The 69862-nt window shown below is 38.5% G+C and overlaps 1 protein-coding gene across 3 annotated transcripts; it reads right to left on the reverse strand.

Moving 5' to 3' along the window:
* Window positions 1–26706: 26706 nt before the first annotated feature.
* On the reverse strand, window positions 26707–60604 carry LOC149002395 (uncharacterized). 3 transcript variants are annotated; one of them, XM_089136617.1, is made up of 6 exons: window positions 56823–60599; window positions 45846–45941; window positions 45262–45315; window positions 45112–45177; window positions 27313–27394; window positions 26709–27225 (listed from the first exon to the last, which is right to left on the reverse strand). In XM_089136617.1, exons 1-6 carry the CDS (start codon window positions 56909–56911, stop codon window positions 27148–27150), a joined length of 465 nt encoding a protein of 154 aa, XP_088992743.1. In that variant the 5' UTR covers window positions 56912–60599; the 3' UTR covers window positions 26709–27147. The 3 variants fall into 3 exon arrangements, with proteins under 3 accessions (XP_088992745.1, XP_088992743.1, XP_088992744.1); XM_089136618.1 differs by having other exon boundaries at window positions 26710–27225; window positions 27313–27391; window positions 56823–60596; XM_089136619.1 differs by lacking the exon at window positions 45846–45941 and having other exon boundaries at window positions 26707–27225; window positions 56823–60604.
* Window positions 60605–69862: the final 9258 nt, after the last annotated feature.

A 69862-nucleotide genomic window follows, 5' to 3' on the forward strand; every position in this document is an offset into this window, starting at 1 on the left:
GTTCCCTTGTCACTTTGGGAACCGGTTGTAAATCCTTATTTTTAGTCGATCTACCTTCCGTTATTATTATAGGATGGGTTTCCCCCTCCTTTTCATACTTTGACTATTTATCCTATTTGTATCATTTCCACACTCTGATGTTCTTTGTGATCCTTCTGAGATCCTTCCTTGACTTTTATATTAAATTACTTGAAATTTTTTATTTTTTCTTGCTTTTGATTAAATTATTGTGTTAAGTGGATATGATCGTTCCCAAACTTGATCTTTTGGTCTGTGGATCACTCCACCGGGTAATCCGGATAGGGTACCCCCTGGGTGGATTTGACATTGAGCGCGCATGAGCCCAAATCTATCCATATGCAACCCTCCCAATAAATGGCCACCACAATGTGATTCCTGTCCTCTCACGGGTTGGTTACTTGTCTTGAGCGCCCATGAATCCCCATTGCTACCACGGGTCATTCGGTCTCAATACCCTTCCGACTAGGGTTTGATATAACGGGGACATCCTAGCCAAACACTGCTAGACAGTCCTAGGTATGACAAACAATGATTCAGGAAGGTGTCAATGGGCAACCCCGGAAACATCCCATACTATTTCTGTTGATGTCCAAGGACAGAAGTGTCAAAAGGACACCTCTCAATCCCAAACCATACCTAATCAATCACATTCTCGAATTAGTCATGACATACACAATCAACACCTCATCATACAAAAGAGAATGTAAAAGCATAATCCAATCATTTAAACAATATGCAGTAAGAAGCATTTCATACAAGCTTAAATAATGAAAAAGAAAACATAAGTGAAGTGCTACTGTACTTACAGTAGTACATCATAAGTATAAAATACAATAACAGTAGTTAAACTCAGAGTTTCTTAAATTAGAAACCAAAGTATACGCGATCTATGTTATTATGAAATAATTGTCCTTACCTTAATTATCGTCGAAGATAATCCAAAGATCAAAGAGAGAGGTTCCAAACTTAGCAATTAAACCCCTAACAATCATAGATACAACATTAGAAAAGAAGCCTAAAAGATTGGAGAGCAAACGAATCAAACTGAGTGAAAAACAGAGCTACTGACTTCATTGGTCGATTGATTGGTCTCTTGACCCAGTCAACCAACAGAGTCAGTACGAAGCAAAAACGGAAAAATTGATCCGAAACTCAATCTACAGGGTTCGGAACTTCACGAAACTTGGAGGAAAACTTTGGGATAATATTCTACCACTAAGGGAGCAAAGATTAGGCATTAATAATGATTAAAAACACTACCTTCCAATTTGAAATCATGGTTTCCCCAATTGGGTGAAAACCCTAGAATTCGATGAAAAATATACTATGAAAATCACAGAAAAGACTAGGGATGATTTAGATCTCATCCAAGAAAAAGGTAATCAGAATCAAATACAAGTATGTCATGAAAATTATATTCAGTCGGCTAACAATTTAGATCCATAAGAAGGATTAGGTTTTTAAGAAGAATTTTCAGGGTTAGGGTTGAGATCACTATGATGATCATAGACCCTAAGAAAAGAATGAGATCATGAAATAGATGGTTGCAAGAATGCAGCATCTTCTTTCCAATCTCAAACAAGAACAAGATCGAAGAAGGATAAATCATGACACCGAAGAGATTACTAACCTTGAATTGGCAGATCCGAGATGAGAGGCTGCAGATCAAGCGGAGAATTTTTCGAAATCACCGAAGAGAGTTTCAAACGAGTTTTCCCACGTTCTCTGAGTGTTTTGGAGGCAGAGGACACTAAGAAACACAAAGTGTGTTTAAATAGAGAGTGAAAAACCCTAAAATTGGATTTTCTCGGATGTAACACACTATTGGTCTACTGCTTGGTCGACTGGCCCAATCGACCAATCAATCGACCAATCAGGTTAGCAAAGTCCAAACAGGGAATTGGAGGATCAAATGAACACTAAATCTAAAGGGCCTTTACACACACATCAAGTGACATACCTAGGGTGAAGAAATGCCTTCGAACCAAGTCAGATAATACTCCAAGTCTTTCAACTAATCTCATCTTCAGTCAGGTGCAGCTTTCTTTCTAGATTTGCACAGACTTCCAAGTATGGAACTCCATCATCAATCTCCATGGGTTCTGGGTCAAAAACCATTGTCTTCTACTGAGATGGCCCATAGTTGGCTACTTCCTTTACTCTGGGTCTTTGGACCTATAAACAACCGGGTTTCCGGGTCAAGGTTAGGGCTGGGTTTCACACCTGCACTCACAAAGAAAACAAGAATGGGTCGGCCAAATTTTGGCCTGGGAACCGCCTCCGATGCCCAAGTTAGTCTAGGCAACAATAGAAGACCTTGAGAGAGTTCTCAAGGCGTAGTGAATAATGGTAAGATGAAACTCGTCCCTTTCTCCTTGTAGGATGAAGGTTTATATAGAGGATACCTGGAGGCAGCGTCCCCTTGTATTTCGCCTATTCTGTTGAAGAGTGGGTGAGAGATCTAAGGAAGCACACTCCCTTCTTTGTCGGGCCTAATAGAGCCATTATTCGCTTATCCATCTCTCCAAGTCTCGGAACGGATTTGTTGAGTAATTATCTGTAACTGGCCCTTTTGACTTGGTCGTCTTCAACGTCACTCTTAGTATTGAAGGTCTTCTTACCTTTCGTACTCTTCTCAAACATGGCTCTCGAGGGGATAATATTCACCTGCCCGAGTGGGTATGTGCTATCTTCTCAAAAGGGCTCTCTGAGTCTCCTGAGGGAAGGGAACACACTTACCCGAGTGGGTGTGTGTGTTCCTCCCAAAGGGGTTCTCTGAACCTCCCAAGGGAAGGGAACACACTTGCCCGAGAGGGGGGGGGGGTGTGTCCCTCCCGAGGAGCTCTCTGGACTTCTCGAGGGAGTGGAGCACACCTACCCGAGTGGGGGTGTGTGTCTCTCCCGAGGGGCCCCCGGGCTATATGTTCTCCACAACAGGCATCAACAATGATCATTACAGTAGAATTCTAAATAAATCAAAAACTAGGTTTTAGCGAAATCAATCCGTGAATTCTACTAGAAGAGAAACAAAACTATGCTTTCAACTTGGGATATTTGGTTGCACCTTTAAAGCCTCTCTTGTATATTATTTTATTGAATGCATAGCGCACTTAAATAGAGGTTTGCATCTATCATTCAAGGAATCCCCTACATCATACATTTTCTCACATTAGTTGCCTTGACCCTAACAAGTTTTGTAGCCACTGAAGTGCGAGAAAACGGCAGATGGAAGGATTTATCATAGCCTGGTGGATACCTGTTATTCATTATTGCAATTCTTAGCCAAAATTTTCAATAGTAAGCAAGGATTAATCTAATATTTTATACCCCCTGCTATTTGATGTTCTAGAGTTGAGGAAGCAGGCTACATCACTGTCCCGAATAATAGTATATTCAGAACTTTTATCGCTATACTCCTAACTAACAAGTTTGATAGGAGAACCATGCTGCTTTCTTTATGCATTTTGACGTCCTCTACTGAGGTAAACTTTACTTATCTCTTTATCAAATCTAATTTACTTAGTGTACTCTTTGATTGTAGTCTATTAATGTTCTCGATGTTTATACATTTTTTACATGCTTACATGTAGTGTATGAATGATAAAGAGTACCTAAGATATCCACTATCTACATATTGATATGTTAAAGGGTAGGAGAACACAATCCACAAGGTTATATGAAAATAACCTAAATTCAATTCAATATGAAAAAAATAGTAAAAATTAAGAAAATATAGAATGTAAATGTAAATGAATCTAGAATTGCTACAGGGAAAAGTCCCTTCCATAACAACACCTAATTGAATTAGAAAGTTAGAAATTATAGAACTAAAGCATCAAATTTTAAACACTATGAATACTAAAATTATAAAACAATATATTATAAAATAACATTCATCCAAATGCTAGATCACTCAAATTAGCAAGTAGTTCATCGACAGAATACCCCCAATAGAAATGAGAACAGAGATTACCAGTGGCCTAATTTGAACATGATAGCATAGACTAAAAGATACAAATAAGACACACATTCAAGTGTGGCTTGAGATCAATGCAAGCAGAACATAAATCTCAAACTTGCAAAACTGAGAGTGAGTAAAAAGTATGATTTGTAGTGATGGTTAGTCAAATAGATGTGGTAACAGGATATTAAACCAACTAAAACTCAGAGAAATAGTTTTTTTAGTCCTTGTTGGAAGCTTGATGAAAAATTAGGAAGACAAAGAAGAGAGAATAAAAGTAGAAGAAAGAGGGGGAGGAGTGATATGACTAGCCTTAACACCAAGGCTTGCGGAGGGCTTCACCACAATCTAGCATAGGAATCACCACCAAGGCTGCCACTTCATTTAAGAAGACAAATTTTCTTTTTTCTTTTTTCAATTGTCAAAACCATCAAATAATATCCCCTTCTTTTTTTATAAATAAGCATTTACGACTTACAAAAACAAGCAACCCAAACCATACATGTAACGTTGTTTGATGACTATGTAACTTAGTGATACAAATCCTACCTAATGTAGATGGATATGGGTGTTGGGCTTTCGTTCCATTAGTTTATGTGGTCATGGACATATTCTAGTCTAAAAGTTGAATGTGTAGGCTAAGTACAAAAATAGATTATTTAAATGTACATTCTGTCCAATACATTAGAAGGGCAAAAATAATTTTCTCTTAAAGCAAGAAAGGAGGGGGGGGGGAATAAGGAAGAAAAAGAAAGAAAAAAAAACCCACCCAGGCTATGCATAGTGAAATTCAGCAAAGAACTAATCAATATCTATGGTTCTAGGCTAGGTTTAAGGATTAGGGTTTAGAGCTAGAGCGTTAAGAAGAACACCTTTAAAAGATTGTAGTAGAAAACCAACACAACAAAGTGAACAATAGGAACTGAAAAGAAAATAGAAGGCAATAATGAGACCAAGAAGAATAAAAGAATACTCATTAGTGTGTTGAAATTAAATCCACCACATTTTCCCTATCTTTTAACTAGCAACTAGATACATTGTTTGAAAATTCATAAATTAATAACCAAATTACATAAGAGACCAAGACAGGACTTGCTAATGAACCAAAAAAGCATTAGAGTGGACATGACCTATAAAACTGATAGATATCAAGATTCACAGACAAGAACTGAACTTCTTAGCCGCAACACACTTGAAAACCCTACTAATACAACCCACAAAACCAATAAATACAAGAATCACACATAATTCTAAACTTCTCAGCCTTATGTCACCTAAGAATACTACTGAGAACCAGGTCATAACACCATATCCTTTCTTTCATGCTAGATCAGAAGTACAAAATTTGCTTGGTAGTACACTTTTTGTCACATCCCCCTAGTCGGTACCCTACCTGAATACCCGAAGGTGTGATCCATAGCCCCGAAGATCAAAACTTAGACAATTATTCAACCATTCCACACAATAGTCCAATCATGAGCAACAACAAATCAATGTATTAATATAATTAAAGAGTTAAATAAAAAATAAGGATCTTAGAAGGATCTCAAAACAAATATCAGAGTGCAGAAGTGATGTCAAATAATCAAAGTAATAGAGCGCGGAAAAATAATCAAATCCAAGGTATATACCTAAAGAATAACGAAAGACCAAAATTGTTCTAAGTATTACAAAAAGTATGTATCCTTAAGTAGATTGTAGTTTGTAAACTCAAAAATCTCTGTATCGAGTATAGGGTAGACCAGCTCATGAGTCGAGCTAATCCTAGTACGCGCAGTTGAGACACGAACATTCTTCACAATGAATGTCATAGTTGCCAACACCTTGTACACCGTACAGATCACTCGTTGTAGTCTCCTATTCCTGGATCTCGGTATCATCTATCCCTGTAAGAAAGTCTAAAACAATATTGTCCTCAAAGGGTGAGCTCAAAAGAACTCAATGAGTTGTTCACATACAAATAACAATTACAATCCTATTCAAGAACATAGCATGATGCAATATGATATGAGACAATATGCAGGAATGCAACCAACTTTAACTGATGCTAGTCTCTAATGGCAGACATGCATTAAGATGGAACACTAGCCTCCTCTGGGAAGGTATCATCACTCTGATCTCTCACGGGTTGGTTACCAGTCTTGAGACTCTAGGTAAGGGGTCAAGGCATCCCTCTTGGACAATCATCATGGATGGGGTTTAGGTCACCGCTTTCTCACCACACCATTGGTATGAGTGCTGGCGCGTGCCAGGGCTATACCTAGCCCAGTGCAAGTCATCTATTAAATCACATCAACCTAGTGTCAAATACTTCCCCTCATGCCTCTCACAATTGGTTTGGTATTATTTTCCACTAGAGTCATCGTATCCTATAACACCAACCAGCTTGAACTATTGACTCTTAACCCAATTGGTCATCCACATATAATAAACGCGAAGCTCTCATATCCTCTCATGGGTTGTCTACCAATCTTGAGCGCCCATGAGCCCAAGCTTATTATGATGCGACCCTACCAATGAATGGCCCCCTCAATGTGATTGTGTCCTCTCACTGGTTGGCTACCAGTCTTGAGTGCCCACAATCCCCATTTCTGCCAGGGGTCACATGGCATCAATACCCACACCGATAGGGTGTGATATGACGAAGTTTCTTACCAAACACTTCTAGACTTCTTAGTTATGACATCCAGTGATCATGAAAAGCACCAAGGGGCATCATAGGATTATGACCTATACCACCTCCATTGATGTCCCAAGACAGAAACGCTCGAATGGCATTTCCCAATTCACAATCACTACCTAACATTCGCATTACAATATGGTTCCAATCATATCATCATATTATAGTTCATTCCCATCCAAATAGTCACATATCCAACAAATATGCATAACATCATTAGCTAATTATATTTTGAATTTACAGAGTCATAGTTGTCACATCCACCCAGCCGGTACCCTATCTGGCATACCCGAGTGTGTGATCCACACTCCACAAGATCCAGTAGTTAGTAAAATCAACCTCCCACATTCACAACAATATAATCAAGAACAAGACTAAATCAAGGTTAACAATATTATTCAAATGAATCAAAGTAAAGTAACGAGATAATCATTAGAGTGCGGAAATGATACCAATAGATATATAAAATCAAATATAGAGTGAGGCGGAATCTCACTCCACGAGTACAGCAGAATGTAGTTCGAAAGTCAAAGGAGATTACAACTGATTCTAAAGACAAGAAAGAAAGATATAATCTAACTAAGCTAAGTCTATTCTAATTTGTAAAGAACGTCTTCGTAAACATAGACTTGATCAATCACGCTCAGACGCTCCCACTCCACAGTAGGGCTAATCTTGGTAACAAGAGAGACCACTCGAGGAATCCTCGAGGTAATCCTCATAATTGCCAACACCTTGCGTATGGTACGCTTCTTCATCTTGCGCTTCTTCGTATTGTGCTTCATAGTCATCAAGGCCTGCAGAATAATCTAACAAAAAGATGTTGTACAAAAAGGAGTGAGTTTCAAAAGAAACTCAGCAAGGCAAGTTATTCCATAATAGCATAAATAACATGATAAAATAAGCAAAACATAATATGATATGATATGAGACAGACAATGCATGTATAAGGCTAACTCTATGTATGCTGGTCTCTATAGGCAGACATGCTTTAAGTCATAGCACCATACTTCTTTGGGTAGGTCTCAAATCACTCATCCTCGGTTGGCAAAGGGTCCTTCATCCCTCTCGGACAATCCATGGCGGGGGGTTAAGTCACCTCTCTCTCACATCACCGTTTGGTCTAAGTACTGGCGCATGTCAGGGTAAAGCCTAGCCCAATGCAAGTCATCTACTTAGTTACATCAACTCAGATCCAGATACATCCATTCCTCCCCTCTCGGGATCCTTTCTGGTATCCTTCACACTAGAGTCAGCGTATCCGACTCTCTCAAATATGAACTCATCAACCCTATAGGTCATCCACATATAGTAAACGGGAAGCTCTCATTTCCTCTCACAGGTTGGTTACCGGTCTTGAACGCCCATGAGCCCAAGTCTATCCATATGCAACTCTACCCATAAATGGTCCCCACAATGTGATTCATGTCCCTCACGGATATAACTCACCGGTCTTGAGCACCCATGAATCCCCATTGCTACCACGGGTCGTTCGGTCTCAATACCCTTCCGAATTGGGTCTGATATAACAGGGGTATAACCTAGCCAAACACTGCTAGACAAGTCCTAGGTATGAAAACCAATAATCTGAGAAAGTGTCAAAGGGCAACATTGGAAATATCCCATACTACTCCCAATGAGGTCCAAGGACAGAAATGTCAAAAGGAAACTTCCCAATCCTAAATCATACCTAAACAATCACAATCATAATTCAATCATATCATCCACGAGAGATATCTCATCATATGAAAGAGTATAATAAGACAAGATCAAATAAATAAGAAACATACATGAATAAGTATTCATACATGATCAAGTACATAAAGTAAATAAGGAAATAAGATCCTAATGTACTTGCAGCATTCATATCATTATAGAAACTAACATAACAGTAGCAAATCTAAGTAGTTCCCAAATTAGAAACTAAATCTATGCAATCTATGTTAATATGGTAACAACTTTCCGTACCTTAAATAGATTCGAATATATTCCAGACGGACAAGAGGATGAATCCAAAGTTAGCAAACAAACCCTAGAATAGCATCACACAATCATTAGGAAGTAGTCCTAAAAGAATAAGCATCAATCGAATCGAAACGGACGAAGAAATCAGATTCTGTTCTTGCGGGTTGATTGGCTGGGTTGACTGAGTCAATCGACCCAGACTGAGCAAATCTAAATCCAAAAAGAGAATCTTGATCCAAAACCTATGCTACACAATCCGGAATGCGACGAAACTTGGAGAGAATGTCTAACACAATAGTCTAAGACTAAAAAGCATAATTTAGACATCAAACAACCATTAAAACCATTACTTAATAATTTGAAATCATAGTTTCTATTTTGGTAAAAATCATGGTTTTCATTGAAAACATGCTATGAACGAAAAAGATGAACTAGAGATGATAAGATCTCATGCTAGTACAAGAACACAGTAAATCAGAGGTATGGATAATCATAGAGAAGCATCTATAATGCTAGAATAAATCGAAATAAGAATATGATCATACTTTAAGAAGAAATCATAAAAAGCATGTTAAGAATGAATGAGATGATCATGGCACAAGAGAATGAAAAGAAATTGTAAAGATATGACACAAGGTTGCAGCATCTTCATCATAATCTCAGTTCAAAGATGAGAGTGATCATGGAAAGAAAGAATCAAGAACACAAAAGATTGAATACTAACCTTTGATTGAAGAACAAGAGAGGGAAATAGCAAGGTTGCAAGATTAGATCTTCTTCTACACTTTGGGAGGCTTGGAGATGGTTTCCCTTCGTTCTCTAAGTGCTTGGGAGGCTAGGGATACTAAAATCACAAAGTCATGGGGTATATATAGCAACATAACCTAAACAGAAGATTCTGCTCGAGTTCAGCATCTCTGGGTCGATTGACTGGGTAGCCTGGCCTAGTCGACCCAAGCAGTCGACCCAGGCAGACATCAAATCCAAGGACAGGGATTTGAGGGTCTTCCACTACTCGGAATCAAACGAAACTTTAAACACACATACTATAACTTACCTAGCATGGGAAAATGGCTTTAAATCATATCCCACCAAGCTCTAAGGTCATCAACCAATCTTCTCTTCATCAAGGCGTAGTCTCTTCTCTATATCCAACATTGTCTTCAAGTATGGGGCATCATCTTCAATCTCCATAGAATCGGGGTGGAACACTATGTCTTCTACCAATATGGCCCATAGTTGACTATCACTTCTACTTCGGGTCTTCGGACCTACAGCCAAAAGAGTATCCGGGTTAAGGTTAGGGCAAGGTTTCACAATAGTAATTATGCTTAAGTCCTAAAAACAACAATATAGCATATGCATTCAATTCCTATTTCAAACGAGAATGTGACTAGGGTTATGTGTAAGTGAACATCTTCACCTTGTTATCGATTAGAAACCTTTGAAGAGTGGATCAAAATATGAGTTCAAACTTGTCAAAGATTCCAAATAACATGACGATTCAAAGTTAGAAACAAACCCTAATGGTTTAGAGTTGAAAAGAGGACAAAACCAAGCCACTTATCTATCAGCACCAGGCTTGGTCGCCGGGGGCTGCCAAGGCAGCGACCAAGGCTGCTGTGTACAAACAGAAAATGCCTAGATTGATAGAAAACTCATCATTTAGGTTCCAAACAACTCGGAAATTAACTAGAAAATTATGAAATCATGGTAGGACATTATCCATCATGGTTTAAGGATCAATCATAGCATAAGGAATGAAACCTAATGAATCCTATATTAGGTTTCTTCCAAAAACAAACCGCAAGATTCACGGATAGACTAGAGTGAATGGAGATTCACTCTTGAGTAAAGGGAGTAGAAGATATAGGTTTGAAATTATAATGAATCATGGTCTTACATAGTTTGGAGATCAGACTAATCAAAGAGAATAAAAATCCAATAGATCTTATACTAGGTATTCACCAAAATCTTACAGTGAAGTTCATGGAAGAGCTAGAGTGAATGGAGATTCACTCTAGAGCTAAGAGAAAATAAGAATAGGTAATTGCAGCAAGTATAGACCTTTTCTAGGTCTTTACATTAGGTAGAAACAAGCGAAAGAGAAGAACTAGAATGAAGAGAATGAATGTTAACCTTTTAGAAAGCGAGACGATGAACGAAAACCTTGACGGATGCTCCCACACCTTTCTTCACCTTGGAGAGGGCTCTCTAGTGAGTCTTTGACATTCTCTGAAGGCTTTAGAACATAATGACACGTTTTAGAATGAAAAATAATTAAATAGGGCTTCAAAAACCTAATTTCCGAAATGCCCTTCTTGCCCCGAAACAGGCTTGGTCAAGTGGGTTGGTCACTTGAGGTGACCATGGAAAGCTGCCAACACAGGGTACTTTTGATAAAAAGGGGTTTTTGATGCTCTGAAAGCCTTAGCTTCTTCTTGGGTCCTTTTCTAAATTATAAAAGGGTCTTACCTGGTTTTTCGGGACCTTCTACTTGTGTCATTACTGTACTCTTGATCCATCTACCAAATCCGTCAATGTTTGAGTAAGTTCTTCTTCCATAATCTGACAGAGTTTCCAACTTAGCATCATCTCCATCTACTTCCATTGGCTCAAGGTCAAATCGAATGGTTTCACTTCGGATGGCCTACAATTGCCTTCTTCTACCCAGGGTTTTCGGACCTACAATATGGATTTCAAGGTTAGAGTTTTGTGGGATTTTCACACTTTTCAATGTTGATCCTAAAGCCTATAATAATGGTTGTCACACCCCACCCGCCAGTCTCGGTTACCTGCCCGACAACCCGTGGGAGTGATCCGTCATAGGATCCACGGTTTTAGTCTATCAACAATAATAAATACAAATAAAGACAATCAAGAGCAAGAATAGCTCAATTAATGAATTAAATGATTACAGGAGTCCAAATACTCCAATAAAATAATCAAAGAAAGAATAATAAATCTAAATGAATACGAGTTCAGCGGAAGCAATCAAAAAGAGTTAAATTATTTTCTTTCCAGTTTCTTTTTCTAAAATTATAAACTTAGACTCAAGTTTATCAAGATGAGGGGTCCTCCAATTCTCCTCTATACGGTGAGCAAACTGTCTGGTAACTTGTCTTCTCCACCCATCAATGGGTGCGATAAGCATATTCCATGCACTCGCAGGGGCTCCCGCACAGGCTATCTCCATTTCCCATTGTCGATGCCACATCTTCTTCATACGGGAAGGTTCCTTCATAGGAAACCAATCCATCTTCCGACACATTTCCTCCATCTGCGCAGACTAATAAAACATATACAAATAAAGGAATGAGTTCTGGAGAACTTAGTAAAAACAATTACAATTCCCATCCATATGTCCAACAAATTAGAAATGCATATATGATATGTATGAGTGCAAAGTATGAATGCTTCTAGATCTAACTATGCAAGTCTCTAACAATTGACATGCTTTAAGATATACACCAGCCCTCCTCTGGGTAGGTCTAGTCACTCTGATCCGGCAAGGACTGGTTACCTCTGTAGGGATCCTGGGTAAAATGGAAAGTCCACACCTGGCTCTCAAACCATGGTTGCGGTTAAGTCAACACTCTCTTATCACGACCATTGGTAATGAGTACTGGCGCATGTCGGGGTTTCTAATCCAATGCAAGGTCATACAGGTAACATGTCTACATGAAGTCCAGATACATCCCCTATGGCACCAACCAACTTGGTTCAGTATCCTTCACAACCTAGGAATGAGAATCCTCATGGACTAGCTACTGCTATTGGACTTCATTCCATAACCCTATGGTCATCCACATATTGTTGGGGCAGAATGCTCTCATGACTCCTCACGACACCCGGTCCGTTCTTTGGACGTCCATGAGCCCAACCCTAACATATGCAACCCTACCATTTATATGACTAACAGTGGACCAACGTCACATCACTATCATCACGGGTCATCCGGTTTCAATTCCCCTACCAAAAGGTTAGTAGCATGTGGGGTACCTAGCCATGCAACTCTAGACTCTACCTAATAATGTCATCCAATAGTTATGATAGTGCTGGAGACATCAACAGGCATGTGTCCCATACCACAACCTTCTGATATCCCAAGCTAAGATATCCCAAAGGAATACCTCATCCATCATAACCACATACTAACCATCATCAGTATATCACATTCATAACCAACAAAGTGTATATATAAACAAGATAAACAATAGTAATATAACAAGATCAACATGTGAAACATGATTACAACAGCATATAAAATGAAAGGCTAATACTAACAGACACTGGACTAGCATGTTCAAGTCTATTCATAAAGATAGGATTGTATGCCCTTACCTGCATATAAGTAATTCGTCCGTAAAATGAAATCTGTAAACAATTATAAAACTTTCTCTTCAAACAGAGAACACCTATACACAGGGTTACAGTAAGGTGTAAGTCAATTGAATCAAATCAGATCAAAACCAAAAGCCATTTGGTCACTGTGTACCAGCCGGTCGCTTGGGCCGGTCGCTTAGGTTAAGCGACCGCCACTAGTGACCGCCCCAAAAACAGTAAGTTTCATATCCGAAACTCAGGCTTTTGATCATCCGTTTTCAATCCAGATTTCGAGTGATCATAGTCTGAATCTCGAATCTAACACTCCTATAGCCAATGGGTGAAAGGAAACCTAACAATCATCATAATTGGATTACCCAGAAACCTTCCCTTGATCAGATCAGCCCTTTTCATGAAAGTTCGTTTTCGGATCTGATCTAACCAAGATCATCAAAAGGATAGACAATGCAATGGAAGGATCAAGAACAACCAAAGATAAATACTAAACTACCTTAATCATAGCAAGTGGTGAAACATGAGTGAACAGGGAACCACTTACCTCAACTGAATTGACTATGAATAACAGTAGAACCTTCTGGGACTCCAATAGCACTTCAGATCTCTTTCGGCACTTCTCCGCAACTGTCTAACCTCCAAAAATGGTAACCACGAATAAAATATTCGTAAAATAGCCGAGGGTTACTATTTATAGAAGTCAGGGGGGAAAATAGGGCAAAACCCTGCAACCAGAACAGGGCGGTCGCTTGGTTCAATCGATCGCCACTAGCAACCACCCCCATGTATATTGCTATACAAGGGTGCTTTTGCTAGGGGGTTGATGTCCAAGTACAACCTAGCCCTAAAGAAGAGATGGGGGAGATCTTACCTTCATTCCAGACATCTCCCGACATCACTTGCCTTCCAGAAGTCCAACTACCAAGCAAGGCAGGCTCTTCAGACAGAGAATCCAGATCCATGGGTTCAGGGTATGGATCATGGACTTCTATCCGAACACTCCACAAATTTACCCGATTAGACCTTCGAGTTCTCGGACCTGCAATATGGATCCCGGGTTAGAAATACGGGGGTTGTTACAATGGCACTTATAGATATTCTAGTGATAGAAAGTCTTCTACCATCCTTTCCATAACACCGTTACAATCCATTTCAGCTTTATTGTGAAATCATATAACAGCTTATAATAAAAGGACTTAGTTAATAAAACCATGCCTAAAAATGATATTTACAAACAACCCTAAGTTTTCCATTACATAGAGACAGGCTAACAAACTCACTAATCATAACTTGCCTAGGTGAGTGGCCATTTTACTAATTAAGCTACTTGCTTCAAACAACAACAACAACAACAACAACAACAATAATAAGCCTTGTCCCAACTAAATGGGGTCGGTTACATGGATTCTTGCCCTCCAATCAGTTCTATTCGAGGCCATGCTAGATACAAGGCCTAAGCTATACATATCCTTTCTCACCACTTCTCCTAAGGTTATCTTAGGTCTACCCCTAGCTCTTCTAGTTCCTTCAATATGGATTATATCACTTCTCCGTAAAGGAGCATTTATAGGTCTCCGTTGAACGTGGCCGTGCCACCTCAAACGACTTTCTCTAAGCTTATCACTTATGGGAGCAACTCCCAGCCCAACTCTAATATGATCGTTTCTTATCTTATCCATCCTAGTTTTGCCACTCATCCATCTTAGCTACTTGCTTCAAAATGCACCATAAACATAGCTCCAAAAGAAAAAGACTTTTGTTTCATTACACAATTCGTCCCCAACCCTAGATGAAAGTCTAATAAATATGATATGTTCATTGTAAATACTAACTTTCTTTAGAAAAATCAGGTTGCAATTGGGATCGTACTACACAAGTTAAAGCTCGTGAAATATCTTGATCCTAGGAAAGCTCTACTCAGTGCAACATTGTTGCCACTGTTTGTATTGAGCTTCTCCACATCTTCTGGGCCCCTTGGAAAGCAAAGCCAATGGGAGTGATCATTAGCGGATATACGTATTGGTTGATAACTGGAGTGATAACTCATATATTGTTATCCCTAATGTGTGATTGTGTAGATTGGATTTTATCATTCATGAATGAAGAAAATGGATTTGACTTTTTTTTTTATAATTTTTATAATTTTATTTTTTGGCTTGGATTTGCTCTTCTACAATAATTTATATTTTTACCTCAGCTTAAGCAACAACTTTGCTGGCCCAACATGTCTATTCCTCGCAATGGGGGATCTTTCTACTTTCCCCAAGGACATGTTGAATAGGTTTTGTTCTCGCCTACAATATTTTAGAATATTTGATAGTTAATAGTAGATTTCTGATTTACATTTACTTTCTTCATAATTTGTTTCTAAGTACTGAAATTGGATTTTATATAGGATAGTGCATCCACAATTGATGACTCGGCTCATACATTTCATGCCTTTAACATGTTGCCAGTGATGCTGTCCAAAGTTGTTCACATCCAATGAAACGTATCATTCTCTGTGGTTTCTCCAAGGTTCCAAATCTTGTTTAATAGGGTTTAAGTGAGACTTGTGAGAACCAACGGGGGTTGGTCCAAGTGGTAAGCAGCTTGGTCTGCTTAAGCAAGGTTCCCCTATCGAAACCTTGTGGATGCAAAAAATCCCCGCTCGGAGACTCACCCACCATAGCCAGGTGTGCGACCTGGGTCGAACACCGGATTAGTCAGGGCAAAGCCTAGGAAACCAGGGTTGGCAACCGAAAAAAAAAAGTGAGACCTGTGAGAACGTGATCTAAGTTTCAACACTGTGTTTCAACCCTAGACCTGCTTGGGTCTTGCTTTGGCCAGCCTCAAACTGAAACAACTTCAGGCTTATGTATATCTCTTTGTGCATGCTCCTGCATGTGTTTTTCAAATTTGAATCGTTTTTTGGTAATGTACGCCTTAGGATCAGGTTTTTGTGTGCATGTATTGGTTATCTGATATGTTAAATCCAATTTTGATCTTGCTCCAAATTTATATGATTTTGTATGCTGAAGCAGACTTAGAAGAACTATTTGTAGAAAACACATGGTTCCCCAAATGGAGTTATTGGTTTTATTGTTAGCTTAGAAGAACTATGTTTGTTATGCTGTTGTTTTATGTTGCTAATACTATGAATTCTTTAGCAAAGGCACCTAACTTGGACGTTGGGGCTTGTCCTCTACCTCAAAGAACCAAAGTATCCTTTATCTATTGCAAAGAAATATGTTGAGGAATATGTGAAATCCCCTGGATTTCTGACCCTTTACCCATTGGTTCCAGGACCGCGAACCTGAAGTACAAGTAAATGACAACTCTAGATCATACGAGTTGAGTCCAGGTGTTCAGAAATGGAACCTAAGGAGGTGGATAACCGTGATGAAGACCCGATCACTTTAATGGATTTCAAAAGAAGAGGAAAAAAATCAATCTTGAAGGCATAAAAAGGAGGTTTTGGCATGTCCGTAAACCAATGCTAGAGGATTCAAAATTCGAGGTAAATTTTACCAATGGTCAGCCCTTGAAATGACCTTTTTACCCTCTGAAGCCCGTTGCAATCGGCCTTCTTATGAAGGAGATAAAAGATTGGTTGCTCAGAGCGGTTGACCGATTGGACTAACCGCCCCTGCCCAATTTCAGGGTAGATTCGGAATTTTGGGTTTAGAACCCTAGTTTATGATTTTCTAACCCCATAAATGCACTGTTTATGCAAAAAGGAGGCTGAGAATGTGGGAGAGAAGGAGAGCTCATGATTTTGAAGCTTTTTCACTTCTTGGGTGGTGCCGAAGTGTGAGAAAGAAAGGAAATTGTGCGATAAGGTAAGGATACTCGAAACCCCTTCATAACCTCTCTTCTGAATGCAATTATGATGAAATGTTTTAAATTGTTGTAATGGTTTTCATCATTGGGTCACATTGAATGCTTCCTATTGTCCCATTAATGCTTCCCAATCTTTGTGAGAATTTGTTCATGCAATCCTTTGCATTTGAAACCTATTCGAACCTCTTAGAGACTCCTGCAGGCAAACATTGAGAGCCTATATTGGGGGTTTTCATCTGAGAACCAATTGGGGTGTTTGGAAGGTAGTTGGGGACCCTAATACCGTCAAATGAAGACCCCAAAGTTCCGTTTCAAGTTGAGATCGAATTGGAGATTTATTTAGGGTTTTTAGCCGAAGCCCTACATTGGATGGTTGACTGGCCCTGTATGGCCTCAACCCCCTGGCCTCTATTTGGGTGTGTGTTTTAGCCCCTTTGATTTTGAATGATTCCCAATTATTGTTCATTTAATTCGTATGTTTCTAGGGTTATTTTAGGTCAATTACACTCTCTTTTTGGTGGATTACTTTGGGATTTGGAGAGTTATATATGCTTGAAAGGTGAGGAATATACTTAACCATATCTTGTATGATTGGTGGTGTTATTTAACTTTCATCATTGATATTTGCATTACTTTTGATATCTTATATCTTATGATTATTGTGTGAGACTTTGCACAAATGAAAGGTGAGAAAGTATGTTTGTTTCTGTTTTTTTCAAATCTTATCAATGATGATATGAGAATGTGTGGGCTTGATTTTAGGACTATGTCCTCTTATACTTATATACCAACTAGGGTTGTGGGATTCTCCCATTACCCTAGTGACCTAATATATATTTATACTTAGACCTAAGCTCATGAATGCTAGGTGTCAAAAGTGTTTGGCTAGATAACCCCATGAGTACTACTACCCTTCTGGTAGGGGTATTGAAGCCAGTTAACCCGTGACGTCAGTGGATGGTGTGAAATCCAGCCCAAACCTAGCCAGGACACCCTATCTGTTTTGGGTAAAGAAGGGTTAGTTTAAATGTTACACCTTAAAGTTGGACCTTGATTTGATCTTATCTTGTTGCTTGTAGACCCTTTTGGATTGATGATTTGGTGTCGGAACCCAAGCCCATGGACATTGACGATGATGCCCCTCACTTGAGAGCATTGTCAGTGTTAGTTTTGAATCTGCACACCGAAGAGGGGTGAATTATTTGAAATACCTAATGAACTCCTGTGCCCAATCTGAATATATTTTCCAAAACTAGACTTCTTGATGGACTTGTAGGAGAAAACCCCACTCAATTTGACCCCATATAACCTTCCAAATCCTTGTCCGAAGTTGCTGAACTATGTCTGGCAAATCCTGCTTGCGCATCGAAGAAGGTGAGCCTAGTTGGTGGACCTAATGAACTCCCATGCTTGATATGAAGGTATTTCTCAAAACTAGATTTCTTGATTGACTCGTAGAAGAAAACCTCACTCAATTTGACCCTGTATAGCCCTCCGAATCCCTGTTTGAACCTTGCTGTCATGATTGGTCGACTCATTGGTCGACTGGACCAGTAGACCAATCCAATCGACCAATGAGTTCTGTTTTTGCTAATTAGGTCGTGGCTGCTCTATTTAAGTCCAAATCTCGGGATTACTTTGCCTCCTATGCCTCCTAAGCCTCTGGAATGAGTTAGAACCATAATCTAATCAATTCCCTTGCATTCCTTGGTGATCTCTCACAAGACTTGAAGAAATCTTCATCCTCCTGCAGCAAAGGTATGTGTATACTCACTCTTTCTTCTATCTCTGATCTTCTTTCTTTAATTCTGTTCTTAGTTGAGATCAAGAAGAAGATGCTGCACTCTTGCAACCATCCACTCCATGATCTCATCTTGTTCCTTGAGATCTATGATCGTCATCATGATCTCAACCCCAGCCAGTTGAATTCTTGAAACCCTAATCTTGAAACCCTAACCTTTGAAACCCTAACCCTTGTATGATCTTTCTGGAAACCTTTTGTAACCTCCCATGTGAGGGAAACCTCATGGGTCATATTTATGTTAATCTAAATTTGACCTTCTATGATTTTCTTGTTTTAATTGGCCAATCATTAATTCCCTTACATTCTGTGATCTCAACCTTTTCCTGCGAGCCAAAAAGGGTGAAACCCTAACTTCTTGGATCAAACCAAGAACCCTTAGTTTGATCTTGTTAACCTCCAATCAATGTGTTTCCCTTACTAGAATTGTAACCTATCAATCTTTAATTCTTTATCCTTGATCATACTATATTTTCTTCATGATCCATGTTTAACCTAATTAGGATTTCTAAATTATTCTTTCTTCGTTCTTGTTCTTGATTGAGATCAGGAAAAAGATGATGCATCCTTGCAACCATCTATTCCATGATCTCACTCCATCCTTTGAGATCTATGATCATCGTCATGATCTCAACCCTAGCCAAAAGGGAGAGATTTTGAGTGGAAATTCTTGGGTAACCCTCATGAGAGGTTAACCAATTTAGGAACCCTTTTATTTCTGTTAATTCATTGGACCCTCCCCAAAACCTTTCTTGATTGTAAATTCTTTGCCCTAGGGTGAATCTTTATTCTCCCTAGTCTTTCCGTGGGATACACGGATCCTTGTTAGTAAATCCCTAATCGTATGATTAGAATTTCTTTCCTTTCACTTTAATTGAGAACCTTATTTTCTCTCGTTGGTAGACCCTTCCTAATTCCATTCTTGATTTTGAAATACTAATGAGATGTTCCTTTATCTATCTTGGGTTGTTTTCGTGAGAGTTAATTATGGGTAACTCTCATGGGAGGTAACCAACTCTTATGAGAGGTAACCATATCTGAGACCCTAATGTTCTTTTATCTGTTGGAAACTTCCCAACACCTTTTCAAATTGTGCATTCTTTGTTTCTCTTTCCCTAGGGTGAATCTTGATTACCCCTAGCCTTTCCATGAGAGCCATCGGTTATGTATGATGAAACCCTAACCCCTTTGTTATAGACCTTTTGAGATTGATTTTCGGACTAAGATCTCCCCCATGTCTTCATTAGGGTTAGGTTGTACTTGGTCATCAACCTCATGGGCAATATTTTTATTAACCTAAACTAGATTTCCTATGATTTCTTGTTATTTTCTTGATAACAATCATTCCCTCTCTTTCCGTGATCATAACCTTTTTAAGGGAACCATAAGGTTGAAACCCTAATTTCTTGGGTTAAATCAAGAACCCATATTTTTACCATGACTTGATGATTTTATCTTCCCATATGATTCTAATACATCCTAGGGAGTTCCCCTTCGAATTTCGGATCAATCTGACTTCAAACGAAGAAGTTATGGCCAAAATAGTTTTCACTATTCCGTACTGACTCGATTGGTCGACTGGGTCAGTAGACCAAGGCAATCGACCAATGAAGTCAGTAGCTTCAATTTTCGCATCATTTGATTCGTTTGCTCTCTGATCTTTTAGGTATCTTTCCTAATGTTATATCTATGATTGTTAGGGGTTTATTTGCTAAGTTTGGAGCCTATCTTTGATCTTTGGATTATCTTCGGCGATAATCAAGGTAAGGACAGTTATTTCCTTAACTACATAGATCACATACTCTCTGGTTTCTATCTTATGAAACTATGAGTTTGTTTACTGGTTGTATACTTTATACTTCTGATATACTACTGTGAGAACAGTAGCACTTGTTTATGTAATCTTTTTCATTATTCATACTTATATGAATTGATTATTATTATATTGTTTAATGATTAGATCATGACTGTATATTCTCTTTGGTATATGATGAACTGTTGACTGTGTATGTCATGACTGATCTGAGATTTTATCTGATTAGGTATGGTTTGGGATTGAGAGGTGTCCTTTTGACACTTCTGTCCTTGGACATTATCGGAAATAGTATGGGATGTTTCCGGGATTGCCCATCGACGCTTTCCCGAATCATTGATTGTCATACCTAGGGCTGTCTAGCAGTGTTTGGTTAGGTTATACCCCTGTTATATCAGACCCGATTCGGAAGGGTATTGAGATCGAACGACCCGTGGTAGCAATGGGGATTCGTGGGCGCTCAAGACCGGTAACCAATCCGTGAGAGGACATGGATCACATTGTGGATACTCAAAAGAGGCCATTTATTGGAGGGTTGCATATGGCTAGACTTGGGCTCATGGGCGCTCGAGACCGGTGAGTTATATCCGTGAGAGGACATGAGAGCTTCCCGTTTACCATATGTGGATAACCAATAGGGTTGATGAGTCTGTAGTCCGGGACTATTAGGACTCTAGTGGAAAGGATACCGGAAAGGATCGCCCTGGGCGAGGAATGGAAGTATCTGGACCTAAGTTGATGTAACTGAGTAGATGATTTGCATTGGGCTAGGCTTTTCCCTGACATGCGCCGGTACTTATGCCAAATGGTTGTGAGAGAGTGTGTTGACTTAACCCCCTGCCATGGTTTGTCCTGAGGGATGCCGGACCCACTACCAACAGGAGCCGTATGCGTGACCTACCCAAAGAAGTACGGTGCTATGACTTAAAGCATGTCTGCCATAGAGACCAGCATACATAGAGTTTAGGTGCATACATACCTTACTTGTTTCATATTGCATTGCATCTTGTTATGGTTTGTTTCCATGTTATTTATGTTGTTATGGATTAACTTGCCTTACTGAGTTTCTTTCGAAACTCATTCCTTTTTGTACAATCTGTTGTTAGACTTCTCTACATGTTCGGATTTCTTTGACGGTCCATATAAGGAAGCGCAAGGTGAAGAAGATGAAGACTGAAGGAGAAGAAGAGCTGACTGAAGATGTGGAATAGTTTTCTCTACATTCTTCTAGACTTATCTTTTACTTTACTTGTATTAGCTTAGAGCTTTACTTAGATTTCAATCTACCTTCCGCATGTGTTTGTAGGGTATATTTCCGCTATACTCTACAATTGTCTTTTGATTTGGTATCTTGTTATTCCGCACTCTGATATTCTATTGTGATCCTTCTGAGATCCTTTCTTGACTTTTATTAAAAATTACTTGAACATTATGATTTGTTCTTGCTTTTGATTATGTTATTGTGCGAAATGGATATGATCGTTCCTAAACTTGATCTTTAGGGTTGTGGATCACACTCTCGGGTATGCCAGTTAGGGTACCGGCTGGGAGGATGTGACAGATGAGTCATGTAAGCATCAAGCAAGCTTACTGCCATCATGAGATGGTAGGGTTGCATATAATAGACATGGGCTCATAGGAGCTTAAGACTAGTGACCAACCCATGAGAGGACGTGAGAGCATCTTGTCCATTATTTGTGGATGACCACATGGTTAAGAAATTGAATCCAATAGATGCCTCCCATTGATGATCCCATTTGTGGATAAGGATATCAGACCAATAGATGTCTCCCTTTGAGAAATGATATCCAAACCATATGTAGTACAAGACCATATAACTATGCATTGGGCCTAGAGTTGTCATTGACATGCGCCAGTTCTCATGCCAAACGGTGATGTGAGAGAGTGGTGACTTATATATACAGCCATGGATTGATGTGACCTAACCCAACAACCGCAGAGAACCCAACTGACGTCTCTTGTTGAGGGAGAGTGAATGAGATTGCCCATAGAAGACTGGTGTCTAACTTAATGCGTGTCTACTATAGAGACTTCATGATAGAGTTAGACGCATAACATCATATTCATTCAATAGTTCTGTTATTATCATTATTCATATTATCAGTATTAACATTATGTGTGTGATGTGGAAAATTGTGAATGAATGCATGCTATGTTATTGAGTTGACCTCACTGATTTCTGTTGAACTCATTCTTTTATATGCATGTTTCTTTTAGATTATACGGCAGGTTATGAGGACTCCATTCAAATGAAGGATCCGTCGCCGGTAGATTATTATGAAGGAGTGACTTGCGAGGAGGTGGACTTGCATGGAGCTTCGTGCCCATGCCAGAACTGTTCCTATGGAGTTGGATTTCAGTAGGGAGCTAATGATGCTTTGGAATTTGATAGTGTCCTTCGTGGCACTATTTTATATTTATTCCCTCATATCTTTTGAGAAGGGAGAGGGCATATTCTACCAAGACATTTAGTTTATCTATTGTAAACCATTATTTCCTTTAACTTTATATTTATTTTGATCAACATTAGTTAACAATTAACTTTAGTTAATGGATGGTTATATCCCATTGATAAATTCAGATTTTATAACTTTAGTAATTGAACTTATTTTATTCTTGTCCTTTGATTACGCTATATCATATAATTGTATGGGCTTGTCACTGAACCATGGTCTTGTAGTTTATCACCCCCACAAGTATTCAGGTATGATCAAATCCGGCTGGGTGGGGTGTGACGGAATGCCTTCCAACTCTAGTCAGTATTTCCATATCTTTGGTTTCAGTAGTCTAGCATTCAATGAGATGAATACCTACCTTAAGAAAGGGTTGAGTAGCTCAACTGTCCTCTAAGACACCCAGATGTTACTGCAAGCATTCCAAGCTCATGCATGATACGGAAACAATGTCTTTCTACTATCATGATGCTTGCATTTACCATGTGATCAACTATGCTGTGCAAGTATCACAATTCTTATATGTTGTAGTACATAAAACTATATGCTTTTTTCTGAGTGTTTCTCTTTCAGTGATTTTGAATAATGATGGTTAAGTAATATCTTATATTGTTTCTTGTGATAGGACTTGTCCCTCTAAACATCGTCACAGTATTTGCATGAGGCAGTGTGGCACTTCTGCCATGTTTTACATGGTAGATATTGCATTAAAGTTCCTACGTTGTTATTGTTTATCAAGTCAATTTGTTAATAGATTCAAGCATTGATACTGGTATTATGTTGGGGCCTATGATCGTACTCAATTTGTTTGGGTTTTTCATTTATCTTTTGTGGTTTATTAGTCTATAGATGGATTGTTCCATGTTTCTTCTTTAAAACCTTGTTATTTACTTTGTCTCTTTCATCCACAGTTTCTAAGTACGCGTCTGAATCAGCTACCCATTGGGGCTTTCCGGGCTTTACCCCATAATATAGGCAGGGGTTGGGTGATGGGACTACTAAGGCGCCACTTGCTCTACCGATCTCTAAGTACATGCTTTCCGTTCATTAAAAAAGGACTACCAAGGCGCCACTTGTTTACCACTGGTTGGGGTACATTGGTCAACACCAAGCAGCATGTTTCAGGGGATTCTTCTATTTTATTAGGTTCTCTATCAATCTGCATGATTACTTCAATGGTCACATTGAAGTTGCTTGGGTGTTCATAATTTTTTGGTACATACCTTATCAATGGTTGCCATGTTACTAGCTTGTTTTACAGAAGAGAAACCAGAGAGCTTGGAGTTGGAGTTTCCCGGGTTCACAGAGGTGAGCACGCTATGCCCAGCATGCAGTTGAGTGTACTTGCCAGTGCTTTTCATGCTATTTCTACTGACACCATGTTCACTTTATGTACCAAACCAGGTAAGTAATAATTGTTCTTTATGCTTGGACTTCAATTTGAGCGAGTGTGTAGGACAAAAATCAATTGAAAAACCATGAACAGGAGATGCAGGCAATAACTTTAGTTTGTAGACCCAAATAACTCTGCTTGCAGGTACAGTTTAATTGTTTCAAGTCAACAAATTTAGGAACACAACTTTGTTGATCTTATTTTGTTTTATGACATCAAGGAGCAATAGGAATGCAGCTACTCTGCTTCTATGCTAATCTTAGACATGAAATTGTAGGGTAAGCCAGTTCATCTCACTCCCAAGCTAGTCAATAAATTAATAAATAGTATTGAATTATGGCTCTTCATTTCAAATACTATTTTATGAACTGACAAATAAACATGAATCTCTAGAGGCTCCAGAGGGCATCTGTGTTTTAGTTGCATGTCCATTTTTGGTGTTGGACTTCCCCAACTGGGATCAGTTACACCATCTCGGCCCTGGCCTTTACTATAGAAACCCTCTCATGGTTGTCTATTAACATTTGTAATCATCCCATGTACGTCAGTTATATGATCAACAACCTCCTTTTCTTGCTAGTACAACAGGAACCCATATATCCGGTTCTCCCAAGTATTTCAAATTCTGAAGACTTTGTATGATAGTTCTTTTTCACTTTGAAAATAAACGACTATGTAATTGTCAAATTTATCTTTCTCTCGGTTCCATTTCTTCCACTTAAATCTGCACATCCCATTTGCTTGAAGGAATAAAGGTCGGGGTTGGTATTTTTACTCAACCGAAGGTTTCAGCCTGAGTAATTTACAAAAGTTTGATGAATAAAAATTGAGCAACATCATGCTCATAGGTGGTAAGAGGAGGTATGTGTAAATTTTCCATTGCTCCCTCTTCTTTTGAGATTTGGGACTCCAAAACGCCAAGTTACCATTGGGGAAACTGGGAAAGATCTTTTGTTCCCAACTTTATTGCCAAGAGAGCTTTATTTTACCTTTGTGGAATAAAATTATCAAGATAGATCAGGGCTTTCTAATAAACGTTTTTTTTTATTTTATGTTTTTATTTTTGCACTGTTTACTCTATCATCCTTTTGTATGTATCTTTATGAATCAATGTTAATAGAAATTTTCTCTTCTCTTTGAATGTTAATAGAATTTTGCTCGTGGATATCTTTGGATTCATTATATGAAGAAAAAGGGCACAGGTTTGGTAAATAGGTCCCCGTTTTAAGAAATGAACAAGTCCAAATTTCATGTTTGAAAAGCTTTTTCCCTAAACAATTTTGATTTGTTTCATGGTCCTCAAAAACAAAATGCACATCGCAAAATACGCACAAACAAAGACACTCACCCAAATTCCATCAACATGACTTCTAACCGTTTCTACCTCATAGGTCACTCTTTCTTCCTATAAGTTGCTATAAGTCAAATGAACAAGTCCAACTTATTTTTAAGAACAAAACTTACTAAACACCAATTTGTTTCACACACGTCCTCAGCACAAATTTTACTAAGCATTCAAAATTGTTCCAAACGTCGTCCTTGGGCAAAAACACCGAAATGCAAGTCTCGCAAAAAATTACTCACAAAGAGATTGATCAACACTCAACCCAAATTTCATTCACACATAGCCCACTTCTCTAAAGCTCTTTTCTGCCAACACAACAACAACAAAAAGAAAAAGAAGAAGAAGAAGAGAAGTGTATTTAAGATAATCATCTTTTAATTGAACATAGTTATGCTGTAAAAGATCAAGAAAACATAGCTAAACTCATTCCTAAGAACAAAAGTCACCAAACATTCAAAATATCTGTATCCATGCATTAACAACAGGACAGTTGATCGGAAATCTCAGAAATTACCACTAAGACTATTCGAATTTTTCTCTAGGCTGAGGGTTAGAGGTGAAGTCTCTATATACATAAATAGTAAATATTTTATCTAACAGCCCCTTCTCATGAAAGCTATCGATATCGGAAATTGAAAATCAGAAAAAAAAAAAAATGCAAAGATACGAGAAAGGATTCAAATTTGGTGCACATATGAATCTACCAAATTTGTCTTGCATATGGATCTACATTTTCACATCTCCAATGAAATTGACAATCCATCAGTGGCTTCATTCCTGTACCATCAATGTGGCAATATTTCTCTTGAGGCCAAAGAAATTCTAGAAGCCATGTTCTTGTATTTTTAATACGTATAAATGATAGTGCTAAGTACAAAATACAACCCATTTCTATTTAAAATGAGTTGTTTTTCTTTTCTTTTTTGAATGAAAATGAGTACCATTTGTTTTCTACAGTGCTTCTTAGAACATGTATGATTTTAATGGTTAAAAGAAACGCTAAAATGGTAATTTACATTTTCTTTTTTTTTTTTTTTTCAAAATAAAACTGCGTTTCCCTTAGTTTTCATTAAAGTCTCTGCCGGTTTGCATTCCTAAAGATGTTGCTCTCTTGCTTGGTTCCTCCCAACCTTGTTCCTCTCTTGCCTGGCTCTTCAAGACGTTCGCACGCCTGATAGATGAAGGACAAACACAAGGCACACTGTATACATGGATTGTCGCATATATAGAATAGTATCCAAATTTCAAGGACTGCACAGCTAAAATAATCATTTGCAACTGTCAAGAGCCGTATTTGAACGAAAAACAAACAACCAAAAAAGGCCATTGTCTGATAACTTTATACCACAATATAATCTGCAAAATTGATACATTGTTTAAGAACAGTAAATACTCGTAGGATGAGGTAGAATACAACTAAATTGAGAAAAGAAGATAAACCTTTCTCATTGTTATCACAGTAATATAGGCGAACTGTCATAGGAGGGAATAAACAACCATCATTCCAAGGGAGGACGACCAGAAGAAAGAATTATGCCCAAAGCAGTGTCACCAAAAGGAACAGCATAAATGCTAACCCAAAACAGAGACTAGCAATCACCATAAATGCCTGGAAGGATGAAACAAATGAAGAGATGAAATGCTTTTAGCTCTCTTGCATCAACTTTTAAGAAACTTTGAAAGTTATCTTGGCTACCTTTCCTTGAGATTCCAACTTGAACTTCACCATGAACCATGACAATCCTTTATCAACTGTGGGTGCAAGAGCTACAGCCCTGCTGAAGAGCAAATTCAGTGATGGGAAAATTCAATGCATGTTTAAATAGTGTAACACCAGTTCCAAAAAGAAGACCCAAAACGAAAAAAGGTGCACCAGAACTAGCACATCCTGGACCACCAATATAGATAAAATAGAAAAGAAAATATCAAAACTATTAACTTGAGATGGTTAGATGGGAAAGCACTACTTTTCTGGTCAACTGTCAAGTTGAATGGTGAGGCATGGTAGGCTGAAAGAATCCAACACTAACCAATTAATCGTAAATCAGCAGCGAACTTAAAACACAGCAGAAACTTAAGAAGGAACAGAATTTCCAAACAGTTGAGTTAATGAAGATGAGATTAATATATTGTGGGGGTGCCTATGGGAGTGATTAAGTATTTTGGATGCGGCAAACATCAAGGAAGTGATTTTTAGAAAAGCATTCAGTTAAGTTTTTGTTCTGCAAAATTTTGTTATTTTTTCCAGTAGTTTTGAGTTATTCAATAAAGGACTCTTGTAGCAATAGCCTAATAGATACTCAGAGAGCAAATCGTGGCTTCTTAGAGTCCAAGCTGTCTCAAAAATAGAAAGTTCTGTCTTGGAGGCAAAGTAATTACAGATTTGGAAAGTATTGGGTGCTTTACAGAATTAGAAAGTAACTACTTTTGCTAATAGCTTTAGTTTATGTTTTCTTTTCTTTTTGAGAACTGTCTCTAGATCTTAGAGAGTCAGTTTTTTATTTTTGGAATGTCCTCAGAATTAGTAAGTGATTAGGGTTGTAATCTTCATCTATAAATAAAGCTCTTGGGGTAGAGGTGCAAACTACTGTAGTAGTCTCTACCAGCTTTGCATCTTCTCTTCTCTTCTCCTCTTTTCTTCTTCTCCTTCAGCTTCTTTTTATTCAGTTTCTGGCCTTCGGTTGCACCTCAGTAGAGATTTTAGTTTGTGGCATCACAGCCATTCTACTGGGGCCATGTTCGTCTGGGTTCCTCCATTTGGTGTTTTTTTCATTTTTTTGGGTAAATTGTGCGTGGCTGCAGCAGCCTTGAGCTGCAAATGTAGGTGTAATGTTCACATGAATGAGTTTTTAAGAAGATGATTAAATCTTACTATGTTTGTAGCTGTTCGTACTGTCAGTAATTAAAGTTGTAAGCTTCCGTCATTGGTAATCCTTTGAAAATTCTGTCCAAGGAAGGTATGCCCTTCCAAATTACAAGCATCGACTTGAATGGAGCTAAAATCTTTTTCTTTGGGCAAAGACAATGTACGTGTTTGCATGGTGGGAGATCTGAGATCTCGCGAGATATCTCGCTTTTTCAAAGAAGCGAGACGAGATGGAGGTCGAGAGCAAAGAGTTGGGATATCTCGACATATCTTGCCATATCTCGCCCTGAATCTCGCTGAAACTCTCAATTTTCGCCTCTTTTTGTGGATTTCAGCTGGATTTTCACTTGCAACTACTCTTAGTACATCTACAACATCGAAGGAAGATCAATCATTCTCTGCTTGTCTTATGAACTTATGATTTAATGACTTATATAGAACTTCTAATGGTTGTATAGTTTTATTATTCTATTCTAGAAAAAAGGAGATTGTGATACTTATATGGATGGAATTTTGATAACATTTAGGTTTTTTGATGCATTTGATACACTTGCTTTTCATTTATATGCTTTAAACGTTCTATATTACATATTGCATAAGCTTGCATCTCCTGATCCTACAACATTTTGGTTTCACACTAAGGGTAGACTTAGAAATCCTACTTAGGGTTGTTTTCTAACAAATCAAAGGCCATCAATGTGTTCAAAAGGCCTTAAAAAGGCTAAACACCAAGTATCAACCCAATTGGGACCCTAAAACCCACCAAAATGGGCCACCAAATTGATGACAAAAAATTGTATATCTCAACCAAGATCTCGCCGAGATGGTCGAGATTTCGGTTTTTCAAGGTGCAAGATCTTGCTCGAGAGTGAGATCTTCTACCATGTGTGTTTGTTCTTGCCTAAGGAAAATCAAAGTACTTGAATAAAAATTGTCCTGAAGTTGATTCAAAGGATACAACTACTATTTCCACACATGAAATGTGGACTCGTGAAGATGTTGTAATAAAGGTAAGGATTGTGAACAACATTGATTCTCTTATTGCAAATAACATCATGTTTTATAACACATCTAAGCAATATAGGAGGACTTGTGCGACTCCCTTGGTCAAAAGAAAAATATTTTACGAGTTTATGATTTGTACGATCGAATGTTCAATTACTTTCAAAATGTTCAATATAGTATTCATGGAATATTATAGGGGATTTACAGGATTGAGTTGAAGAACTGCAGCAACATCTGCCCTTAAACCAATCTAGAAACTTTAAAGACACAACGGGCTGAATTCAATGTTTCAAAATTCCTGGCTGGTTTTGAATCCAGAATTTTTTTATAGGTAATAGGTTTAAGTCAAATTTTGACATCTAAAACTGTACCTACCTTGAGTGATGCTTTCTACTGGTTATTATATATTGGCGGACAAAAGAGTACACAAGAAAGCAAGGAGAATTCAACAATGGTTGCACGCCATGGCCGTGGCTCTTATCCCTCACGAGGAAGAGGCAATGGTTGAGGGGAAGAGGAAAAGGATGATGTCGAACTCCCCCTCCAAATTTATCCAAAGAAATAAGAGTGTGCTCTTACCGTGGAAAGCAAAATCATACAGAAGAAATTGTTGGGAGTTGGGACAAACATGGCTGGCTGGAGTGTGTAGAAAGCTTTGCCAATATGAGAACATTTACTAGAGAGAATACTAATGACAACTCATTTATATTTATTCTGGTGGCATCTACAAGTTCCTTGTCTCCTAATGTTGACCTCAATCAAATCCTAAAGAACCTACAACAGTTCATCGTACAAAACTCGGTCAAAACTGTCGAAATTTCACAGTTTTGGAACCTCGAAATGAAATATAGGGGACTAAAAAAAAAGTCCCAATTTTCGATGGAAACTGTTGAGATTTAGACATTGGGTCGAAAAGTGAACCAAACCGACTGAACCAGCTGGTTCACTTTTATAAAATCCCTTACTGCTTTCGTAGAAACAGCAAGCTTTGATCGAATTTTTTCCCCCGTTTTTTAACCTTTTTTGCATGTTTTTGGCTCATTTCAAGCACTTTTAAGGATTCCTTTGTTGATTTCAGCCCTTCTTACAGATTATTTTAGTATTTTCAAGTTTTCTTGCAATGTAAACAAGTTTCCCTAATTTTTTTATTTTTTCCTTTCTTTCATGGTCAAATGGTATTGGATTGTTTGAAAAAAATTTCCATGGTATCTAGTTGGTAGATTTACAAGTGGTGGTTGGATTTGATCTTTGAAGTGTTCTATTATTTTATTTTTTCTCCTTTGTTTGACGCTTAAACGATGTTGGATTGAGTTGAATTTATTGTGTTGATAGGTAGATTTACAAATGTAATTGATTGAATCTGATTTTTGAAGTGTTCTACTATTTTTTTACTTTTCTGATTATAAAAAAAAAAAATAAAATAAAATAAAACCTAAAAATTAAAATTTTTTTATTTGTTTCATGCTCAAACGACATTGAATTGAGTTGAAATTATTATGTGTTGTCTCTAATAGGTAGATTTACATATGTAATTGATTGAATCTGATTTTAGTGTTCTACTATGTTTTCTAATTTTTCTTGTATTTAATAATTATTATAAAAAATATTTTGATTAGGAAAAAAATTCCAAATGTTTGTGAATACCTTAGTTTACAGGTAATGTGTGTTTTTTTATCCTAAAATTAAAGTATTGGGTTTATGTTTTAATGATTATTATTATGTATGTTTGTAATAGGCACAAACTTTTGAGTAAAAAACAGTATGTCAGACATAGTTTGGCAACATGGTAGGCCTCTAACGAATAACAGGAAGAAGTCAAAGTGTAAATATTGTTTGAAAAATATTGGATGAGATGGAGCCACTTGACTGAAGATCCATCTAGTAGGAGGCGACCACAATGTGGTTGGATGCCCCAATGCTTATGAAGTTAAAGTGGCAATGGCAAAAATATGTGAGAGGAGGGCAAGAGAAGAGGGCAAAGAGGGATGAGTTCCATGCAGCATGCTTAGAGGAGGTGAGGGAACAGAATGTGTATCCAGATGATGCATCAACCCCAGAGCAAAAAATGGAGAGAGTATTCAGGATGAGTAGGGAGTCTCATAGACTTAATCAGATCAGGAGGACATACAGGGCCATAGGTGTAGGGTCCTTTAGAGATCTGAATTTTAGAGGGTAAGGGGAGGCAGTTCTAGTATCAGGAGCCTAAGTGCCAGGGTGTTAGAGAGTGAGCTCCCTTACCACGGGCCCCACAACCCCGATAAAGTGCCACATCTACTGCACCCAGACTTAGTGCCACATCTACTGCACCTAGACCCAGTGCCACCTGCTACTTCTAAGCCCCTTGCCATAGATCCTGATGTGTAGATACTACTCACTGATCCTGACTTGTTTGGGTATCCACAGACAAAACAAAAGAAATTAAAGCATATGTGGGGTAATGTGAAGGAGAAGGTGGGGATGGCCTTTTCTAAGTGGGCATTGCATCATAGTGTTCTTGCAAATGCTGCACAGGGGCCTTATTATAAGGTGATGGTGGATGAGATCAGTGGTGTTGGATATGGGGTGGTTGGACCAACCCCATATGAGATATATAACGTATATCTCCCACATCATAAGGAAGACTTGAAGACCTACATTGACGGTCTTAAGCCGATGTGGAGGCATTATGGGGTGACGGTGATGTGTGATGGTTGGATTGGTCCCACTAAACAGTTTATCATCAATTTTATGTTGAATTGTGATGGGAATACAGTGTTCATCAAGTCTATTGATGCATCCAGTTACAATAGGATGCGAAATACATATATGGGTTGTTGAAGAGTGGTGAAAGAAGTTGGAGTCGAGAACGTGGTGCAGATTGTAACTAATAATGGCCCCAATTTCAAGGTGAAGTTGATGGAGAATCTCAGTTATAGGCTCTTCGGACCTCCTTGTGAGACACATTGTATTGATTTGATGCTGAAAGACATAGGGAAAATCAGATTTGTGAAGATGGTTGTTCAGCTGGCTCGACATTTGACCACATTCGTATATAACCATGGATATGCATTGTATATGTTGAAGATATGTGGTGGTGACTTGGTGAGGCCTGGGGTCATAAGATTTGCTTCAAATTGGATTGCCTCCTCGAAGAGTTGAAGAAAAACCAATTACGTGCAATGTTTGCATTGCAAGAGTGGTTCGATTGGCCCTAGTCAGATTCACCAACAAGGAGAGTAGCACGGGCCAACATATCCACTAATAGCTTCTGGACAACTCTGAAAGTTGTTGTGAAGCTTTTTGACCTTGTGGTGATAGTCTTAAAGTTGGTAGATCAACAAAGGAAACCGACTTTAACACATATATAGGTTGCAATGGAGAAGATGAAAGAGATGGTTGGGAAGGTATATCTTAAGGGCAACTAGAAATTCCTTGATATCATCTAAGAGAGGTGGGAGAGGCAGTTGCAACAGCCACTGCATTTGGCTGGTGAGTTGAAAGTCATTAGATTTTCCAAGTTATTACTTAATAGTTAATACTTATTATGTTGTTGTGTAGTTTCTTACCATCTTATTTGTTGGCATGTTTGATAGCCTATTATTTGAATCCCATGTACCACTACAGTAAAGAACTTGGGATAAGGACAGGCTTGATCCGGGTAGTCTAGCAAGTAGTGGAAAGGTTGGAACTGGATCCGACAAAACAAGCATTAATTAATAATGAGGTAAGATTGTGACTTGTGACTTGTATGATGACTAATGGTCTACCACTTAAGATAATTACTTGTTTATACTAACATTGTAATTATTTATTCTAGTTGAAGGCTTTTACAAATGTTGTTGGTAGCTTCGGTTGCTCATTGGCTATTCAGGCTCAGGAGAACACCACTCCTGGTTAGTCACTTAGTCTAAGTCTTAGATACTCAATTTTAGTTTTTTATACAATTAATGGTTAGCGTTATTAATTGGATTGGTTATGTTTCTTGTAGCTGAGTGGTGGCTGCAATACAGGTTAGATTCGGAGTACTTAATTAATATTGTAATAAAAGTGCTCTCCCAAACATCTTCTGGCCATGGCTACAAGCGTAACTGAAGCACATTCAATTTAATGCATTTTAAGAGGCGGAAACGTTTGGGGGTGAAGCAGCTAGAGGATCTTGTACATGTTCACTATAATATGAGGTTGAGAGAAGAGCACATTAAGCTAGGTCAGGATGGAGGTAATGGGGACAAGATTGAGTTGGCTAACATGTTTACCATTGATGGGGAGGAGGATGACCCCCTACTTGAGTGGGTCAAAGAGCCACAGTTGGATGAGGCAGGAGGTCAACCCAACAGTCAAATCGCATTAGAGATTGGAGCTAATGCGGATGAGTTTCTGGCCATAGATGGGAGAGTGCACACTAAGCCTAGCATCCCTTTATACCACACCCCAATGCATCCAATGTTAATGAGAATAATATTGTGTAGTTAGATGATGATGACGATGTTACTCAACCACCCACTACTCAGGCACAAGATGATGACGATGATGAGATGATGATGATGATGATGTTAGACTTGGTAGTGGGGGATGATAGTGGGAGTCATGATGATGATGATGATGAGGAGGAGGAGGAGGAAGAGGAGGAGGAGGAGGAGGAGGATGGACCTGGTGATCATGATTCAACTGATCCTAGGGAGAGACCAGCACCACCACCACTAAGGCCAGTAGCAACCCCAGTTGAGAGTTAGGGACAAGGAGGGCCATTGAGGTTCACGGGGGAGACTTAGTTCAGCCACCGCTACCTAAGATGCCAATCACGGTGGATCAACATCTCGCAACATAGACATGGGTATGAGGATGACACTCGTCGCACGGGTCTTACCATCCCACTAATGTGAAAAGCTTGGCAAACTCCATGGGATCTATAAGTCTAGATGAGTCAAGCGGCTCCATGGCCGGATACTGGATATTGGCACCAACATATCCCTACTCGAAGGAGAGTGGTATGGAGAGTACTGCATCCTCCCTTGGGGCTTATGGTCATGCATCTTCTAGTCATGGGTTTCCTATAGATTATGGGAGACATAAACTAGTGGAACAAACTAGGATGTATTATCCAGCATCTGATGGGAGGACAATATAAGTGCACAGGGGTGCAACTTATATGGATGCTAACTCGGGGCACAGATGTTTGTGGAGCAGATCTTCGGTGTGCAACCATAGCCACTACCCCCTGAGGTTGAATCAGGACTTCCCTATCCGTACTGCATATTCCCTCATATTGGATATCTTATGCATGTTGATGACCAGAGCTATAGAGTGCAGTTGTAGATTACCTCAACAACATAGGCATCATATGTCATGGGATGTCTATGTCCGTTGGTCAGAGGAGAGGATGTTACAAGCACAATACTACTCAAGTCACGGGATGCATCCACCAAGGCACTCCTCTTGGCACTGAGTTAGTGAGTTGTACTTCCCTTTTATTTTTATTGTTACTTACATTGTATTTGATGTTTTGAATTGAACTTAGAAGTTATATATTGAATGTGATGTACTTAAGTAGTTAAGTTTATTGTGTACTTCTCCGTCAACTCTACATTAATCTTATGTACTTTGAATGACATATCTACATTGACTTTTTTAGCAAAATGCATATTCCAATGTGTTCTTTATACTCTAATTAGCTTAAATGCAGAGTCCACCTCAAAAACTCCCTAAAACTTGCACAAAAAATCCCAAGTTTCCTCAAAATTTCCCAGGTTTCCACCTAAGTTTCCTATTTTCACCTGATCGAAAGTTGAGTTTCCCTCAGAATTTTTTCTATGCAACAGTTAGAGAAGAGTCAACATACATCCATCATCAATCTTGCCCAAACAGGTATATCTACTAAGTCTTATGCTTCGGATTCTTATATTGTAGACTTTGGAGCATTCAAACATATGACAGGTATTTCATCTATGTTTTCAAATTTTTATAATTTTCTTTACCCTACTTTTACTATTATGGCTAATGGTGAAAAGTCTTCTGTTTTCGGTAATAGGAGTGTATCCTTACAAAATTTGAAAATTTCCTCTGTTTTATTTGTTCCATAATTAAATCTTATTTATGCCAGTCATATTCCTAAAGCCTTACATTGTTTTGTGTTGTTTTTTCCGTCTTTTTATTTTTTTATTTTTTTTATTTCAGGATCTTTAGACTAGGAGTGGAGGAATTGATAAAGATGGACTTTACTATCTTGACCGATTTTGACAATTTCATTGCAAAGACATACACTGTGTCACCATTGGACTAACACTATCGTTTGGGAAATCTTTCTCCTAGTAGGCTTAGATTGGTTGTTCCTGATTGCAAGGATGTTAAATCAATAAAGTGTGATGCATGTGAGTTAGGTAAGCATCATAGGACAAGTTTTCCCGCTAGAATTGAATCTACAAGCACAAGTTTATTTTCTTTAGTACATTCGGATGTTTGGGGACCGTGTTATCTCCCCTAATCGTTTTGGTTTTCAATGTGTTATAATTTTTGTAGATGACTTTTCAAGATTTACCTGGTTATTTTTCAATGAAGGATCGAGGTGAAGTAGGGATTCTTTCGTTAAAATCTTTACTCAATTTAATAAATCTGTCAATTTTTTTGTACAGATAATGCTTTGGAGTATACACAAAATGTGATTTCTGTTATCTATTCTTCTTAAGGTATTCTTCATCAATCTAGTTGCTCATACACACCACAAAAAAATGGTGTAGCCGAGTGGAAACATAGGCACTTGTCAAAAGTAGCAAGGTCCCTTATGTTCTATATGAGTGTACCTAAGCAATATTAGTGTCATGTTCTCCTTAACATCTTGAACCTTAATAAATCGAATGCCACCTTTAGAATTACGAGATGAAATACCTTTTCAAGTTGTGTATCCGGACTTATCTCTGTATTCTGTCTCACATAAAGTTTTGGCTATGTATGTTACGCATACGTTTTAAGGATAAGTTTTTAGCCAAAGATCATAAGTGCCATTTTTTAGGTTATTCTCACTAGAAATGAAACAAAGTTTTTCACCCTTTGGCTAAACATCAATTCATCACAGTGGATGTTACCTCTTTTGAAGGTACACCATATTATGACCCTAATCAGTTGTTTGAAGATGAAAGGTTTGACCCCCCTCTACCTATGATTGTACCATTTCCGTTTGAGATGCCTGAGGAAGAACCAGACCTAAAGAACCCATTGTACTTCCTAACCCGGATGTGGCACCAGTTCAATTTCCATCGGTGCAAGTCTATCATCGGCAGAAGAAACAAAAACAGTTAGATAGTACAGCGGTTGATATCACTTCTTCTACAGATGCTCCTCCACTGTCTAATAATGCTAAAGATCTTCCCATTGCTTTGAGGGAAGGTAAGAGCATTATTGCTCCCAATGTTCTAATATGGTATATCCTATTTTTCATTATGTTACTACTCTTTACTTGTCAGCTGAGTATCGTACCCTTACCACATGGTCCACATCTTTGTCTTTTATTACTTTTCCATCTACATACTTTGAGGATCTCTCTGATTCAGGTCGGAAAGTTGCTTTGGAATCTGAAACTAAGGCTTTATACTCTATGGACTATAGAGTGCCTTAAAGCACGGCTGGTTGTAAACAGGTATAATCAAGCTTATAGTGTGGATTTCATTGAGACTTTCTCCCTCATAGCTCGTTTGAATTAGTGCATATTTTGTTGCCTTTGGCGGAAAATTTAGAATGGCATCTTCATCAGTTAGATGTAAAAAATGCTTTTTTGTATAATAGAGAGTGGGGACTTGGTTGAAGAAGTGTATATGGTGCAACCTACAGGGTTTGTTGGTCGTCGGGGGGGGGGGGGGGTTCTACTAAAGTATGTTGACTTCACAAGTCCATCTATGGGTTAAAACAGCCACCAAGAGCATGGTTTGAACAGTTTAGCTCAGTACTATCCGAAGTGGGATTTCATAGTGTTATTCAAATTATTCTATCTTTGTAAGAAAGACAAAGTTTGAAATTGTGGTACTAATTGTTTATGTGGATGACATAATAATTTCTGGAAGTAATATGCAAGCATCGATGAGGTAAGGAATTTTTTGAGTACATTGTTCCAAATAAAGGACTTGGGGCATTTGCAGTATTTTCTTGGAGTTGAAATTCTTCGAACAATCATGGGATCAAACTTTCTTAGTGAAAGTATGTGCTGAACTTACTAACCGAAACTCGTATCCTTGGGTGTAAACCTGTTGATACACCTATGGACTCTCATCTCAAACTCACCAAGGATGAAGGAGAGGATTTGGCGAATCCCCAGAGGTACAAACAGTTGGTATGGAAGCTTATATATCTCCCTATAACTTGTCCAGACTTGTCATATGTTGTAGATGTTGTTAGCTAGTTCATGCATTCACCTAAGAAACCTCACTAGGGTGCCATAATGTGTATTTTATAGTATTTGAAGAAGGCTCTAGGAAAAGGGCTTGTGTATAAGAAAAATGCTCATTTAAAGTTGTCCTTATTCAGATGCTGATTGGGCATGATCGCGAGATGATCGAAGGTCAACTTCTGGTTATTGTACTTTCCTTAAAGGGAATTTGATAGCTTGGAAGAGTAAGAAGCAAATTAGAGCGACTCGGTATAATGCTGAGGCTAAGTATCGTGCTATGGCTCATACAGCATCTGAAATTTCTTGGGTCAAGTCTTTCCTGAAAAAAGTAGGGATTGAAGTTTAAGAGCCAATTGAGATGTTTTATGATAATCAAGCAACAATCTACATTGCTAGTAATCCAGTATGTCAGGAGAGGACCAAACATGTGGAAGTGGATTTGCATTTTGTGCAGGACGTAGTCATGAAAGGAGTTATAGCTACCATATGTTGCTTTTGGTGAACAAGTTGGAGACATCTTCACTAAATCTTAACCTGGTCCAGCTTTTGCAGAAGGATACTAAAAGCTAGGAGTTGGTGATTGTTGAAGTATACGTAAATTTGTGGTTTTACTGTTCACGTGAACAGTAAAAAAAACTTTTATTGTTCACGTGAACAGTATTATGCTATTGTTTTGATTATATTTTCTATTTCTAATGTGGGAATCTTGCTACATAAGTTTTGGGAGTTTTTTTTAGAAAGCATAGTTTCTATTTTGGTCATAGTTTCTATTTTCAGAACTTTCTATTTTAGGAGTCAGGAAGTTACTAAAGCTGTAATATTTTGTTTCCTTCTTCTAGAGGACAATTACTTGTCTCTCAAGTTGTATTAGATTCATTAGAAGCTATAAATAAAAGTGCTCTGTGATTCTAGACTTTTTAGCTAAGAATCACAGGTCTTTTCTACTGGTTCTTCATCTCTCTTCTCTTCTTCTTCTTCTCTATTTTCTCTGTTCAAGTTCAACTGCCATTTTGATTGTTTAAAGCTTGTTTTCTAACATGGTATCAAAGCTTTTTTGAATCAAAATAGTGTTGTTCTCAATATTCTCTTCTGAAATTTTTTTTCTTCTGTTTCCTTGGTGTGCAGCGCTGATGCTGTATATTATGGACTATTAAATCAAATATTCATGTGAACTGATCTTCTCTACCTATTACCTTACTCTTACACGTTCCAGAACTTGAATAGCTTTGTTACCTCTTTTTTTTCTTCTCTTCTGTCCTAAGGTTGCAGAATTTTTTTTTGTGTTCTTTCTACTTCAAGTTTTGGAAAACTGATTTGAGTGATATCTACCTCAGTTAAATGTCTTCACTTACACGTGACTAAATCATGAGTACGGCTGAATCAAAAGGATCTCAAGGAGATCATGTAAACATTCAAATTACATCTATCAAGCTCAAAGGTAGTTCTAATTACTTGTTGTGGTCACAAGCGGTTCGGGTGTACATACTTGCAAAAGGTAAGCTTAAGTTCATTGAGGATGAACCTTTTGCTAAGACTAACAAATCTTATTTTAGTTGGATCCAAGATGATGCAATCATCAAAATTTGGATGTGGAATAGTATGAAACCTGATATTGCAGCGAATGTTATGTTCCATAAGACTGCAAAGGGAATATGGGATGATTTGCAAGAGACTTATTCCCAAGCTAAAAATATGACTCGGATTTTTAGTATTTATGAAAAGCTATTTCAATTCCAGCAAGCTGACAAGTCTTTGCAAGATTATTACAACTCCTTTAAAGGCATGATGGAGGAGTTGAATGTCTTTCAACCTCTCACCACTGATATAGAGAAGCTTAAGGCCCAACGGAATGAATTTTTTGTGTCTAAGTTTCTTGCAGGATTGAACCCTGAACTGAAATCTATCAAAGGACATCTTCTTGCTGGTGAGCATGTCCCTAATCTTAGTGAAGCATATTCTAGACTTCAACGTATTGCCTTGCCTGAAGGGAGTTCTCCAAAAAACAGTTCTAAAGGAGAAAATTCAGCCTTCACTACCTCTTATGGAAGGGGACGTGGTCGTGGTTCAGGGGGAGTTAGTAGGTCTTCTGGAGGTCGTGGTGTTCAACTGTCTAATAAGACATCTCGACATTGTACTCATTGCGGTAAAACATGGCACTTAGTGGAAGCTTGTTGGGCCAAACATGGAAAACTAAAGTGGGCCAAGCACCTTGCCAATCATGCCGTTTCTGATGGTGGTATTGATACTGTAGCAAACAACGATAGTGGTTATGGATCTTCCTCAGGGGACTTGTCTAAGACTCTAAGAGATGATGTAAGCCAAATCCTTCGCCGATTGCAAAATATTGAAACTGACGCTTCCACATCCACTAGTACTTCTGCTGCCACACTTTCTCATGCAGGTAACACAGCACTTCTCACTTCTACTCCCACCCCTTGGATCATCAATTCAAGGGCCTCTTCCCATATGACTGGTAAGTCATCACTTTTTAGCTCTTTTTCTAAATCTACCACCAAAAATTATGTTGTCATAGCTAATGGGACTTCCACACCTATTCTAGGCTCTGGAAGTGTTTCTCCTACACCTTCTCTTACTTTATTATCCGTACTTCATGTTGCTAACTTTCCTTTTAACTTATTATCTGTTAGTCAATTAACTAAAGCACTAAACTGCTCTGTGACTTTTACTCCCACTTATTGTGTTTTCCAGGACCTTCACACGAGAAAGACGATTGGTGGAGGGTGTGAAAGGAACGGACTCTACTATCTGGACTATGCTACCCCTATTGCGGCTCTTTCTGATGATTGTGTAGATGCTCTCCAGTGGCACTGTCGTTTAGGCCATCTGTCTTTACCTAGATTAAAAATTTTATTTCCTTCTTTTAAATCAGTGTCTAGATTAAATTGTGAAGCGTGTGAAATAGGGAAGCATCATCGTGCCACCTATCCTCCACGCTCTATCTCTCGTAGTGAGTCCTTATTTTCTCTTGTTCATTCCGATATTTGGGGCCCTTGTAGAATTAGTAATAGGCATGGTTTTCGATATTTTGTTACTTTTGTGGACGATTTCTCCCGTCTTACATGGTTGTATCTTTTAAAGGATCAGACAGAGTTCTTAACTACATTTAAAAGTTTTATTCATGAAATTCGGACTCAATTTTCTCTTCCTATTAAAATTTTTCGATCTGATAATGCTTTAGAATATGTGCAACATGATATATTTAATTTGTGTGATTCTCTTGGAATGATTCATCAAACCAGTTGTTCCTTCACTCCCCAACAAAATGGAGTGGCTGAACGCAAAAATCGTCTCCTCTTGGAGGTTGCACGCGCTATTTTGATTCAGATGAATGTTCAAAAGAGTTACTGGTGTGATGCAATTTTGACTGCTAGTCATTTAATTAACCGCATGCCTATGCCTTTGCTTTCTGAAAAATCTCCCTTTTCAAATGTTTTTCCCAATAAAGGACCGTTTTCAGTTCCACCCAAAATTTTTGGTTGTGTGTGATTTGTTCACATACCACATCCTTTGGATAAACTTTCCCCCCGTTCTATTAAGTGTATTTTTCTTCTCACACACTCTAAAAGGTTTTTGCTGTTATGATCCGGTTCTTCGCAAACAATTTACAAGTGCGGATGTGACCTTTTTTGAAGACACTCCTTATTATCTAAGTCAATCTGTGTCTGTTGAAAACTGTGTTTTGTATGATACTCCTCCTATTATCTCTTTAGTTCCTTCCACTAGCAATGTTCCTCTACAGGTTTATCAGCGAAGACATAAGTTGCCAAAACATATTGTGGATAGTAGAGTTCCTCCTACAAATATTAGCGGCTCTCCTTTAGTGGAGCCTGAAGCTGGCCCTACGGATGTTCCTTCTTCATCCTCTCCACCGGCGGATTCTTCTAGTGGAGATCCCACTCTGCCTTCAGATGACTTACCAATTGCTTTAAGGAAAGGTACTCGTACTTGCACTTTACACTCTAACATTGTTTATCCTGTTTCCAATTTTGTTTCTACCTCTCATCTCCCTCCTAGCTTTCGTTGCCTTGCTTTGTCTATGTCTGCCGTTCATATTCCAACCCATTATACCGAAGCTCTTAAAATTCCAAACTGGAAAGCCGCTATGGATGTGGGAATGGATGCTTTACATTCTCGTCATACATGGTCTTTAGTCAACTTACCTCCTGGGAAAGATGTGGTCCGCCGTCAGTGGGTGTATACTATTAAGTACCATTCTGATGGTACGGTTGAAAGGCTTAAGGCCCGCTTGGTGGCTAAGGGCTATACACAAACATATGGTGTAGATTATTTTGAGACTTTTTCTCCTGTGGCAAGACTTAATTCTGTCCGTGTCTTGATATCTTTGGCTGTGAATTATGATTGGACTCTTTTTCAGCTTGACATAAAAAATGCATTCTTATATGGTGATCTTCATGAAGAAGTTTACATGGAGCAACCTCCAGGGTATGTTGCTCAGGGGGAGGACAGTGTTCGTGTCTGCAGGCTTCATAAAGCGATTTATGGACTCAAACAGTCTCCACGGGCTTGGTTTGAGAAATTTAGCAAGACTGTGGAGTGTTTTGGTTTTGTACAGTGTTATTCTAATCACTCTATGTTTGTTAAACGGCAGGGTGATTGTAGTGTCATTATGGCAGTTTATGTTGATGATATTGTCCTTTCAGGCAATGATGTTGATGCAATCCATACAGTTAAGGCACACTTACAAAAATCTTTCCAAACCAAATATTTAGGTGATCTACAATATTTCTTGGGGATTGAAGTGATTCGCAATAAAAAAGGAGTAAGTTTGTCACAAAGAAAGTATGTGTTAGATCTTTTGACTGAGACTGGCATGCTTGCTTCTAAACCTAGCGGCATTCCCATGGATCCTCAGTTGAAGTTAGGACGTGATGATGGTGACTTGTTAGATGATGTCCATCGTTATAGGAGTCTTATTGGGAAACTTATTTATCTTACTGTTACTCATCCTGATATTTCTTATTCTGTTGGTGTGTTGAGTCAGTTAATGCAGTCTCCTAGGAAGGCTCATTGGGATGTAGCAATGAGAGTGCTTCGGTACCTCAAGAGTGCGCCTGGAAAAAGGCTCATCTATCGACCAAATCGGAGTATGGACTTGGTTGCCTTTTCTGATGCAGATTGGGCTGGATCCGTCATTGATTGTCGGTCAACCACAGGTTATTGTACTTTTCTTAGTGGAAATCTTGTGACTTGGAAGAGTAAGAAACAGTCCACTATTGCTCGATCTAGTGCTAAAGTTGAGTATAGGGCTATGGCCCACACTGCTGGTGAATTGATGTGGCTTCATTCATTATTAGAGGAAATAGGATTTCTAATTTCTACCCCTATGAAAATGTTTTGTGATAATCAGGCAGCCACTTACATTGCTAGTAATCCAGTGTTCCATGAGAGAACAAAGCATATAGAGGTAGATTGTCACTTTGTGCGTGATGCAGTGAAGAAGAAGCTTATATCAACTCCTTTTGTGAGCTCTACTGACCAACTAGCTGATTTGTTCACCAAAGCTCTGTTCGGACCAAGTTTTCAGTCTATCTGTTGCAAGCTGGGCATGAGAGATTTGTATGTTCCAGCTTGAGGGGGAGTGTTGAACTATACGTAAATTTGTGATTTTATTGTTCACGTTACTGTTCACGTGAATAGTATTATGCTATTGTTTTGATTATATTTTCTATTTCTAATGTGGGAATCTTGCTACATAAGTTTTGGGAGTTTTTTTTAGAAAGCATAGTTTCTATTTTCAGAACTTTCTATTTTAGGAGTCAGGAAGTTACTAAAGCTGTAATATTTTGTTTCCTTCTTCTAGAGGACAATTACTTGTCTCTCAAGTTGTATTAGATTCATTAGAAGCTATAAATAAAAGTGCTCTGTGATTCTAGACTTTTTAGCTAAGAATCACAGGTCTTTTCTACTGGTTCTTCATCTCTCTTCTCTTCTTCTTCTTCTCTCTTTTCTCTGTTCAAGTTCAACTGCTATTTTGATTGTTTAAAGCTTGTTTTCTAACAGTGATCAATACTCTCTAGCTTGAGGGGGGTGTTGCAACAGCCTAATTGATACTTAAAGAGCAAGTCGTGGCTTCTTGGAGTCCAAGCTGTCTCGAAACTAGAAAGTCTTGTCTTGGAGCAAAAGTAGTTACAGATTTGGAAAGTATTGGGTGCTTTACAGAATTAGAAAGTTACTAATTTCCTAATAGCTTTAGTTTATATTTTCTTTCCTTTTTGAGAACTGTCTCTAGAATGTAAGAGAATCAGTTTTTTATTTTTGGAATGTACTCACAATTAGTAAGTGACTAGGGCTGTAATCTGAATCTATAAATAAAGCTCTAGGGGTAGAGACTCAAAACTATTGTAGTCTCTACCCCCTTGCGTCTTCTCTTTTCTTCTCTTCTTCTTCTTCTTCAGCTTCTTTTCATTCAGTTTCTGGCCTTTGGCTACACGCCAGTAGAGATTCTGGTTTGTTTTAGCTTTGAAGTTAAAAAATCTCAATCAATAATCTTCATTAAATGTAAACTTAAATTGAGGATTGAGGTTATAAAGGATTTTGTGTCAGGGAAGTTTTGTCTATCCATGCAAAAAACCATTATCGTGACAAGCGGCAAAATAGATAAAGAAGCAAAACAGGAAGAAGAAGACAAACAAGAAAATGGGAGAGAAGTTGGGAAAGTCATGCTGTGTGCCAGAGAAGATGGAACCTCTAGATGCAGATCCAGCACCGAATTGGACTCATTCAAAGGCTGATAGATATGAATGTTGGACTATTGTTCCAAAGGTCTATGTTGTCAGCCTATTCTTTAAGCAGAAAATTTTGTGTCAAGGTCAAGCAGAAAATAGGTTAATTAATTAGTTTTATTCTCCTCAACTTTTACTGTTCTCCAGACTCCAGACAAATGATTAAACATTTACTGGTGGGGACAACTAAAAATTGACCCTTCATGCAAATTACCACACTAAGCACAAGGAGCTTGTTGGAATTTGAAGAAATTATTGATCAGAAGGTTATCTTCATTCATAGGCCCCAATGGGGTATTTATGGTTACAATCTGAGTAAATCCTACTCTGAGTAGGATAAGGAAATACAAAGCAAATAGAATAGAAAATCCAATCCTAGATATTAGAAAACATAGTCTAACACAAAATATGAAACCAATATAAAGAATATAAGAAAACAAAAGATATAACTAAGAGAGGAGTCTACTCAAATTAGGAAAACTTAATTATACTTCCAACAAAGCTCACCCTCCAGCTCTGAAAAGCTTGGTTACTTGACTTCCAGTCCAAACCATCACCATTACTTTTATAAATCTGCAAGTTAAGTACACTTAAAAGGTAACAGGTCCAAATTGTTTGTAACTTTTCCCAAAAAATGTGAGAAAAAAAATTTGTCACCTCTTAACAGCTGCTGCATAACCCATTCTTCCAGGAGCCGGAGTAACATAAAACCTAGAGAGTGGGGAGAGGATGATTGTTAATATATTTGCTCAAAATATTCTCATCACAAAAAACAAAACACACAACTTCATTTAGTAACCAAATCAACATCCACGAAATGTACTATTTGACTACTTCTTGGGATCGAAAACATTCCATGCATGATCTAGTATGTGTACAAAAAGGATAAAGCCAGCGCAGGCCTTAATTAGGTTCAATGAATTTATTTAAAATTTTGATAATGATACAACCAATAATTTTACTACTTAATTTATTGTTTTCTTCTAGTTTCTCTAGTCATTTACCATATTACCTGGTCTAGAAACTATCCTCTACCATTTGACTTATTCAGGAACAGGGCAATCCAGATGCAGATCTTTGACATTTCAGCGATACCCTGATTCTCAAGTGTATTCAACAGATGTAGTGCATTGACAAAGCAGGATAAAACCACCGCATTTGATAACTCAAATCCAATTTTGCATTGAAAATGTAACAAGATATTAACTTTATTCAAATCATAGTATCAAATTTCTACTCACCAGAACAACAGAAATGTGGTAAGATAATAAATGGTATTCAGTAACCCATAAGATAAGATTCCAGAAATCCCATATCTCTTCAGTCTCTGCATCAAACTGATATACCTCTCAAAAAATAAACCAACATATATTCATCAGTAAACAAGAGGAACTAACTGTCAGTGGCATGCAAAAAACACCCAGAAAATAGACGAACAAATAAATAAATTGGCTGCACACTTGCGAGGGCCAGGGGAGCAACTCACAATAGTTACTTCGAGCTTCAATTTGGGTGAATAAAAAATCAATAACAATAACCCAAAGTTGAAGGGAAAAAGTAATGAGAGAAAGAGAGGGGGGGGGTTGATGTAACCAGCTAGAGACGACCCAGAAGAGCCCAAAGAAGGCCCAAGCCCTCTAGCAGCTTGAGGCGCTGCCAGAGGGGCTGAACCCTTGTAGGGGTGTTTTGATCATTATCCATCCCTAGTTCGAGCCCTATTAAGTTGGGATAATTCCAGCTAATTTTGGAGTCTTTAACTACTTTGTTTTGTTATTTGGAGCCCTAATATTAAAGTTATCCAACAGTCCCAGTTTATGTAGAAGTCCTTTAATTAATTCATTGATGACTCCTAACTTGTTAAAAGGAGTCCTATTTAGAAGTCAGTTGTGTTTTCTTTAAGAATCCAAGTAGGATTCCCAATATTAGATTTAAAATACAGATCCATGCTTGTAATTCAATTCAGTTTTGATGAATAAAATTATGAGAGTTGCAGCCAGGAAGTGTGTATGAGTACTTCAGGGCTTTGAAACTCAGCGACACTTAGTGAAGGTGTCCTCTTCTACAAGATGATCTGCAGCCATCGCCCTCAAGTGAGTCTAATCCCCAACCCCTTCCCAATCAATTCCCCTCTCCTAGCCCTCGACTTCTTCCCCAAGCCTCATGACAGCCTAGAAACCAAAGAATTCCCATCGCAGCCCCTTATTAGTGATTGCTGAATTTCTGGAATTCAAATTCTTCCTTGAAAGAGCAAGAATTTCAAGAAAGAAAGCAAAGAAAAGAAAAGAAAAGAAAGAAGAAAATAAGAGAAAAGAAAAGGAGAGAGAGTTCAAGAAAGTCAAGGAAGATAGAAGAAAGATTCAAGAACCATCCCTTAGCTACCCAATCCCAACTGCAAGTCCCCATGCCTTTTCTCCTTTGCCGCAAAGACCCTACCCCTCCATTCCCTCCATTCCATCTTCTAGCTACCATACAAAAAACCCGTCATTTTCCATCCTATCCTACCTAGGGTGTTGTTGGATAGCCAAAACCATAAAAATTTCCCAAAACTCTAAGGGCCTGTTTGGTTACATGAATCTAGAGATTTGAAATCTCTGGATTCATGAATCTGAGAATTATACCCGTTTGGTTGTAAAAATCTCTAGATTCATGAAATCTAGAGATTCACCTTTTTACACTAAGGGCCTGTTTGGTTACTTGAATCTACAAATTTCAAATCTCTAGACTCATAAATGGAAGATTTATAGCTGTTTGGTTACTATAAATTAGCAGATTCACGAAATCTTGAGATTCACGTTTTTAGCCTATAATCGTGAGTTTGTAGATTTTTGGGTGTGGGATGAAATATGTAGATTTCACCATTTTTCACAGTGACTATAAAAGAAACAGGAATTTGCACATTCACCAAATTTACTTGACGGAAATCTACGACTTCGACGGAAAGAGACTGGGAGCTTCGTTTCGACTCAGGAATCCCAAAGGTTTTCACTTTCTGCAGTTCTGATTCGGTTCCCATCTACAGTGAAAAAGGTTCTTCTACTTCTTCGTTCTTCTTCATCTTCTTCTGTCAGTTCATTCTTCTTCATCTTCTTCTATGGGAGATTTGGTTTTGATTGAGGAATACTAGGGTTTTTTGAACGAAAATAGCAGCAAAAAATTGTAGGTCATTGCTTGCATCTTCTTCTGGTGATTTTTTGAATTAGCTGTGAAATAGTATTCACCAGCCTGATCTAACTCATTGTACTCAAGTTCAAACGATCAATGATTTAATTAAACCTAGACACGTTACTAAAAGATGAGACTGATGAACGTTGGATGTGACAGACTCATGATCTCCTCTTTTGAACTTGCGATGGTCTCTGGAGCTCCGGAACTGACTGCTACTTTTACTGCTTATGTTTACAAGAAGATAGAATTTGTGTTGCGATGCCCTTCTCAAATTAATGTGTCTTCAACCCTCTTTTGCTGCTTTTGATTAAGAAGTCAATTAATTTTCTGTTCTGGCATGTAAGTTCATAGCCATGTTGGAGTTACACAAGAACTGATTTCTATTGATGTTTAAATGCAAAAACTTGAAGCATTTTTTCATTTATCTTAAGAGTCGAATTACAAGGAATCCTATTACCTTTTATCCAATCCAATTTAAGGTTGAAAACATGTTGAGGTTGAGCTTCTAGGAGGAAGGAAAAGGCAGCAGAGGAAATTGATGACTGGTGCAACTGAGGTTTCCTTTGGTTTATTATTATTGTTTTTTCTTTTTTCTTTTTCTGATTGATCTCTCTTCAAAAGCAGATTCAAACCAGTGTATCCATTGGAACAACCTTCAGTGGAGCCTTTGTACTTCCATACTTAGAAGTCATAAACCTTAGTTGAACCTTCTTGTTTTGCTAAGATGCAGTCTTAATTTAATGACTACAAACAGTTATCAAAGGATTGTATGTGTAGTTAATTCTTTTTTAATTACAATTTAGAATTAAAATCTTCTAGGGTAGGTTTAGAAAGGACTCAATCTGTGGCTTTCAAAGTGGGACTAATGATATAAGTGCTTTCATGTCACGATTGGCCCTTTCTATGGAGTTGCTGTTTGTATAACCCATGCTGAGATGATTATAGGGAGACCTGAACATTGGAGTTATGATGGGAATGTTTTCTCAAAGTAGTTGTTTAAATAGGATCAAAGCTTTTGGTATTTTAATGTACTCTGTTTTACCACTGTAGTTGATTGAATTATCGAAGTGTAATGTAATACTGATCATAGATGAACATGTAATTATTTTTACATAGATACTAACAAAGCATAAAGTGGGTACATCGATTTTCTCCTAAAATCTCTCATAGATATTTTGTTAGCTGTTGAGGGTATAAATATATTGCACCTAGATACATGGTTGTGCATGTTGTGGATTGATCTTTAATACAGTTAGCCATAAAAGATACATGGTTGTGCATGTTGTGGACTGATCTTTAATACAGTTAGCGATGGCAGACCAACTATAAGAGACCTGATGGAGGTGCTACAAAAAAAACATGGCTGCATTCCAGCATCTCGGTGCTTGAGTGTATGCCTTGGGAGACTCATGCAAGGCCAACAGCATTACCCCTAACTAGAATCTATGGGCTGGATTTCAGGTATGAACATTTTACTTTTTAATCAATAAATTTTTCATCATTTGCATTCAAATGGTTTTGAAAACTCATTTTAAGCAACTGACATGTCAATATTACATTTGTGCAGAAGCCCGAAGAGTAGTATTGGAAGGACCAACCAGTCCTTCAAATCCATAGAGATGTGTTGGCATGGTTTGGCAATGAAATTGCCACTGGTCATGATGCAGCACACCCAGCTGATGCACACATGGAGGATATAAACTTGGTGGATATGACATTAGGGGCTGATGATGATTTAACTTCTCAACCAACCCCTTCTGATCAAAGGTCACAAGTCGTACTAGGGCAGCATCAGATGCTCTCTTAGAGTCTTCAAGCAAGAAGAAGAAGAAGAAGGACAAGACTCCGGCTGACAGGGTAGCAAGTCCTTTGAAGCAGCTTGCTAATGCATTTGACAAGTTTGTTGACATAGAATATCTCCCAGACATCTCGAAAAGGCTCACACTAGCACTTGAGGCACTCCTTGGCCTTGATGTTCGTCAGAGAATGGCTGCAAAAAGGTATTTACTGAACAACAAGACCGATGCACAGGAGTTTTTGGATTACAACGATGAAGAGAAGCTCATAATGCTTGAAGACCGTGTTCTTGGTGGCAGTGGATCTAGTTTACCTCGAAATCTGTTTAGTTGAACAACACAGTTCTATCTTTTGTTATTTTCTACTTGACAAGTTTACTTTTGATGTTTATATTTTTGTTTTGACGTCTCTTGATTCAAGGTAGGTAATATTATATATCAACTTCTTGACAGTAATTTCGTTAGAAATGGGAAGGGGCTGACGTTCTTGGACTTAACCAGAATTTGTTATATTCACCCCCATTTTGCTTTGTAGATCTATTTATGGATATGCTCATAGTTTGTTAAGTCATATGGGTACAATACATTTTGCTTTGTAGGTACAATACATTTTGCTTCCTAGGGTGTGTAGAGTTTCAGACTTTGAAGCCTGAACCAATCTCTTCTCTGCCTTATTTTCTCTCTCTCTCTCTCTCTCTCTCTCTCTCTCTCTCTCTCTCTCTCTCTCTCTCCATGGCTTGCAATTGCAATGAGGGATTCAGTGAAAACTTTTTTGCCCTAAAGCCTAAGGAAGCAAGTTTTATGGATCTGCTCCAATACCAGAAGAAGGCCAACAAAATTTAGCAAGAAGTTCCTGGCGTAAGTTTTGTTTTCCAATCCAAAAAAATATTGAATTCTACCTTGAGTTATAGATTGAATCTATCGCCTCACTTTCCACCAGAGTAGTATGAATAGAAGTACCCATTTCATACCAAAAAATTGAGTTTTGACACTAGGAGGTGTAGGCACATGTTTTGAAGCAACAACATCATGCAAAGAAGTTTCCTCATTTTCTCCAGCAAGAACTTCAATAATCCTTCACTTGTCCCATTTCTTACCATCTATTGATCGATCCATGCCGGATTATTGACGAGCTACGGGAAACATGTTCCGTGATGAAACAGACAGGTGACAAGGATGTCAAGTTGAAGGGTCATCATCTACGGAGTTCAGTCCAACATATATTTGTGGCTTGATGAGAACTAATTCCACAAAATCTCACTCATCTGACTTCTGAGAATCACATTACTGAGGAAATTCACACTGGCATGGTCCTAAAAAGAAACATAACAATAACAATAGGCACCCAACAAATTGATGATGATCAAAAAAGAAATTAAAAGAAATTTTTTAGGATAAGAAAAAAAATCAATTTTTATAGTCAATGTTTTGGAATATATGGATTCAGATAACTAAACAGTTTTTTAGAATGAATCTACAAATTTCAATTAAAGATTTAGGATAACCAAACAGTTTTTCGAGATGAATCCACAGATTTCATTCCACAGATTAAGGTAACCAAACAGTTTTTCAGGATGAATTCACAGATTTCATTCCACAGATTCAAGTTAACCAAACAGTTAATTTTAAGATTTATGACTCCATAGATTTGAAATCTCTAGATTTTTGAAATCTCTAGACTCATGTAACCAAACAGGCCCTAAAAACGTGAATCTGTAGATTTATGGGTAAGGGGTGAAATCCAGAGATTTCAAAAAAGCTATACATTTGCACATTCACAAAAATCACGTCGATCAAATAGTTTTTTAGGATGAATCCACAGATTTCATTCCACAACCAAACATCTAATTTTATAAATTATAACTCCTTAAATTTGAAATCAATAGATTTGAAATCTCTAGATATTTGAAATCTTCAGACTCATGTAACCAAACAGGCCCTAAACCATCCTGGCATCATTAATTTTTCCCAAACCCACCCCATACTATCCTCAAACTACTACTGTGAGTTACAATATTCAAACCAAGTTTCCCAAGGATTAGTTATTTGATTACTAGTTCTATTTGAGAGGATCTTGCAGACTGGCCTAGACCCTGAACATGAATTGGTATCAGAGCAAGGTCAACCAACAATCACCAACACCACAGAAAGAAGTCCAGACAACTGCAAAAAGGAGTTTGAAACCTTAGAAGAAGAGGGAAATTTTGTTCCTACATTTTCCATGAACGTGATGGCAAAGATCTTGGTGGCTGAAACAGAGGAAGAAGATTGGAGGAGAAGCTGTATATTCTATAACAGACTCAAATCAGGTAATAATTCAAGATATAGTTATAGTTGATGGTGGGAGTAATGTCAATGTGGTGTCTGAAGGGTTTTGTTAAAAGGACTGGGTTGACAGTTGAGAGGCACCCCCAACCCTGTATATTGTCACTACTCAATAGTGATAGACTGGAAGTGTCCCAGAAATGTTTGGTTTCTGTTAATCTCCATGCTTATTCTGAGGAAGTTTGGCATGATGTAATATCCATGAGGTTATCTGAGATTATCCTAGGGAGACCTTGATTGTACGACAATGCTGTATCTGTCATAAGGAGGGAAAACAATTGTAAGTTCCTACATAAAGGTCAAAACATTGAACCCTTCCCTCTGAATCTACCAAGAGAAATCTGAAGGAAACAGACCAGAGAACAAACCAGCAGGTACCCATACAGCAAATCTTGGTTGTTCCACCCAAGGAGTTTGAGGGATATAGCAAAGAGAGTAATCTCATCCTGGTTCACCAGAGCAGGGAAGACATCCCAACACTCTCCACCCATCAAAGAGCTTCTACAGAAACATTCAGACGTAGTATTAACAGATCTAGTCGATAGGCTGCCCCCATGAGAGATATCTAGCATGCAATTGACCTTGTACCAGGAGCACCACTAACTTACTTGCATGCCGGTTGAGTCCTCAGAGCATGAAGAATTACACAGATAGGTAAAGGATCTATTGAAGAAGGAATTTGTGACTGAAAATCTTAGCCCATGTGCTGTACCATCCTTGTTAACTCCCAAGAAGATGGACCTTGAAGGATGCTTGTAGATAGTAAAGACATCAACAAGATCACAGTGAAGTACAGATTCCCTATACCAAGACTTAATGATATGCTGGACATGCTTACCGGATCCTCAATCTTCTCCAAACATGATCTCAAAGTTGGTACCACCAAATCAGAATCAGACTAGGGGATGAGTGGAAGACAGCATTCAAAATCAGGGGAGACTTGTTCGAATGGAAGGTCATCCCTTTTGTCTGACCAATGCACCTAGTATCTTCATGAGAGTTATGACACAGGTAATCAAACCTTATATTGGGAAATTTCTGGTTGTACAGCAAGAACACAGAGAAACTCTTCCTGAACCTCAAGCAGTGCACTTTTGGGAAATTTCTGGTTGTTCCCTTTTGTCTGACCAATACTCTGATGATATTTTGGTGTACAGCAAGAACACAGAGGAGCATCCGAAGCATTTGCAAAAATATTTTGAGAACAGAGAAACTCTTCCTGAACCTCAAGCAGTGCACTTCCATGATGCCAAAAGTGATCTTCTTAGGATTCATCATGAGGCAAATTCAGGAAGGTCAAATGTATTGGTGGGAGATCTCACTCTCGAGCAAGATCTTGCCACCTCAAAATACCGAGATCTCGACCAAGATTGCGAGATCTTGGTCAAGATATAACATTTTTCTAGTGTAAACTCGGTGGCCTATCTCAATCTACTAGTCCTTAATTTTTCAAGATCATTGGAGATGAGCTGGTAAACTTGTAGTTCCTCAAGATAGATTTTAGAAGTGCTAAAATAATCATTGAGAGATTTGTTCCTTGAGAAAACTGAAAAACCTTTCATACAATCAAGATCCAAATCTTGATTCCCAGGCTAGTTTCAACCATCCTCGAGACCAAAATGAGGTCAAAATTTCGACCATCTTAGTTGAAACCTGGGAATTTTCCCAGGACAACTCGATGGATGTTTTTGGCCTTGCTTTTATGGTTTTCTTTATCTGGATTTTTGCATACAACCTATTTAAAGAATAAGCAACACAAAGGCACAAGTATCTTGCTAAAAAAACCCAATGAAGAGTTATCATTCAAGTTGTAGTTACATGAGAGGTTCCGATGAATACAAAGACATGTGAACAAATTATATATATAATAAGTACTCTAACGTTTCATACAAATACAATATCCACAAAGTAAATAACCAAAAACAAACTTTGCTGACATCTTCACTCAATTCCAAGTTGAGTTCCTCGGTGGATCCACAAGATGCATAGTATTGGTGAGATTTGATCCACTGCTCTAACTACTGGTCAAAAGACTCCCATGTCATGCTCTAAGAATATTTATTCATGTAGTCCAATATTGTGAATCCATAGGTGTCATCGTCACCATAGCTAGATATCACAAAATAGGGAATGTATCATTAGGGAATGGTAAAAGGATGATGGCTGAACTGGCCCAGGTGGGTATGATGGATATCCAAAGATAGAGTCCACAAATTATCGATCCATGCCCATACCCACATGCAGACATACTACTAGCGTCAACAGATGACCCCCCATATCCAGCAACTCCACCATAAGGACTATAACCATGGAGCCATGGTAGAAGATCTCGCTCTCAAGCAAGATCTCGCCACCTTGAAAAACAGAGATCTCAACCATTCGGCGAGATCTCGGTCAAGATATACAATTTTTTTACGTCAACTTAGTGGTCAATCTCGGTGGGTTTTCGGGTCCAAATTGGGTTGAAACTTCGTATTTAGCTTATTTAAGGCCTTTTAAACACATTGGTGGCTTTGGATTTGTCATAAACAACCCTAAGTATGATATAAATGAAAAGCAAGTGTATCAAATGCATCAAATAACCTAAATGTTATCAAAATTCCATCTATATAAGTATCACAATCTCAAATTTTCAAGAATAGGATAATAAAATTATACAACCATTAGAAGTTCTATATAAGTCATTAAATCATAAGTTCATAAGACAAGCAAAGAATGATTGATCTTCCTTCGATGTTGTAGATGTGCTAAGAATAATTGCAAGTGAAAATCCAGTCAAAATCCACAAAAAAGGGGAGAAAATTAAGAGTTCTAGCGAGATATCCCAACTCTCTGCTCTCGATCTCCATCTCATCTCGCTTCTCTGAAAAAGCGAGATATCTCGCGAGATCTTGCCAAGATCTTGTGAGATCTCCCACCATGCATGGAGCAAACAACAAACAAGGTGAAAGAAGACAAAGGAGTGATGATTTTTTAGTGAAAAAGCGGTTGAAAGAGGCAAAAATGGCAAAGGGAAATCGAAAAAATTTCGACCGGCCGAGATTTGGTATATTTAAACAAGGTTTCGCAAAACTCAATCAAAACCCAAGTTTCAACCCATCTCAGTTGAAAGTAGGGAAAAGATTTTCACCCCCTGGTTTCATCTTGACTAGCCAAAAAACCAAGATTCTGATCAAAATTTCAGTGGTTTCGATTGCAATTAGGACTTCGCATAAAATTCATAGTACAAGAAATGTTCTAACTTAGGAGTAGCTTTTATAGAGGTCTTCCCGCACCCCTTAGCTAAACTATGAAACACTACATAGCAACAATGGAGGGCTCAACATTATTCCACAACCAAAATTTAACAACAGAACTTTCTCTCGTCCATTCAACATGAACAGCCACAGATTTAGGATTCTTAAGGTCAGGTAGGTGGGGCTTCCTTGATATATTTAAGATTTCCCTTGGCATGTATATAGGCCTCAACAGCCTGAGCCTATAACAAATAGTTAGAGACACCACTTAACTTAACTGTGGTGATATGTACTTGTAGAGTATCAGCAGGTTTAGGTTCAGCAATAATAAAACAAGGGCTGTTAAAGCAGTAAAGATCAGCAGCAACACTGCAACACTATGCACTATAGAACCAGCAGGATTTAACAACTCAGGCTGATCTAACAAAGTATTTCAAAAAAAAAAAAGACAATTGAGGGACTAAAAGACCATAATCAGCAGAACATGTCAATTGTAGAACAGTACCAACATTAGAAGGACAGTTGCAGCGGCAAAAACATACCAAGGTATTGCAGAACTTCAAAACCAACAAAGGACTTCAAACAGGTAAGATATTAGCCATAGATTCATAAATCAGGCAAAAACAATCGTACCGCTTGCCAGGGAAAATTAAAAGCAGCACATCACTCGCACAGGGGCAATACTAGAATGATCAACAAAAATCATGGGGCAGTGAGGGAATGTCCTGACTTGCATTCAATCAGTGAAGGAAGATAACAGAGGAGGTTACCTCAGTAGAAAGAATTGATGCCCAGAAATCGTAGGAAAAAGAAATAACTGACTGTAGTATGCCTTTGCATTGAGTAGTATAAGTACTAATCAGACTGAAAAAAGGGGTTGATCCCTTTATATCATTATGGTCTGATTAGGTATTACTCAGTAGATAATAGGGTAGGGTAGAAAGGAGGAAAAAAGAACACGCAAAACTGTAGTTTTAGAAACTGAGATAGGATCAGATTGAAGGCTCCGATACCATCAAACAGTTCATGCAACTCAGGAGTTCAGAACGACAGGAACAAAGAGAAGAGAAGAAGGAGAAAGGAGAAGGCAAAAGGGAAACGAGGCAGAGAGCTCGCTTGTAACTGGCTCTCCCCTTAATTACTTTATTATAATCTAAAAGTCAATGTCAGTTTAGGAGAACATTCCAAAACTGGATCACAGCAAAAAGGAAACATACATATTGCATAGAATCTCCCAAATCTTTTATTAAAAAAGAAAAAGAGAGATACAGAGAGAAAATTATCTGAGAGAGGTTACTTGTCAACCAAGCAACATGAAAAAAATAGAAAGTAAACATATATTATACTAGTCAACTCCCATAACTTAGTTGACTGAGATTTCCTGGAGATCTAGGCCAACTAAGATGCCTAGTCAACAATTATCATAATTCCTCAGTGGCATCTATCCGCTATCATGGGGGACTTGTAAAACAATTGAAAATGGTGATACATCTGCAACTGTTTTTTTGACATTGCCACTACTTGTATATTTCAGCTTCAAATAGAACAAATACTTTGGGCAGTAAAAGAAAAAAAAGAGTTCAAATCCATTTGACAGGAAAAACTGTAGGACCCACCACATCATGTAACCAAAAAAATACAGCAGCCTTTAATGTTGAGTCTTTTGATCAATGAAACTGTAAAGTATAGTAATTACTCTTTGGATGTAAGAGATCTTGAATGCTGACTTCTGTCATTTCTCCTTGAATCTAAAGAACGAAATATATACAAGTAAGTTCTAGACATACAACTAAGAAAAAGAACAATTCAATAGCTTATGCAAACCAGTAATAAAAATAATGGAGAGCTTATGCAAACCATATTGTGGTTTGTTCTGGCATCTCCAATCCACACCAATTAGTCATTAGATTATTTAAAATTGTTATATCCTTGTTTTCATTTACTTTCAAATTTATTATGTGAGTCCTGTCATTTCGGGAAGCTCCACTGTGTGAACTATCCTCCCCATCTTAATAATAGGTATCACCAGCCCTACTTCATAGTTCACTCTAACTCTAGGGACCATGTCAGGTTTTTCCACTCTAGGTGTTTGACATTCCGTTACCTTTGTAGATGTTATTCAAGTGTTACTTGTATTTATTTAATGAAACGCCGTTCTGAGCTATTTGGTATTTCTGGACTTGTTGCTGAAATATGTACCCAGTTTGGTGTTACAGCTAAGGTTCTTCGCTATGATTATGCATACTCTTCAGAAAGAAGGGGATGATAGCTATAGACTGCAACAACAACAATAAGCCTTGCCCCAAGTAAATGCAATCTGCTACATGGATCATTGCCTTCCAAGTTCCATTCAACTCTATTAGAGGCCACACTAGATACAAGGCCTAAGCCATGCATATCATTTCTCACCCACTTCTACTAAGTTTATCTTAGGTCTGCCTCTAGTTCTTCTAATTCCTTTGATCTAGATTAAATCACTTCTCCGTATACGGGCATTTAAAGGCTTCCGTTGAACGTGACCCAATGAGACGTATAGACTATGAGACGGATTTCTTATGGATGTGTTTAAGTAATGGGTTGTTTTAGTGTTGACATGAACAGTAACGTGAACAGTATTAAGCCTTGATGCTTCCTTCCTTTTTTAGATATGTTACTCTACTTTCTATTTCTAATGTAGGAATCTTGCTACACAAGTTTTTGGGAGTTTATAGAAAGCATAGTTTCTATTTTCTGTTACTTATAATTTTTAAAACTTTCTTTTTTCTGTACTTTATATTTTGGACAGATTTTAGGAGTTAAAATACTAGAAAATTTTGTCCATGAGTTGTACTATTTATTTCTTTTTTAGAGGACAAGTTTCTTGTCTCTCAAGTTGTATGCTAAGCACTTGAATTCTATAAATAAAGGAAGCTTGCAATTCTAGTTTTACTTTAGCTAGAATCGCAGGCTTCTTTTGTGGTTCTCTCTTCTCTATTTTCTTCCTTCTGCTCTCTTTTCTTTTCTCAAGTTCAAACACTGTTTTGGTTGTTTAAACTTCAAAGCTTGATTTCTAACATGGCATCAGAGCTTTTTTGAATCAAAACAGTGTTACACTCAGTGTTCTCTTCTGAAGTTCTTTTTTTTTCCAGTTTTCCTTGGTGTGCAGCCACCTAATGCTGTATCTAATGTACAGTTAGATCAGGTTTTTCATATGAACTGATCTTCCTACTTATTACCTTACCTTTACACATTCCAGAACTTGGATTAAACTCAGATTTGCTTCCTACCTGCATTACCTTTTTTCTGCATCCTGAAATCCTCTTTCCTGTATTCAGACCTAAGGTTTGCAGAGTTGTTTTTTAACATTCTACTTCAAGTTTTGGAAGGCTGATTCGAGTGATATCTACTTCAGTTTGTGTCTTCAATTACAAGTGACTCAACCATGAGTGCGACTGAATCTAAAGGACCTCAAGGAGGTCATGTCAATGTTCAAATTACTGACATCAAACTGTAAGCAAGTTCTTCAGAAAAAAGTTCTAAGGGAGAAAATTCAGCCTTTACCTTTCGCAAAAGGGGACGTGGTCATGGAAGAATTAGTAGATCTTCTGGAGGTCGTGGTATTCAATCCTTTGACAAGACATCACGCTTATGTACTCCATTATGGGAAATCTCGCTATCGAGCGAGATCTCACCACTTAAAAAACCGAGATCTCGGTTGAGACACACAAATTTTCTAGCGTAAACTCTGTGGCCCATCTCAGTGGGTTTTAGGGCCCCAGTTGGGCTGAAACTTGGTATTTAGCCTATTTAAGGCATTTTGAACACACTGGTGGCCTTGGATTGTGAGAAAATAACCCTAAGTATGTCTTCTAAGTCGACCATATGTGTAAAACTGAAATGTTGTGAAATGCAAGGTTAGACAACATGTAATGTAAAGATATCAAGTAATTCAAGTTACAAATATCAAGTATTACATTACACATCAAACAATCAAAGAACTTAAATGTCTTCAAAATTTTACAACCATAAGAAGTTTTAGACTTTAGTAAGTCATAAATCATAATCCATAAGTTCACAAGATTACAATAAGTAACAAGATTACAAGACAGCAAGAGTATCACTTAGCATTCTGCATCAATTGATTCTGAACGGTGGTCACATATGACTCCCAAGTCAACTCATTACTGTAGTATGTCACATATCGGTTTATGTGGGACCGATATGTCTCCATGTCAGAATACTGGAGGAATAGCACTCTGGGGTAACCGACAATCGTGGGTGGGTGAAAGAGCCATTGCTGCTCTTGTTGTTCGTGGTGTTGTTGAATATATGGGTAGGGGTTTCTAAACCAGTCAGTCAATAGCCCACCTTCACTCCCATATGTGTACTCTCCAGGTGTTGGGTCTTGAGGAATAGTATGATCTCCATAAGAAGAATACCCAGTGTAATCTGACCCGATGCTGTGATCCCCATATAGATACTCCGATGGCTGCCAACTGGACAAACTTTGTTGTTGTGAACCACTGTGACCATGATCTAGGCTCATGCTTCCCATGTTCAATTCAAGATCCTACATGCTCGCATCATCATTTGTTTGCCTCTGGTTTGATATACTCTTCCTACTCCTAGTATAAGTCCAAGAGATAGGGGACTGTGGCTCGCATGTGTCGGATGACTCGAACCTAGTGGAGGTGACTCCCTTTTGTTAACCCTGACTTCCACCAGCAACACCACCAGCCTAACTGCTTCCATGACTCGATGGCTGAGTTGCAAGGATGGTATCATCAGCATCATCTGAACTCCCACTACTAGACATCACCGCAGTGTTTCAGGTCAACCAGGTGGCTCCGCAAATGGTACACTTGGTCATGTTGATGTTGCTATAGCAGCCTGACCCTCATCAGAAGACATGTGGTCAGCCACAGCATCTGGGCTCGTGGCAGTAGCAATGGTAGGATCCGGGTGCCCTCCTGGCCCATCCAGCACCATGCCACCTCGATCCCTAACCCACTGATATATAGCATCATCTTCCTCATCCTCTGCGAGGGGCTCGTGGAATATATAAGTCAACTCAATTGGTTCCCGATTTTCGTCATCCATATCATCTTGTATGTGCCCTACTCTCAATCTCATGTTGTAATGCACATACACTAAGTCCTCGAGTCTCTTACTCCTCAATCTATTTCGTACCTTACTATGAATGAGCGAGAAGGTGCTCCAGTTCCTCTCACAACCAAAGGATGAGCAAGTCTACGAGATTACTTTAATTGCTATGTCCCTGAGATTTGGTGAACTAGTTCGATATAACAACCAACAGTCAGCTGTATAACCAAACATACGAATGCATTAGGCAAGTAAATCTTAATACTTATATAACTTATCAGTTATCACTTATAGAGTTATAGACTTATAGTAATGGACTATTTACCAGGATCATTTTTTTCCCTAGTTGCAATCGCAGAAGGCTTTCCAAAACTCCCAGAGGCATCCCTAAAGTCCCTGATCTGCACACCCCAAATGTGATATGAACACAATTTTACCCCTAAACCCTTAGTAAGGCCCACAAAATACCCCTAAGAAGCCTACCTAGGCTCACCGAATCCTCTAGGAGGGGTATTTTGGGCATTTTCAGCCCTATATTGTTGCTGGAATTTAATTCCAGATTTAATTCTAGAGTCCAATTTGGTTAATAATTCTTAACTTGAGTTAGTGGTTGAGATAGTAGTTAGCAGTTGACTGTCCTAAGGAGCAGTTGACTGGCCACAGCAGATTTTCAGCTCTTTAGATTCAACAACAGCATCATTTCTTCAAGTTCCAGCAACCATTCATTTTCAACAGCAGCCATCTTCACATCCAGCAGCCTCACCAAGTAAGTTTACACCCCAGCCCCCTTCCCCCTCCAACCATAGACCATCACACCCTTCCCCTCCCCTTTCCTCTCTTGGGCAGCCCCTAGAACCCCCCCCCCAATCACAGTCCTCTCCCTCACATCCCTCTGTAGTTACAGCAGTGTCTTACCCCTCCCCTACCTCCCCCAGACCCCCGCAAGCTGTCCCCTGCATCTCCCCTGTTCTGTGCACCCATAGCAGACCCTCCTCCTTGCTGCCGCACCCCAGCAGCAATCTCCACAGCACCTACAGCATCCCTGTTCCATCCCCCTACTCCATGCAACCCTCCCCAGCCCTTCCCCCCACCTTCCCCAAGCCTTGTGGCAATTCCCACCCCCTCCCCTCTGTCTTGGACTCCCTCTCCCCTCCCTCTCTGACCTGTAGCAGATCTGAGAAAAAAGAAGCAGAAAAGAGAGGGGAGTGGGAGGGGAGTGGGGGAGGAAAAGGAAAGATCCAAAAAAAAATTGCCTAAGATCCATTCCCAAATTTCCCATATTTGGAATCGTCCACTCAATTTACCCCAGATCTTACCTAATCATCCAAATTATCTCATTCTTCTTTCCAACCTTAGGGTAATTTTTGGACATCTCAAAATCATCCCATAGAAGTTTTTGCTCAACCCTTAACAACCCTTAGGATTCCAATTGTGTTTCCTTATTTTAACTACCAACTGCTTTCTACTCATAGGTTCCCCAAAAATTGTTGGCTTATTTGCTAGAAGATTCAGGGCGAAATCCTAAATTCTGGGGTGATTCTCTTAGAAACCTAAACCCTAGAATTGGGTTCACATCAATTGGTACCAGAGCTGCAATTCCATCACACCCTAATACCGTTATCACCACCTTTTTCTATTTTTCTGGATTTTTTTTTTTTGGGGGGGCAATTTTTGGACTTTTCCCTATACCTAAATTTCAAGGTCAAATCTATCGTAATGACGTAATCTAACCGTTAGATCTATCCCAAACTTAGGATCATCCCTCCCCTAACCCTAGTAATCTTCCCTCCAAGTTTCAGCCCAATCAGGCTGATCCAAACCCCAATACCATCATAGATGAACCAGTAATAGCAAAAGCCATGAAGAAACTAGCTAGAGACTACTTCCAGTCTCATCACCATATCTACAAAGGGGTATGGCAACCACAAAGACTTCCAAAGATGTATGAGTTGGAACCCATGATGGTGTCCATGATCTTCAGATTTTTTATGAGTGGTGGTATGATCTAGACAAGAATTTTGATCAGTAGTCGGCACTATTTATCAAAGTTTGGTAAGACGAAGGTAGCATGTGCTCGGTTGATGGGACATGCCCATGAACAGTGGGACCACAAAAGGAGACGACTGAGGTATGACGGTACTGAACCCAACAAGTTGGAAGGGACGTCAAAAAGCTTTGAGCCATCTATTTTTTCCACAAGAACATCCAGCTGGATGAAACCAACAACAAAAGGACTGGTACAGAGGAGAAAAAAACAGGGTAACCACATCAAATTCTGGTATGAGAACCCTTTGTTTGAACATAATGAAAGGTCCATTGTTACTCCCCACCCACCCTAGAAGAGATCATTGTGTCTTATTACCTTAATGGCCATGACCAAGACTTACATACCACCAGAGTACTGTCCATAGGAGGGATCCACCATCCACCAACCCTCCCTCACAGTTTTCACAGCCTCCTAGGACAAATTGCAAGAGAATAGGCTACACCAACAAAGCACCCCTGACTTCTATGAGAAGGGTCACTTTGTCAAGGAGTGCCACAAAGAAGGGGAGATATAGTCTTCAAAACCCACCAACAAGTTCTTGAAGAAGTCCTTTGCCCACCTCTAGAAGCTGCCCATGTTGATGAAGATGAAGCCTTGAACCAGTACCATGAGTCCAAAGAGTTGCTGCCCCAAAATTTAGAGGTGACGCTAGAGTTACTTGATCTGGCTCCTACTCTATGCGATATTCATCATGCCTTAACCTGGCTCCATGGTACTAACTTTGGCCGAAACGACAGAAATTTCAAATTTTCGGAAACTGAGACGAAATCCTTAAGATTTTGAAAAAGTTCCTAGTTTCGACTGATATAGGTCGAATTTCGAACATAACTGGTCGAAACCATGGTTCAACCAGTTTCAGTGCAATCCTTTCATAAAGGTCACTACTTCACGCAGGTCCTTTCCGCCTTTGTTTCACAGCTTAGCTTTTGACCTTTCTTTGTTAATTTCTCTAGTAAGTGATGATTCCACCCTATCCTCACCCTCTTTCAGCAACTCCTCTTGGTTCAAACAGAGCTTTTGCTCTTCATTTTTTGATTTGAAAGAATCTTACATGGTTTGTTCCAAAACTTCCCCCTTTTTTTGGTTCATGCCATAAATAATCTTATATTCCTTTAAAATTAATGTGTTTAGTCTAGGACTATAATCTATGATTTTGTGTTGTTAACTTATTTTTTACCATTGCTACTATTTTTTATTTTCTGATTTTAAAAATTATTTTTCTAAATTAAGTATTTTTTTCAAAATACATATGTATACCGAGGAAGAAAATTTGACCGAAACAGAAATTTCGACCTTGCAAAAGGCCGAAATTTCAATGTTTCAGTTGAAACTGGACACTTTTTTCTAGAAATTGGAACTTCAATTTCAGGCCTCATATGGACTCAAAATGATTTGGATTCTTGCATACTACCTATTTCAAGCATAATAAACATTATAGAACTACTAGTTTGCCAAAAAAACCATTAAAAATGTAACATCCAAGAGTATACTACATATGAGAAGAAGCGAGAATGTTACCAATTACAAGTCTACTCTATTCCATGTCTCCCTCTTCCGTCTGCACCCCTCATACAAATGACAATACAAGTCCCATGATGTTTGCCCCATATAGTTGCCGACTACGTCGGCAACTGCAACGCTGTACATGGCCTTATCCACATGCCTAAGATTTCCTGATAGTGGGAAGTTCTGGATCTCCAGATAAGGAACTGACTCAACTATATATGGAAAGGCTGGTGGTGGCTATGGTATAGAGTGGAAGATATGCTCAACAAATGAATGAGCACCCTGGTTGTCAATACAAGGTCCATACTGACAATAAGGTTCTAGTGGTTGACTTCAATAGATGACAATGGGAGGGACACCATAAGCTCTATAAGCTCCATAACCATAAGGCTCCACTAGTGGCTGACCCTTATTTAGTTTTTTTTTTTTTAATATTTAAATATTTTTTAATTATTTAAATGTATATTAAATACAATAAAAATAGATAATTAACAAAAAAAAATGATTCAACACCATCATAGCAATATGATGTCTCAACTCTCACATACATTAATTTGAAGCTCATACATCTACTATACACATACACTTTTAGCAAAATACATAATTTACAAAATAATTTTATAACAAAAAAATAAAAAAATAGTAGGAAGAATAAAAAGTTAATTTTGACACTACAAATTCATAGATCAACACTCTAAAGTAAACATACTTAAATTAGGAAGCAATCCAAGAAGATTTAAGGTACAAACAAAACAAAAATTAAAAAAATAAGGAAGTTGGTTACTTACCTTACAAGATTTGAGAAAATACAAATAAAGGAGCAAATCTAGCGTTTGAATGAAATGGAGTTGTAGAAATTAGGTGAAAAAAGGGATGAAAGCAAAAGAAATTATAAAAAATAAAAAATTAAAAAAAGGTTCAAAATAGGTCGAAATGTAAGAGGCGATAGCGCTCGATTTGGGTCGAAATGATGATAGGTCGAAATATCGACCAAAAATGGTGATTTTTATAATTGCATATGTGTTGTTTCAGGTTGATACAACACAATATAACACACTCTGTGTTCCTACTACTGTATTTCGTTTCGATTTGTGATTTCAAAGACATTTCGACAATTTCGGCTGAATTTTCTTCCATGATGTATACATGATATATAGGCTTGAACTTAATATATGCGTCTCATCACCTGATCTACGCTATGATGGTGTTCAATCAAATTTACTATTATTAATTGTTTATTTTAATTATTTGAAAATTATTAATATTTTCTAAAATTATTTAAAAATTCAACAAAATACTAATTATTTTCTATTTTATATTTAAAATATTAGTAGAAGCATGTATGCAGCTTTTGGAGTTTTTGCAATGCTTTTTAAAATATTTAGTGTTTATTTCTTGTATCACGCATATTTTTTAAAAGACATCAAACATTGCTTGGCAACATAGGAGGCCACTAACAACTGATAAGACGAAGTGTGAGTGTAATTATTGCAAGAAACAGATCAGAGGAGGTGGGGCCACTAGATTAAAGATTCATCTAGCTAGGGAAGATAAGGATGTCACAAAATGCCCCAAGGTGCCAGTAGAGATTAAGCAGGCAATGGCACAAACTTTAGGGGTGGAAAGCTTTTCAAAAAGAGGACGGAGAAGTGATTACAGAGGGAGCAAGGAACAAATTTCGGTCAGAATGGGAATTTCGACCATGCAAAAGGCTGATCTTCACATGTTTCGGTCGAAATTTCGACCAAAACTGGACACTTTTTTCTGCACACTTGTAACCTCAATTTCGGGACTCATATGGGCTCAAATTGATTTGGGTTCTTGCATGCTACCTATTTCAAGCAAAATAAACACTATAGAACTACTAGTTTACTAAAAAAAACATTGAAAATGTAACATCCAAGTATACACTACATATGAGAAGAAGCGAGAATGTTAGTAACTTAGTATGTTACTAATTACAAGTCTATTCTATTCAATGTCACCATCTTCTGTCTGCACCCCATACAAATGACAATACAAGTCCCATGATGTTCACCCCATATTCGACGTAGTTAGCAACTACAGCTCCGGACATGGCCCCATCCACATGTATAAGATTTCCTGGCGATGGGAAGTTATGAATCTCCAAATAAGGAACTAGCTGCGGAATAGAGTGGAAGATTTGCTCAACAAATGAAGGAGCACCCTAGCTGTCAGTAGAAGGATCAGATCCATACTGACAATAAGGTCCCAGTGGCTGACTCCGATAGGTGGCAGTGGGAGGGACACCATAAGCTTCATAAGCTGCTACATAACCATAAGGCTCCACTAGTGGCTGACTGGCCTAACCTTGAATCTGATAGCCATGAGGGACACCATATGGTCCATAACCATAAGTCGACCCAGTAGAACCAATACTCTCCATAGCAGTATCATATGAGGACTCCGCAAGCCTATGCCATCCGAATACTCTGGAGGTGGAGGAGTCTCTAGAATCATCAATGCTCATCAATCTCATAGATCCCACCAAACTATCGGCATCAGCTGGATAGTAGGACCCATATGATGGTGTGTCCTTTATGCTATAGCCATGTTGTCTCCCCTTCCCCTTCCTCAAATATGTAGAGGAAATATTTTGGCCTCAAGATGCAGTTCCAGTATGGTCTGAATCCTGTGTCGCGTGGATGAACTTACTCTCTCATATGAATCTTGGTGGTCGTCCTCCCCACCCTTGACTCACGTACTGCTGGTGGTTGTGGTGGTGGTGGTGGTCTGTCCTTAGGATCAGCTGAATCATGATCACGAGGTCCAACACCCTCCTCATCCCCTCCATCATCACCTCCATTGTCATCATCACCACCATTGTCATCATCACTGAAGGCCTGAGTCACCTCATCCTCAGTGTCGGACCAGACAATCAAATCCTCACTCTGGGTGGATGCACTAGGGTGTGGCACAAAGGGACGGGCGGGCACTGCATGTGCACTCCCCTCCTGGACCATGAAGTCCTCCACATCAGCCCCCATCTCCTCTGCTATCTGTCTATTGGGACAACCTCCCTCCTCATCCAAGAATGGCTCTCCACTTGTCCCTAATCCAATCAACTCATCGGGTTATCATCATCATCCATCTCAAATATGTCGGCCAACTTGATATTATTACTCTCTCTGTCCATCCCCTGTCTAATATGATCCTCTCTCAGTCTCATATTATAGTGTATGTAGACAAGGTCCACTAAACACTTCACACCCAATCGGTTGCGCCTTTTCGAGTGAATGAGGCTGAAGGTGCTCCAGTTTCGCTCATAACCAGTGGCAAAACATGTCTAGGAGAGCACTTTGCTTGCAATCACACTAAAGTGAGGTGAGTCACGTTCAAATTGCAACCACCACTTAACTACAACAAACATAGACTCCAAGTCATTTTAATATTTAAATAATTAAATTAAAGATAGAATATAATATTTAAATATATAATGAAATAAATGAATAAACTTACCCCCAGGGGCAGATTCTCGTCCCAATACGGCCATGGAACGACCGAAGCTCCCAGTGGCATCCCTAAATGCCTTTATCTAATATATAAAGAGAAAAAAACAATAACTAGTTACTAGGTTAATGACTTAGTATAAAACTATGAATTGTAAATATTAAATGATTCAAATCACTATCTCACCTCCATAAGGATGATTATTTGTTTAGATGGATCTAGTTCCAACTTCTCCACTATAGTTTGGACGGCATCCTTCAAATCTTGCCTCATCCCAAGATTGTCCTTGTAATGGTGCTTGGGATTTAAATAGTATGTTGTGTAAGAAAAAATATGTCATAAAAGGGAATAGTTAATGCTTAATAGGGTAATAACAAAAGAAAATTAAATTGAATACTAGACTTAACAACTCACCAGCCTTATGCAGTGGATGTTGCAACATAGACTGCCATCTAAGTTCGATGATTTCGAGGACTCTCTTGTGGTCGTGTGGGTGGACCTGAGCAACTTCCTGCTTCATCCTCTCTACTGTAGCAAATATATGTGGTAAGAGTAGGTTTTCTCTGCTGATCTACTATCCTCAACACATGCACCACAGGCTCAAGCATCTTCACCACTATCCTCACATTATGCCAGAAAATCTCATCAATTATGGTCAACTGTGCTCTCCTTCCTCCCACGGATGAAGAACCCTCCCAGCTAAACCACTCCTCTTATGCAAACATGCTCCTAAGGCCAGTCTTCCTACTCTCAAAGCTTTGCAGTGCTATCCAATTAGTAGCAAATCTGGTTATGCCTGGCCACACTAACTCACCCTAACACTTGTCCCTCATCATCCTTAATGCATATGTGTGGTGATGAAGGTGCTAACTTGTCGGGCTTGCTCCACGGTCTTCTTCACAAGCTTGACTTTTCCGATGTCCTTCAACATTAAGTCAATGCAGTGAGCAACACATGGAGTCCAAAAGAGCTTATATCTGTCCATCCATCAAAGCATCAATAGTTCAATACAAAGTTAGAAAGTGTACATGTAATGTAAATATATGTATTCAAAAATGAAAATTAATACTATATGTTTAGATACCTCGAGTTCTCCTGCATCTTCAACCTAGCGTTCTTGTAGTTTGAGCCATTATTAATCACAATTTGGACCACATTTTCCACTCAACCTCCTTCACCACTTGCTTTAATAATTTATGAATATATTTTGCATCCTTCTTATCACCGGATGCATCTACTGACTTGAGGAACATTGTCCTCCCATCACAATTCAACATGAAATTGATGATGGACTGTCTAGTGGGACCAGTCCAACCATCAGCCATCACTATCACTCCATAATGAGCCCACATGGGCTTTAATTCCTTAATATACTCATTTAAGTCCTCTTTATGCTTGGGAAAATAGACATTATATATCTCATATGGAGTGGGGCCCTGTACACCACTCCTAGCCTTGCTTATCTCCTCAGTCATATCTCTATAGTAGGGCCCCTGGGCTATATATGTTGGAATACTATGGTAATAAGCCCATTTGGAGAAAGCCATCCCTACTTTTTCCTTCACACTCCTAAGTGCTTCAACTTTCTCTCGTTTATGCTCGGGCCTCGCAATAGGGGCCGGATCATTGCAAAGAATCTCAAGATCCGGATCGCGTAAGATGTGCCGACAAAGCTCAACCCCTTGCAGGGGCCTGTGGGATAGGAACCTCTTGCCTCACACTCTCGAGTCCTCCTCATAGGGACTTCGAGCCGCATGTGCCTCCCATACCTACCGGCTCTTTAGAGGACCCACAACCTGCACCCCTCTCGTTGCCCACCTCGTGTCATTAACCCTTTATTGCTCCCTACTCATCATCATCGCCCTCCGATTTGATCAACCTCTAGATCAAGTTTACATTCGGACTCTCCCGGCTCATCCGGACCATAATCCTCGGGAACTAGAAGGTCATCTAAGCATGCATCCTCGAACTCCTCCCTACGTGTTCTCTTATCTTTCCTTTTTGCTTTCCCCCACTAATATATGAGGCCATTACCCTTCGACCTCTCACGGGCACCTTTGGGCAACCTACTACATCCCTATTTCCACCAGCTAGATGCACCTTCGGTCCCTAGTGGGCCCACCTCCTCCTATTTGTTTCTTGCAGAATTACACTCGCTCTTCCTTCTATCGGATGTCAATGGCCTCTCGTGTTGCCATGTCTATGTCCGAGTATCTTTGAAAGAGAGTGCCCGACATAAGAAATACACACTAAGTATCTTAAAAAGCTCCACAATATGCTCCAAAAATGAGATACATGCTTCTAATAAATAACCTCCTATTTTTTAAATATTAAAACATTATATATATATATATATATATATATATATATATATATATATATATATATATATATATATATATAATATAATATAAAATTATATAAAATTATATAAAATACACACTATCTTAAAAATATCCACAACATGCTCCAAAAATTGCATACATGCATCGGCTAATACTCTCCTATTTTTAAATTTAAAATAGAAATTAATTAGTTTTTTAATATTTAAATTTTTTTTAATTATTTAAATATATATTAAATACAAAAAAATTACATAATTAATAGGAAAAATTAATTCAACACCATCA

The sequence above is a fragment of the Hakea prostrata genome, chromosome 10 (genome assembly GCF_041222555.1).
Source record: "Hakea prostrata isolate BN-2017 chromosome 10, UWA_Hpros_2, whole genome shotgun sequence".
Taxonomy (NCBI): domain Eukaryota; kingdom Viridiplantae; phylum Streptophyta; class Magnoliopsida; order Proteales; family Proteaceae; genus Hakea; species Hakea prostrata.

What these genes read in the sequence shown, in the direction of transcription:
- LOC149002395 (XM_089136617.1), bottom strand. Translation starts at nt 56,911, where the DNA reads ATGTCTAGAACTTACTTGTATATATTTCGTTCTTTAGATTCAAGGAGA. An exon ending in AGATCTCTTACATCCAAAGA is followed by an intron (nt 45,942 to 56,822) that starts GTAATTACTATA and finishes GAGGTATATCAG; the next exon opens with TTTGATGCAGAGACTGAAGA. An exon ending in AGTTGGAATCTCAAGGAAAG is followed by an intron (nt 27,226 to 27,312) that starts GTAGCCAAGATA and finishes TCATCCTTCCAG; the next exon opens with GCATTTATGGTGATTGCTAG.